The sequence below is a fragment of the Hyaena hyaena genome, unplaced genomic scaffold, assembly GCF_003009895.1.
Source record: "Hyaena hyaena isolate Hyena2069 unplaced genomic scaffold, ASM300989v1 scaffold_235, whole genome shotgun sequence".
NCBI classification, from domain to species: Eukaryota; Metazoa; Chordata; class Mammalia; order Carnivora; family Hyaenidae; genus Hyaena; species Hyaena hyaena.
The window spans coordinates 2,343,585-2,413,598 of record NW_024080867.1 but is presented as its reverse complement, the minus strand read 5'-3'; the positions used below and the strand labels follow the sequence as shown (position 1 = coordinate 2,413,598).

The following is a 70,014-nucleotide window of genomic DNA, read 5'->3' as shown; positions in this document are numbered from 1 at the left end:
AATGTGTTGTAAACCTCTATCTCCTCCTTTGACCCAACACCCCATCTGAACACTGTCATTTGAAGGTGATGAGAGAGGACATGTCTGAAACCAGGACAGAGGAGCACAGTGGGAACACTACAGTACCCGCCTAGGGCTTGTAGGGATTTGTTTCTGACATGAGGTAAAGGGACCCCGTCTGAATGAGGGGATGAAAATGCTTCCCAAGCAAATTATGGAAGAGGGTTGGGAGAAAAAAGTGACCCGGTTAGCTTGGCCAGGAGGGAGAAGGAAGAGCACAGCAGGCAGAGGGAATAGGATGGACGGATGGATGGACGGACGGATGGATGGACGGATGGATGGGTGGATGGGTGGGTGGATGGGTGGGTGGATGGGTGGGTAGGTGGGTGGATGGAAGGAAGGAGGAAAGGGGTAAATGGAAGGGTGATTAAATGGATGGATGGATGGACGGACGGATGGATGGATGGATGGATGGATGGATGGATGGATGGGTGGATGGATGGATGGACAGACGGATGGATGGATGGATAGATGGACGGACGGATGGATGGACGGATGGGTGGGTGGATGGGTGGGTGGATGGGTGGGTGGGTGGGTGGATGGAAGGAAGGAGGAAAGGGGTAAATGGAAGGGTGATTAAATGGATGGATGGATGGACGGACGGATGGATGGATGGATGGATGGATGGATGGGTGGATGGATGGATGGACAGATGGATGGATGGATGGATGAATGGATGGACAGATAAAGCTGCATCAGGCTAAGCGTCCTCTTCCCACACTTGCCCCGTACCCAGCCACACACCTGGTACTGGCAGAGTCTAATCCAGGAACTTCACCCCTTCCTTCCATGAACAAACAGGAATCAGGCTCCTCTCAAACTTAGGGAAGAATAAGAAACAATTCCAAGGAGCCCGTGTACAACATCTTGTTTCCTGACATGTTCCCCACCAGTGTCCCCGAGAATAAGGACATCTCCTCTCCCTCCGTCTCTGTCTCTTTCTTCAGCCTCCCACACAGCCTCCAGAAAGCCCCACGGAGATGGATAGAGCTGGAGCTGGGGAAGAAATGAAGCAGCAGAGAGGTGAGTAATTGGAAGTCCCTTCCCCCTGCGGTCTCTGGAGGGTCCTGGGCACCACCTGGGAATCCATGCTTGTTAGCAAAGGTGGGACTGGGATGTTTGAAAAACAAACTTCCTGGGTCTCCCGGAGCCTTGAGAGGAAAAGTTTTGTGTGTGGAGACCCCTCCTTCCCCCAGGGTCTGCGCTGCTGGCCGTGGGCAGGTGACCGCAGACAGAGAGCTGCCGTCTGGGTGTGTGGCAGTCATTCCACACGGACCTGGGGCCTTCCTGAGTGTCACATCTCCGTGTGTGAGGTGGACAGAGGAATCCCTGTTGTTGTGGCCCAGGAAGGGCTCACGGATGTGGAGCGAGAAGACCATGACAATGAGCTTGGCACTCACAGATGGGCCCTGGTGTTCTCTTGTGGGACATCGCAATTTCACGGCACGTGGACCTCACACAAGGCCATTCTGCCACCGCAAAGCAGCCTCTCCAGTCTGTAGGGTGACCAACCCATCCCAGCTTCCCCTACACTGTCCCAATTTTAGGACTGAATGTCCCATGTCCCAGAAACTCCTCAGTGCTAGACAGCCCAGGAAGGTTGGTTAGCCTGCCTGTGACCTTGCGACACATGACCTTGAGACAGCACATTGGTATCCTTTGGGCTTCAGTCTGTCCAAAGACAACAAGGGGATTGGGGTCTATCACTGATTTTCAAAATCCCTTTCTTTGGAAAGTAGCTGTTTTGCTGGTGTGTGGGCTCCCAAGAAACAAAGGCAAGGCTTTCGTGAAAAATTCTGCATGATCTCACTTGCAGGTGGGATCTGAAACAGTCAAGGAGGCGGAAGCAGGGGGTTGAACAGGGGCTGGGAGTGGGTCAGAGGGGACAGAGTTGCCCTTATACAGGGCTGATGAGCCTAGAGATCTAGTGAACAGGGTGACTACACTTAGGAATTCTGTATCGAATACCAGAAACTTGCTGAGAACTTTCAGCTGCTCAGTCACATAGACAAAACAGCAACTGAGGGAATCATTCCACTATGTAAACACACATCAAGTCATCCTGCTGTGCACCTTAAATACACACATCTTTACTGAAAACTAAATGACAAAGAAGCATGAAAGTATGCGTATGCGGAAGAGGCAGGTCATAAATTCAAATATTCAATAATTTTATGGCTTTCTTTTTTGACCTATATTAGTTTATAAATTTTGTGCTGCCTCAGTCTACATCCCACGTGTGGGCGCACATGCGCATGACACTGGACAAATCGAATCTGAAGTTCACATGGGAGTATAAAAGAACAATTTGAATGGAAAGCCAGGTGAATCTCAAAGCTATGGAAATTAGTAATAAGGAAATCTGACCAATAAACTACAGAGAGTGAAGACAGAACAGTGTTTTCAGTAGATGGTTGTCATCCAATTCACTGCTCTTATGAGAAAAATTTTTTTCTTAGTCTCAAACTATTCTTTTTTTTAATATATGAAAATTGTTTACTTTTTTTTTTAAGGAAACCAACTAAAAGACTTTTCTTCCTGAAAACAAAAACATGCTCCTTGGAGAAAGTGGGAAGGAAAAATTACATTTACTCCAAATGTGCAGAGATCTCCCCAGATGCAGTCGGCATGTTTCCTTCAAGTATTTTTTTTATTTAGTTGAAGAATAGTTGACACACGATATTATATGACTTTCAGGTGGTCAACACAGTGATACAATTCTATACATTACTCAGTGCTGCCACAGTAAGTGTAATTATCTGTCAGCTTATGACATGATTGCAATGTTATTAACTATATTCCCCATGCTGTATTTTTAATCCTGAGACTTATTTCTTTTATAACTGGAAATTTGTACCTCTTGATCCCCATCACCTATTTCACCCATCGCCCCCACACTTCCCCTCTCGCAAATACCAGATTGTTCTCTGTGTTTAAAGGTGTTTGGGCTTTTTTTCTTTTTCTTTTTTTAGATTCTACGTGTAAGAGAAATTATATGGTATTTGTCTTTCTCTATCTGAGTTATTTCACTCAGTATAATGTCCTCTGGATCCATTCATACTGTCACAAATGGCAAGAAATTATTTTAATTTTTAAATGTTTACTTATTTTTGAGAGAGACAGACAGACAAACAGACTGACTATGAGCGGGGCAGGGGCAGAGAGAGGCAGACACAGAATCTGAAGCAGCTCCAGGCTCTGAGCTGTCAGCACAGAGCCTGACACGGAGCTCGAACCCATGAAGTGCCAGATGATGACCTGAGCCGAAGTCGGATATTTAACCGACTGAGCCACCCAGGCGCCCCTAGAAATTCTTTTTTGTGGCTGAAGAATATCCCATTGTGGACATACACCGTATCTTCTTTATTTGTCTATCAATGGACCCTGCTTCCAAATCTTGGCTTTTGTAAATAATGCTGCAACAAACAGGGGTGCATGTATCTTTTCAAATTAATCTTTTCATTTTCTTCAAGTAAATACCCAGCAACGGAATTACCGGCTCACAGGGTAGTTCTATTTTTAACTTTTGAAGGAACCCCCATGCTGTTCTCCAGAGTGGCTGCACCAGTTTGCATTCCCACCAACAGTGCACGAGGCTTCCTTTCTCTCCACCATCCTCGCCACACCTGTTGTATCCTGGGTTGTTGACTCCAGCCGTTCTCACAGCGTACGGTGACCCCTCACTGTGGTCTCAAACTTAGGTTCCCTTTAAAGGAAAACGTAAAGGTAAAGTCAAAACAAAACAAAACAAAACAAATGGGGGCGCCTGGGTGTCTCAGTCAGTTAAGCTCCGACTCTTGCTTTCTACTCAGGTCATGATCTCACAGTTCGTGAGTTCGAACCCAGAGAATTCTCTCTCCCCCTTTCTCTATCCCTCCTCCACTGACGCACATGCACATGTACTCTCTTTCTCTCTCAAAATAAACAAATCAATATAAAAAAATGTAATGTTAAAAACAAACATGGGGCGCCTGGGTGGCTCAGTTGGTTAAGCGTCCGACTTCGGCTCAGGTCATGATCTCACGGTTCGTGGGTTCGAGCCCCGCGTCGGGCTCTGTGCTGACAGCTCAGAGCCTGGAGCTGCTTCGGATTCTGTGTCTCCCTCTCTCTCTGCCCCTCCCCTGCTCATGCTCTCTCTCTCTCTCTCTCTCTCTCTTAGAAATAAATAAAACATTAAAAAATTAAAAAAACAAACAAAAAACTCTTGGAGGACCATATGAGATCCATGCTCTGGAGTATGGAGTGAGGATGTCTAACCCAGTGCAGCTGATAAACTAGGATACACTAATACTAAGCACTCTATTTATTTAAAAAAAAAAACAAAAAAAAACACACAAACTTAAGGGAACAAAATGTCAAGATATGACATGGGAAATTATTTGCAACGCATGCATTTGAAAAAGAGCTCATATCCTGAACACAGAAGTAACTCCTATAAATAAACCAATGAGAGAGAGGGGGAAAAAAAAGAAACTTCAGTAGAAAACAATAGGGAAGCAATTGAAACTATCACATCAGAAAGGGGTGCTGAACGGCCATTGCATAATATGAAACACACACACACACACACACATTTGTTAACAATCAGAAAATGCAGAAGCGCAATCAAGAGGCATGAGCCACAAGCCCTCCCACACGGCGAGCATCGACACGGCGCTGAGCACGGCCGGCGGTCAGGGGCGCGGGGACCCAGCCTGCGAGGAGGCACTTCCCCCCACACGCGTGTTCAGGGGTAACGCGTGGACGTGAACGCTGTGACAGGCACGAGAAGGCTTACTTAGCGTTAAACTAGAAACCACACAAATGTCCTAACGGATGAGAAAGTGTGGAACATTCACCCCAGAAAGCAGTAAAAATGAGCAAGTGACAGCCACGCACAACACAATTAAATGTCACAGATGTGATGGACGAGATAGCCAAGAACAGCTAGGAAGTCTAGAAACAGCTCACACGGGGGGCGCCTGGGGGGCTCAGCCGGTTAAGCGTCTGACTTTGCTCAGGTCAGGATCTCACGGTTCGTGGGTTCGAGCCCCGCGTCGGGCTCTGTGCTGACTGCCAGCTCGGAGCCTGGAGCCTGTTTCAGTCTGTGACTCCCTCTCTCTCTGACCCTCCCCTGCTCGCGCTGTCTCTCTCTCAGAAATAAATGAAACACTAAAAGAAAGAAAGAAAAAGAAAAGGAGTCTGTTTGCTTTTCTGTGACTCAAGAGCGCCATCTAGTGACCACATGGGCACTGAGGAACTCAAGTCCTCAAATTGGAGCAAATGAGATATTTTTATAACGAGTTGTTTATATTTCTTTTTTTTTAAGTTTTTAATGTTTATTTATTTTTGAGAGAGAGACAGAGACAGAGAGACAGAGAGAGAGGCAAAGAGAGAGGGAGACACAGAATCCAAAGCAGGCTCCAGGCTCTCAGCTGTCAGCACAGAGCCCGAGTGGGGCTTGAAATCACTGAGCTGTGAGATCATCACCTGAGCCAAAGTCGGACACTTAACCAACTGAGCCACCCAGGCGCCCGTCTTTGGGATTTTGCTGTAGTTTAGTAAAGTTTTCCCCGATGACAGTAACTGCACGTGCCAGGGTTCAGTATGTCAATGCAGGGCTTCAAGGGGATTCCTGCAGACCTGGCCTGGGCTTAGCATGTGAGTCTCCCTGGATGTGTGCCTACGTGCACAGTGACACACACAGAGCAGCCATGTCCAGCAGCCCTGGCTGTGAGCGAGGGCCGGGGAGGGTCTGCACTTGACAGATGAGGGCGCCGGGCTTCCTCCTGTCTGGCCCCATCTGGCCCCGAGCCCACTTCTCCCGCATCCGCACCTCATCCTGTCTCTCAACACCTGGGGACTGACTGGGGATTCCAGACCTGGCTTCTTTCTCTGCCCTCTGGCTTGGGCATTTGGGGTTTGAGCAGGGTCCCAATAAGGTAAAGATGGGCAGGCGGGGGGCTTGAGACCCCAGCTTCGTTGTTTATGGAGTAATCTCCAAACTCACCTTCAATTCCCCTACCCCCCCACCCCTACAGACACACGAGATGAAGGAATGTATCTGGGCTCTCCTGGGCTTGCACAAAATGAAACTGATCATTGCAGGAGTCACGAAGTTTTACACACAGCAGGTAAACAGAGCTGGAAATGACAGCCATTAGTTTGTTTCTTTCCCAAGAAGTGGGGCAGGACTTGCCAAGGGGAACCATGTGGGAGGGCACTGGATTGGGTCACTGGGCAGAGTGGGGGTTGGGGGAGACTCGGCAAGAGTAATTACTCTGCTTTTGGGGGAAGCAAGGGACCAGGCAGAGTGAGCAGGTAGGACTGGCCGGTTTGCATCGTTTCAGCGGCCTCACCGGGGCCTCCAGTACCCGCCCTGGGGCGGGGGGGGTGAGGGCTGATGGACAGGCACCCACCGGGTCAGCAGGTGGCTGGGGCGTGGGCTCTGGATTGCCTGGTGTGTACACAAACTCTCTGCCAGATGTTCACCACCTCTGGGCATGGCTGGCCCTGGTAGGGACAGTCCCCAAGTGAAAAAGCATCAAAATGGCATAAAATTAAAACCATACTTGGAACAGACATCTCACGAAACCCCTCTCGCCTCGTAGGTCTGGATGTGGGCGGTCACCTCACCAACACCACTTCGCCAAGGATTCCGAGGACTTAAATATCTACGTAGTGAATTAAAAAGCCACACACCCTCCTGCAGCCTCACATCTCTGACTCTCTCACTCCCAGGCCGTGTGGTCCCTATTTCCCTGATGAAAATAGCAACACAAACAGAATATTTTATCGTGTTTTTTTTTTTAAACAAGAAATCACTTACGGTTGTTATTTTTGTTCTTTGGACTTTTACATTCCCCAGGGCCAACCCTGGTACCAGCAGAAAACTAGAGCCGAAGCTCCCTTCTTTCACCACACTCCAAGGAGCTCCCGTTCCTGGGAGAAGCCATAAACAAGTGTGGGAACAGAGGAAGCCTCAGCACCGTGATGGAAGTAAGGCAGGGGAGGTGCCTGGTGGGTTTCTGGGGATGGCGATCGGTGTGGGGGAGGTCTCCACTGAGCAGGTCACCTCTGAGCCGAGCCCTCGATGGAGACAGGATGGAGCTGCATGAAGATCTGGGCCAGGAGGGGTAGCCGGAACAGCAGGCGCAAAGGTCCTGGGGTTGGTTCTTTGGAGGGGCAAACAGAGGCCAGGGTGGCTGCAGCCTAGCGACCAAAGGGGAGGACCTCGAAGGACCTTAGCAGGCCTAAGTGGGCCATGGGAAAATGGGGGATTTCATTCTGAGGGAAGAGGGAAGCCACCGAGGGGCTTTAATTGGGAGTGTGCCTTAACTGATTCGTTCTTCAGTGTCTCTTCTGGCTGTTTCCTCGGCAAAGACTGTAATGGGACTGGAGGGGCGAGGAGGGGAGGGGGCAGGCGGCAAGGGAGGAGCGTCTGCGGCCTTCCAGGTGAGGAGTGGCAGCACCTGGAAGGGATGACGGTGAGGGTGGAAATCCCATCCGCGGACACTGGCAGTTCCTCAGCCCTGTGTCACACGCCCGCGCAGGGAGATCACGGATATAAAGACAGGTGGGTCTGGGGCCTCAGCAGCAGTGGCCACCCTGAATCAGTGAGCAGGGGCCCTGTGGGGGTCCGCCGGGGACCCCACCTCACACCCTCCACCTCCGGCCTCTGACGAAAAGTTAGGGACTCCAGACATGAGCTCCAGGAACCCAAGAAATCACTGTGTGGCTCTCCTTTCTCAAACCCCAAATTCCATTTTCTGATGCCAGCAGGCTTCCTGCGGCAGGTGCAGGTCTCCATGACAACCAGGCGCCCCCCTTGCCCCCGTGACACTGTGCCCTCATTTTCTGCAGAACAAAACTGCAGGCTTGAGAACCAGACTGGTGGCAGACGCCGTTATGGGGGGAGGGAGGAGGTGCCGGTGGAGGGGAGAGGGAATAAGGGAGGGCTTGGGGCTCCAGACACACCCTGCATCCTGACTGCGGACATGGTGGCCTTAGGTCTGGGACCGCATTAACATTCTCAGCACTGGAGAAGACACAGCCGATGTTTTTAAAAAGCGCCGTCTCAACATCAGACAGGCATTGGATATTGTGGGAAACTAATGACAAGAGCAAATGGCCCTTTGGATATTTTAAGCGTGAGGGATGCACGGAAATACTCAGCAGCTGTCTGTGAGCACACGAACTGCCCTCTCCGGCGGCTCACAGTTTCAGCGGTGGGTCTCTCCACATCCTTCCCCGGATGTCACATCTCTGAGAGCTGGGTCACCGGGGGCAGCTGTTAAAAACTTCCAGTCAGCACCACGTGAAAGTCAGCAAGGAGCAGGGAACGACAGTGGAAGATTGTTCTAATCCCCAGGCTGGAGAAGCTGTGCAGTGCCCAACCTGCACACACATGCCGTTATTAATTGTCACTATTTTAGATGGAAGGAAAATCGCCCTAAGGAGAGGGATGCCTCCAATAACGTAAGTCTTCCTGAGTCTTGACCTCCTCCTTCCAGTGACCTTGACCTGTAGACTGCCTCCGCCTGCCCTTCACACGTCACCCCTGCGCCCGGGTGAGCTCCCTCTCTGTGGCATGATCCCAATAACGCCTTGACCCCACTGGTGCCTACAATGCATCGGTTCCGCTCTTCCACTCCCATCTCACTTCCCCTCACACTGGTTTAAATCCACGGCCAAGTAACACAACAGACTTCCCACGCACAGCCTAGGGCCCCGTCCCTCCCACCTCCACCCTCCTGCCTCGCACGAGTCCACCCCTGCGTCCGAACAGCTGCCTGCCTTCTCTGTGCGCTCGCTCACCCGGCTGAAGCTGGCTGTGCGCACCCCTTCCACCCGCTGTGGGTTGGATGGTGTCCACCCCCGAAAGAGAGGCGACGCGGTGCTAACTGCCAGCCCCTGTGAAGGCGACCCGCTTTAGCAGCAGGGCCTTTGCAGATGATCAAACCAAGACGAGAGCGTTAGAGTGAGCTTGGAGCACTACTGGTGACCTTGTAAAAGGGGAGATTTGGACGCAGACACCACACAGGGAGACGCCCATGGGCAGATGAAGTGGGGGTCCTGGGGGCGAATCTATAAGCCAGGAAAAGCCCAAGATTTCCAGCAACCCCCAGAAGCTGCGGGTGACCCTGACGGCCGCCCCCCTCCCCAGCGAACAGCCCTGCCGTCTGTACCCCAGCATCGTCACAGCCTTCTCCCCGTCCTTGCTCTGGACAGGGGTGCCTGCTTCACTGCTCACTGGAAAGAAGCAGCCAGAAGGTGACAGACGCAAGGCCCCCCCCGCCACTCGGAGCTGCCCGCACAGCCGCTCTCCACATACACCAAATTTCCACCCTCTTCCCCAGCCCTCGGACCCAGCTCTGGACAGGACCCCTGCCCTTGTGATCCAACACAGCCCACAGCTCTGTGTTTAGGCTCTAGGCTGAGCTGTTCCTCCCCCCTCCCCCCCCCCCAGATCCCTAGGCTGCAGACCTCATCCCCAGCGCCTCCCAATGGCCCATGCAGGCCACGCTGGGGTCAGGGGGGCCCCTAATCCTAGTGGCTGGTGTCCTTACAAAAGGGGGAACTCTGGAGGCAGACAGGCGCCCGGGGAGAAGCACCAGAACTAGAAGGGAGCCCCCCCACCCCACCTAGCACCTGCAGATGGAGCCCCCCAGCACCTGCAGATGGAGCCCCCCCAGCACCTGCAGATGGAGCCTGGCCTCCCGAGCTGTGGTGATGGGGTCTTGAGCAAGCTGCCAAGAAAGAATTCTTGAGGCGTCTTTGGTGAAAAAGGTGATTTTATGAAAGCACCAGGACAGGACCCGCGGGCAGAAAGAGCTGCACTGGGGGTGTGAGGGTGACTGGTTAATACTTTCAAGTTAGTGGGGGTTAAGGAGAGCGCGAGTCTCTAAGGAATTTGGAAGCAAGGCTTTCGGGACCTTGAGGGGCTCGCTGCTGCTAAGACAAGGTTGATCTGAGTCTTTAATGGGACAAAAACATCAAGGAAGTGAGGCAGCTGTGAGTCCCTCGAGGAAGGTCACGTTCCCCAGGCTCCGGGTGTTTATCGGTGGGCTGCGAGCTGTAAGGAAGTTAATTTATGCTACGTTTCTCTGGTCCTGAACAGCTCTGACCCTTAGATCTTCGAGGTTGTCGGAGGTGGAAAGTCTCATCTTCTGTAGCGTCTTCCTGCTGAATAGGGGCGTAGAGATGTCCCTGCCCAGGGGTCATCTCTGCCACCTGAGGATTCGACAGGAGCTGGGAAGGGCCAGGCAGCTGTGTCTAGAGTTGATCGCATGTGGGAGTTTTCTTGAGCAGAAGGGAGCATCCGGTGGCTTGAAGCCGGGGCAGTGAAGGAGTCTCAGCGCCAGGGGGAGAGATGTGGGAGAAAACAGCAAAACGTGATGAAATGAACAAAAAGAAGCCAAATCAGAGTCCTTTGGTAGTTGATAAAAATCTTTCTTTAGTCCAGGAATTTAAGCAATTATTTAAAAAATTTTTTTTAATGTTTACTTATTTCTAAGAGAGACACACACACAAAGCACAAGCAGGGGAGGGGCAGAGAGAGGGGGAGACACAGAATCCAAAGCAGCTCCAGACTCTCAGTGGGCAGCACAGAGCCCGACGCGGGGCTCGAACTCACCAGCTGTGAGATCAAAGCCGCACACCCAACCGACTGAACCACCCAGGCACCCCAGAATTTAGCCACTTATTAAAGGAAAAAGAGGGAAAATGTAAAGTGCCAATTTGAGTATTCGTACGTTAGAAACTCAGAAATATTTTTGTGGTCGGTAATCTGGAACGTGTACGCAGCATGCTGTTCTTCTGAGAGCACTAGTTCCACACGGCGCAGCAGTTAAAACGTCTAATGCCATTTTATTTTGTACAACTGTCTAATGCATTTGGATTGTTTTAGTGCTTAATAATGTTGTTTGGAGAGTCATGTAAGGCTTTGATTGTGTCATAGGTGGTGTTAGCCTCATCATATAGAGTCTCTTTTGTTTAGTATACAATCCGAGGCACTTTTATAGAAACAAGACAAATATAGGTTAATGGTTCGAGCAAAGTTATAAACCGAGTGTCTGAGTCTCAAGTGTAGCGAGTGAGAAGGTTTCTAGACGTCGGGCTTGTCTGGTTTGGAATTCAAATGTGTGTGGTGACCCTTCTGAACGGCCCCTTGAACAAGGCACAAAGACTGTCTCTACCTGAGTTTTGTCATAATCTCTCTGACGCGTACCCCAAGCCGTCTGGTTTAGGCAAACAACAAAAATTTCTGGTTAAATATCAGAACTAGAATTTAAGCTCCATAAAGGTGAGTTATTGAAACATAATTTTCCTCTCCGATAACCCTCATTTCCAGAGACAGCCAAATCAAGACTAATTTGTTTGTAGAGCAAGTCCAGTTTTAACACACTCGGCCCAATTACTTACATAGGCTCAGGAGGTGTAGGGATTGATCAGACAGATCTCGTAAAATCTGCTTTGCCGGAACTTTGCATGAGGAATCTAGATTGAACGTTTAGGGGCCTCTCCAGGCCAGAAGCCAAGCCAAGCACTTCCCGTCAGACAGGCCTGCAACACCTGTAGATTTGGGCAAATTCCTCTTCTCGAGGTCCCGGACATCCTGAGGTTCCCGCACCTGCCAGGAAGTGACCTTGACTTACCTGGGGAGGCTGCTGGGAACCCGGTAGCAAGGCGTCAGGCCAGCATTTCCAAGGGGCTTTACGGCTCCATGTTTCCTAAAGTCAGCCTTAGTTCCTTAAAGCTGTCTGGTGGCATGTCTCTCAAGTATGACACTCCAGTCAAAGCCTTGGTAAAATAACCAGTATCTTTTTTTAAATTTTTTTATTTATTTCTAGGAGAGAGAGAGAGAAAGACAGCGTGAGCAGGGGAGGGTCAGAGAGAGAGGGAATGACAGACTCTGAAACAGGCTCCAGGCTCCGAGCTGGCAGTCAGCACAGAGCCCGACGCGGGGCTCGAACCCACGAACCTTGAGATCATGACCTAAGCGAAAGTCGGACGCTTAACCGACTAAGCCACCCAGGCGCCCCAGATAACCGGTATTTCTAATAGTGTCCTGTTACCAGGTGAACAGATTCGTATTGACTGTATGTAAACAACTGCAATTGCCATGAAAGAAAGTACTTACTGAGTTTTGGAATTTCAGACAGTTCAGGTGGAGACAAAAGTTAAATGCTTCCGTTTATTTATAAATGAATCCCTGTCACATTTCTGTTTGTCATAGATGCCTTAAGAGGAAGTCTCCTGTGGAAGAACAGACATTAGAGACCCAACAATATTTCCAACAAGAGTCACAAAACTATACTCTTCCTCCGTTTATTTAGCCCCATGTTCCTAACCATTGTTCAGTTTGAATGCAGCTCTTTAGTTCTGGAAATTTTTACACATTTCTTTAATGATCTTGAAGATGTCACATGCCTGTTTGTCCTAAAAGTCCTTTTTGTAAATGTCTTTGAAGATGAAACATGTTTTGTTAGAGCCTCAGAACAGTAACTGTACGTGACAAAAGACTCAAAACTGGAAGGGTTAACGATCCGATAGGAGAGTTCGTTAGGATGCATTTCGCAAGGAAACGCGGTTATTTCTGTGACACTTTGATAATCAGAATACCAAGTGAGGACCTGATGCCAAAACACACGAAGACTTTAGAAATGTATATATGTATGATTATACGCTTCCCCGCAGGCCCCGGGAGGCTCGGCGGCAGGAACACAGCACCCCCTCCTCACCCTGGCGAAACCGCACTCGGGAAAACACTGTGGGTTTCGGCGTGTTCCCTGCCTCCAGGAGGGGCTGCGAAGGAATTTTCCTGGGAAAAGGGACCTAAAAACTGCATTTCCTGGGGGGATAGTACTGAGGACCCCAACCCGGCTACACCGACCTCTTGGCTTCCTTCCCCTCCGCCTGGCTCTCAGGCCCCTTGGTGGAATCTTCTTCTTGTCCCCAGTTTTTTAAGGGAAAGGCTTTGTTTGCTAGATTTGATCCTCCTGTGAGGCAACAGCGCCTCCAGGTGATCGGGAGAGACTGAGACACTGGTTTGAGAAAAGGGGTACATGGGTGTCAACGTGCAACCTTTCCGGGGGTGACTGAGGAACACAATTACACCTACCATAGTTTACATGTGCCCTGTTTCCTCTTTTATCTTTTTGGGAATGAGACGTATTGGTGATTTCTCTAATTATGCTTCTCTAACATTGATCTCGGCCGCCTCTCTCCGCACACTCCTGACCTAACCCGCTTTCCCCGGAGACCCCTGCAAATGCTCAGTTTCCAGCATTTGGAGGCCGGCCTCTAGCCCCTGTGACTGAACCCGGTGCTAATCCAGGTGTTTCTCTCAGGCGTCCTGTCCTGCGGCTGACACGGGCCATCCGCTCCCCCCCCATGTGTGTGCAGAGAAGCCTCCCCCTCCCAGGACACCAGTCATATTGCATCAGGACCCACACTAATGACCCTGTGTTAATTACCTCTGTAAAGACCTCAGCTCCAGATAAGGTCTGAGATCTGAGGGTTAGGACTCCCACGCATCTTTCTTTTCTTGGGGGCGCGGGGCACGATTCAACCCCAAACAGGTAAATATAGCTTTCTAAAGAAAATAGCGTTAAAAATCATATTTAGTGACACCTGGGTGGCTCAGTGGGTTAAGCATCCAACTTTGGCTCAGGTCGTGATCTCACGGATTGTGAGTTTGAGCCCCGCGTCGGGCTCTGTGCTGACAGCTTGAGCCTGGAGCTGCTTCGGATTCTGTGTCTCCCTCTCTCTCTGCCCCTCCCCCCTGCGTGCTCGGTTTCTCTCTCAAAATAAACATTAAAAAAGTTTTTAAAATCATATTTAGAGGGAAAGAATCCTCGAGCTGTTTCCATTGTCCATTCTTTGAAGAAAATGTCCTCTCTCATGATTTCAGCAAGGGCGTCTGCCCTTGAGTGTGAAGCTAATATATCACTGTAGTAAAACCATCTCTGACTTCCATCACAGAAAACATAGTAATATTTCTCTTGGCATATATTCAGGCCATTTCTGCTTTTCTTTTTTCCTGTAAAATCACTCTTGCTATTGTTTTCTATTAAGAAAAAATGAGGCAAAATGGGGCGCCTGGGTGGCTTAGTCGGTTAAGCATCCGACTTTCGCTTAGGTCATGATCTCGCGGTTCATGGGTTCGAGCCCCGCGTCGGGCTCTGTGCTGACTGCCAGCTCAGAGCCTGGAGCCTGTTTCAGAGTCTGTGTCTCCCTCTCTCTCTGACCCTCCCCTGCTCACGCTGTCTCTCTCTCTCTCTCCTAGAAATAAATAAAACATTAAAAAAATTTAAAAAAAAATGAGGCAAAAAATTTTTTCACTTTATTTTTGAGACAGAGACAGGGTGTGAGCAGGGGAGGAACAGAGACAGGGAGACACAGAATCCGAAGCAGGTTCCAGGCTCTGAGATCTCAGCACAGAGCCTGATGTGGGGCTCGAACTCACTGACTGCAAGATCATGACATGAACTGAAGTCAGACGCTTAACTGACTGAGCCACCCAGGTGCCCAAGGTAAATTTTAATTAAGAATGTAGCATGGAATTTTGCCTCTCGCCAAGATGCAGTACAGGGACCAGATTTTCTCTCCCCGAAATAACCATAAAAGGTGCAAAACATAAAACATAGTAGTTTAAGAGAGTGGACCTAAGGCCATGAAGGATGGGGATTATTGGCACGTGGGACGTGGGAAGGGAACACGGTGAGCCCTGCATTTGCCCTAATTTACTGTCTTAAGAGAGTTTCCAGGTCGTGGTCCAGGGCGACGAACCCTGGCAGAGCACTGCAAACACCCTGAGTTAAAGAGATTGAGCTGGGGGCACCTCGGGGGCTCAGGCAGTTAAGCATATCCGACTCCTGGTTTTGGCTCAGGGTGTGATCTCACGGTTCATGAGCTCGAGTCCTGTGTCAGGCTCCACACTGCCACTGTGAAGCCTGCTTGGGACTCTCTCTCTCTCGCTCTCTCTCCCTCTCTCAAAATAATTAAACTAAAAGAGAGAGAGACACAGAGAGACAGTGAGAGGGAGAGAGACAGCTGAGTGTCCAGAAAGACCAACGTGGCCAGAGTTTATGGGAGAGACCACTCGATAAGCAGCCAGAGAAGGAAGCTGGAACACCCACAGAGGGTCCCCCTTAGTGGAACAATGAGCTGAGATGAGGGGAAAGGTCACCCTTTAGAGTGAGTGGTGCCCAGCATCCACACTAGGCAGGGACACAGATGATCACACGTGCAGAAGAAGAAGAAACACAACAGTGACTTCCAGCTACTCTCAGGAAAGGGTCTTAGTACAGCCCACAAGAGACTGAATTCCCTGTCTTCAGCCTCATCTCTAGGCCCTGCCTCTATCTCAGTCAGCTATTGCCACTCAACTGCTGTGTAACAAATAGCCCCCCTCCCATTCAGTGGCTTGCTCCTGGATTACTCCTCTTAAAGCCCTGAACCACCATACAAGAATTTCTACTCTTCTGTGCCCACCACGCTGTGAGAAGGCCCAGGCTAGCCACATGGGGTGTCTGGCCAGCCCCAAAAGACACCACATGGAGAAGAAGCCAGGCCCCAGAGGGATGGCCCCAAGCAAGTCAACGACCGCTGTTCAAGCCACCCCTGCTGAAGTCCCATTGTGGAGTAGGACAAAGTCGTCCCTGCTGTGCCCTGCCTGACCTTCTAAACCACAAAATAATGAAATGAGCCTAATAAAATCGTTTTCACATGAGTAGAAAGGTTCTTTTGAATTTGAATAATTCCTGCCTATTCCCCCCAGGGTTAAAAAAAAAAAGCATTTAATGATTAAAAGAAACTGTTGCAGACTTCTGAGCTCTCATCATGGTTTATAAAGAATATGTGAGAGGTATTTTTTTTTAAATAGTCAAACATAAAATGTAAAAAAGAAAACCTTCCGTGGCTCAAAACCACAATCCTTTATTCTCAAGCTCACAGGTCAGTGGATCAGGTGGGAGACTCTGCTCCCAGAGCCCCAGCCTTGAAAGGACCCTGGGCATGTTCTTACCAGAGTAAGGCCAGGAGCTTTCCAGAAGGATAAGTGAAAACACACAATGCCTCTTGAGGTCTGCATGTAAAATGGAATTTTCTTTTTTAATTTTTTAAAAATGTTTTATTTATTTCTGACAGAGAGAGAGAGACAGCGTGAGCAGGGGAGAGTCAGAGAGAGGGGGAGACACAGAATCTGAAACAGGCTCCAGGCTCTGAGCTGTCAGCACAGAGCCCAATGCGGGGCTCGAACCCACGAACCGTGAGATCATGACCTGAGCGGAAGTCCGACGCTTAACCGACTGAGCCCCCCAGGCGCCCCTAAAATGGAATTTTCAAGGGTGAAGTAGGCGTGTGTGGTGGTGTAACGGGCAGCTTTGGGGAAGGTGGAGGAGGGGGTCCATAAAATAATGTGGTGTGTCACCGTCAACGGCATGCTGATCCTGGTGAAATACATTAGTGTTCCCATTCTACGTTCACCCATTTCTTTGCATTCTCAATTATCGAATTAGATCAAATTCCCGAGACAAATACTTTCCACGACTTCGTGGTGAGCTGTGGGTGGTCAGCGTCGGCTCTCGCCCTCGCGCTGCTGTTTGGCCTTTGTTAAGTGACTTAACTTCTCTGATCCTCGGGGGGTTTTTTTTGTTTTTTTTTCCCCTCCCCTCTAACCCCGCGGACTGTGTCCCTCCCCCTGAGGAGGCGGAATCTGGCCCCACTATCTCTGGCCCCGCCCCCACCCAGAGCCCCGGCCCCCGGTGGGCGGAGCACATCGACCCACACTCCCCTCCGCGCGCCGTCCCATAGCCAAGACCGGGCGCTTCCAGGACGCCGGCGCAGCGGCGCGGTGCCTTCTGGGAGTCGTAGTTCGTGGGAGCGGCGCGCGGGCCGTAGCGGGCTGGCGCGCACGCGCAGTCAGCGCCGGCCTGGCGCTCAGGCTCACCCGGAGAGGCCGTCGCGGTGACCTGTGCGGCCGGTTAGTCCGCGCCACGGTGGGTCCTGGGGTTCCTGGGGTCCGCCTGGGCCGGGTAGGGCAGGAGGCCGAGGAGAACCTGACCCGAACCCACTGAGCTCGGCGAAAGCCGCCCGAGGCCTTTGAAGCCCGTGCCGGGAGGCGAGGGCACCGGCGCGTGGTTTGCGCGTGCGCGAGTGGGTGTGCGCGCGAGTGTCCGTGTCGCTCTGTCGCTGTATGTTCGTGACTCCAGTGGTGTGTGCATGCGAGTCCCGCCCCGCCTATGCACGTGCGTTTGCACGTGTGCCACGCCTGTACTTTGTGGCAGGGGAGGTGTGGCCGTGTGTGTGTCCCCGTGTTTGCCCGTGCGCGACTCCACAACTTTATGCGCGTGCAGCTGTGAGTGACTCACTGTGTGAGCCCGTCCCCGCATGTCACCGAGTGTTTCCACCTGCGTGCCCAGGCAGGTGTGACCATACGTATGAGTCCCACCTCGTGTGTTTGTATGTGGGTCACTATCAGTTTGTGCCCTTGTGGGTATGTAACTGTGCGTGTGACTCTGCATGTGAGTCCGTCCCCGGTGTCACCGTGTGACTGAGCCTGCCAGTGTATGCCTGTACAGGGGAAGCAGCGCGCATAGACTGTGTGAGACCTGTGCCCATGGGTAACGTTAGGCACGTGTGGAATGTGTTCTCCTAGGTGTGAAGTGTGTGATTCCACATATGTCTGGGTGTGCAGCTGAAATCGGTGTTTCCATGGGTGTGCCTGCCGTCCTGGAGCTGGTCATTCGGTGTCCCCGGACATGACTGTGCATGTGGTCTGTGCAGGTCCCAGGACGTGTTTAGGAGACACTGGGGGTCACTGCGGATCCGCACATGGGGGAGACCCTGCACACGTGATTTTGGGCACGTGTGACGCTCTGCCCACCGCTTATGAATGTGCATGTGTCCAGGTGACACATGCCTGCACCCCGGAATCTTCCTTCATGGTTCCCATTTCTTTCTCTCACAGATGCAGTCCGGACCCACTGATGCATGGCAGCCAGAGCAGGGCCACAACCTGAGTGACACAGACAGGACCTGATGGTCCAAAGACCACAAGGTGGGTACCACAGCCCTGCGTGGGGCCCTGGCTGGGAGCTGCCTGTGGAGGCGGTTCCGGAGCTGGGCCAGGCCTAGACCAGAGACTGAGCGTGGTATAACCCTCACCCCTGCCATCCCTGATCCCACCTGCCGGCTGCTTCAGTTGTCCTACACCCGTCCCCCACCTCCCTGCCCTCTGCTTTTCCTCTGTCTCCCCAGCCTTGGGTCTGCTCAGGACCCTGCCCCCGCTGCACTCACAGTCCAGAAAGCTCACTCCTTCACTTCTGGGTCTATACACCCTTCTCCACAAGGCCTGGCCTCAGGGGAAGAACATTCCAGGCAGATGGAACAGCCAGTGCAAAGGCCCTGAGTCAGGAGCATGCCTGGAATGTTTGAGGAGCAGCAGGGAGGCCTAGATTGGAGCAGTATGAGCCCGGGGCAGGCAGGGGTGTCGGTGCAGATAAGCCCCGGAGCCGGGGGGTTCTGGGCGGGCTCTAGCACGGCCGGTTCTGGGAGCTTTCCTGAGGAGTAAGTGAGCCAGTACGTGGCAAGAGCTTAAAGGAGGCTGGGCGTATGGCTCTGTGCTCAGCGGGTGCTGGTCGTTAGCCCTGGAACACTACTTCCGAGTCGGTGTCCAGGGGGGGCAAGACCTGCCCCTCTCAGACGTTCCTGTGCCCACAAATCACCCGGGGCTCCCGTTAAAAGCAGATTTCAAGTTGCTAGGCCTGCAGAGGGGCCTAAGCTCTGCGTCTGTGACAGTAGTGCTGCTGGGCCCCAGGGCCCGTGTGCAGCCGTGAGCCTTTGTCACGTGTTCGTAATCCCGAAAACAGATGGTTGTGTTTGCCTGTTTTTCAGCCTAAATGGCATCCTACCTGATACACCCTTTGCACGTTAACCTTGTTTGCCAGCACTGCGTATCTGAGGTTCTGAGCCGGTACGGCAGCTCGCGTTCATCCGTCTTTCTGCTGTGAGATGCTCCACTGTGTGAATACAGTGTTTGACTGTTTCCTTGTTAACGGACCGTTGGACTGTCTTCTAGATTTGGCTGTTACAGACAATGTTGGACAGGCCTCCTGGTACACATGTGTGCACGTTTCTCTTGCTTACGTTCCAGAAAATGTAATTATTGGGCGATGGGGCGTGTGTAACCAGCTTTCCTAGAAAATGCCAACAGTTTTTGCAGTGCACGCTCCCACCAGCAGTACATTATGCACAGAGTCTGAGAGCTACCTGTTCCTCTGTGTACGATTTTTCTCCACAAAAGAATGCCCTCAGCTCAGAGGCCATTGACAAAGTGCAGCAGCCCTCTGTCTTCCCCAACAGAACTGCATTTCTTCACAGTTCTGGAGGCCGGGGTCTGGGATTAGGGCATCAGCCTGGCTGGGGTCTGGAGAGATTGTCCTGGCTTGCAGACAGTCTCCTCCCCGCTCTGTCCGCACATGGTGGAGAGAGGAAGCTCTGGTTTCTCTTCCTCTTATGAGGACACCAATCCCATCATGGGGGCGGGGGTGGGGGGCATTTAACCTCATTCTCTCCCAAAGGCCCCACCTCCAGACACTATCACTTTACTTAGGCTTGATCCCATGAATTTTGGAGGAGACAGGATTTGGTCCTTAGCACCAGGTTGCAAGGCTATATTTAAGAGCTGTCAGGGGTGCCTGGGTGGCTCAGTCGGTTAAGCGTCTGACTTGGGCTCAGGTCATGATCTCATGGTTCGTGGGTTTGAGCCACGTGTTGGGCTCTGTGCTGACAGCTAGCTCAGAGCCTGGAGCTTGTTTCGGATTCTGTATCTCCCTCTCTCTCTCTGACCCTCCCCTGCTCACGCTGTCTGTCTGTCTCTCTCTCCCCCCCCCGAAATAAATAAAACATTAAAAATTTAAAAAAAAAAAAAAAAGCTGTCGGATTCATGTTTTTGCAAAGAACTTTTAAAATTGTTTTCAGGGGCGCCTCAGTGGCTCATTCGGTTAAGCAATGGATTCTTGATTTCTGCTCAGGTCATCATCTCAGGGTTCATGAGTTTGAGCCCCATGTGGGACTCTGTGTTGACAGTGCAGAGCCTGCTTGGGATTCTCTCTCTCCCTCTCTGTCAAAATAAATAAACTTTAAAAAATTTTTAGAAATACATTTGCTTTCAGTTCTGTGAAGTCCGTGATCCTCAGTCAGGGGACACTTGGAAATGTCCAGACACATTTCTAGTGGTCACAGCTTGGGGCGGTGCTGCTGGCATCCAGTGGGTAGAGGCCAGGAATGCTGCTAAGTTCCGTCTGGGGCACAGGACGGCCCCCCAGCAGACCGTTGGCGGCGTCGAGGCTGAGACCCTGCACTCAGCCTTGTACAGCCCACGACAAATGACCAACCCACGTGTTTGGTTTTTCTCTTTTCCTTCAGATCCAGGCACTAAGACGTGAAAAGAAGGCAGTGGCTCAGGAAGCAGCGATGGAGGGACGCTTGCCCGTGGCCACTCCCCAGGGCCCCGAGGTGGGGGACACTTGGGAACAAGAGGGTCGGTTCACGGACCGGCAGGAGAACCAGGAAAGCTGTGTGAAGCGAGAGGCCACGGCCCACGGGCAAGAGCCCACCAGGGATGGGGTGCCGGAGGGGGGCGAGCTCGGTGGGGTGCCAGGAACCGGGTCCAGCCCTCCCCCGCCCCAGGCCGGCAGCAGGCCCCAGAGGCGCGGGGCGCCCAGGAAGAACCCCAAGCAGAAGAGGGCGGACTCCGGCGAGGAGGAGGGGGAAGGGGGCGGCCCCCGGAAGCCGTGGAAGTGCGGGGACTGCGGCAAGGCCTTCAGCTACTGCTCGGCCTTCACCCTGCACCAGCGAACCCACACGGGCGAGCGGCCGTTCGCGTGCGCCGACTGCGGCAAGGCCTTCAGCCAGAGCATCCACCTGACGCTGCACCGGCGCACGCACACGGGCGAGCGGCCGTACGCGTGCCCCGAGTGCGGCAAGGCCTTCAGCCAGGGCTCCTACCTGGCGTCGCACTGGCGCACGCACACCGGCGAGCGGCCGCACCGCTGCGCCGACTGCGGCAAGGCCTTCGCGCGCCCCACGCACCTGGCGCAGCACCGGCGCGTGCACACGGGCGAGCGGCCGTACGCGTGCGGCCAGTGCGCCAAGGCCTTCCGCAACCGCTCGTCCCTGCTGGAGCACCAGCGCGTGCACACGGGCGAGAAGCCGTACGCGTGCGCGCGCTGCCACAAGGCCTTCCGCTTCTCGTCGGCGCTCATCCGCCACCAGCGCACGCACACGGCCGAGCGGCCGTACGCCTGCGGCCAGTGCGCCAAGGCCTTCACGCAGCTCGCGCACCTGGCGCAGCACCGGCGCGTGCACACGGGCGAGAAGCCGTACGCGTGCCCCGAGTGCGGGGCACCCTTCAGCCAGAGCGCCTCCCTGGCCGAGCACCGGCGCATCCACACGGGCGAGAAGCCGTACGCGTGCGCGCAGTGCGGCAAGGCCTTCACGCAGGTGTCGCACCTGGCGCAGCACCGGCGCGTGCACACGGGCGAGCGGCCGTACGCGTGCGCCGACTGCGGCCGCGCCTTCAGCAACCGCTCGCACCTGGCGCAGCACCGCCTGGTGCACACGGGCGCGCGGCCGTACCGGTGCCCGGAGTGCGGGGCGGCCTTCGGCCACGTGTCGTCCCTCATCGAGCACCAGAAGGTCCACACGGGCGAGAAGCCGTTCCGCTGCGGGGACTGCGGCAAGGCCTTCAGCCAGGGCTCGTCGCTCACGCTGCACCGGCGCACGCACACGGGCGAGCGGCCGTACGCGTGCCCCGAGTGCGGCAAGGCCTTCCGCAACCGCTCCTACCTGATCCAGCACCACATCGTGCACACGGGCGAGAAGCCCTACGAGTGCGGCGGCTGCGGCAAGGCCTTCAGCTTCTCGTCCGCGCTCATTCGGCACCAGCGGACGCACGCCGACGCGCCCTGCGCGCGCGGCCGCTGCGGGGACGCCGTCGCCCCGCTGCCGCACCTGACTGCGCCCCCGGGCTCCCCCCGGCAGGAGGCCCCCCCGGGCGGCGGCGGCGGCGACCCTGCGGGAAGTGCCGCAGGCCCGCAGGACGAGCTGATGCTTAACGGGGACCTCTGACCGGGTACCGCGCCCAGCACTGTTACACCCCGCTTCCAACCAGATGGCGCCCAAGGGAGGCACCCTGTTCTCGCCGAGGTGCCCGTGGGAAAACCGAGGCCCAGAGAGGCTCAGCGACCTGCCCGAGGTCACAGGGCCAGGACTGGGCTCCACATCTGCCGGACTGCCCCTTCCCAGCACACACGCTCCCTGCCTCCTGGTTGGAAACTATAAATGTGAACCCACGAAAGTAGACCCCAAAGAAGTGTCTGTGTCTCTAGGTAGCCTTTTCATGGTCGAAGGTTTGATGATAACATAGGCATTTGTTCAATAAATTCAATTGGATAAAAAGTTCAGCTCCTTTGGTGAAGTTGGGGTATTGACTAAGGGAACGGGGTCTGAAGGAGTATGGATCCGTGCTTCCAAAATTAGAGCAAACCAGAGACATCCAGAGAAGGAAAAGTTTCAGAAGAGACTTGCCTCTCCCCTGGCAGACCTGCAAAGGGTCATTTTGAGTGGCCCCCAGCCTTTTATTAGGGCGAGGAAACCCATTACCCTTCTCCAGCCTTGTCCTACCCCCAACTCAATATCCTGACTTTAATGGTTGTGTCAGTTAGCTGTTGCTGTGTAACAACGCATCCAGCACACAGTAGGTCCTCAAGAAAGAGTGAGTGACTGAGTGGTTGAACATGCCCAGCTGCAACCCTAGAGCCATTCAGGTCAGGCATGGACGGCACGGTCCGGCTCCTCCTTCTGACCTTCACCCAGGCGCTCAGGGAGGGCTAGGTGAAGGGATGAATGTGAAATGGGACCCCAGTTTACAGACAGAGGCCTGAGTTCAGTCCCCCCAAAGAGCGAGGGAAACTGGTCCCCTGCGGCATAAGGGCTGGGGGTCGCCCGCTCCGCAGAGAACGGGCGGGGCCGTGGGCGGTGCTGTGGGCGGGGCCGCGGGCGGGGCCGTGGGCGGTGCTGTGGGCGGGGCCGTGGGCGGGGCCGGCGTCCGGCCTCTGGGCCCTTCCGCGCGGACGTCGAGGAGCGCCGGCCAGGTGCAGTGCGCAGGTGCAGGTGCCGGAGCTTCGCCGAGAGCTGGCCCGACGGGCGGCCGGTTGGCGGGCCGTGCCCCGGACCGACTCAGGAGGACGGGCGTGTGCGCGACGGGAGTCGCGGCCCCAGAGGACGTGGGCGTGCGTGGTCCCTTCTGTTGCAGAGAGAGTGGCGCGCGGGAGTCCACAGCCGCGGAGGAGCGGAGCCCCGGGAGGGGGAGCTGCCGACAATCCCTGTTGCAGGGCTTTCGGAATGACGGGTAAGGTAGGGGACCTGGAGGTCGGGAAGCCGGCAGCGCAGCCAGCCAGCCAACCCCAAGTTGCTCCCACAAGCCACGGCCATGCCAGTTCTTAGCGTTTTAGGTTTGCCGCATTTGCCAGCTTACCTGCCATCCTCCGTCCCGCGCTAGGTTCCCCAGATACCGTGTGCAGATGCTACCCTGGGTCTAGCATTGTCCTGTTCCCGGAAGGAACCGGGCAGCGTCAAGCGCATAGGGGAGGGGGTCGTCATGGGCTGGGGTCCCACAGGCAGGCGTGCAGGCTGGGAAATCCAGGCTGGACTCTGAAGCCCCCTCCCCCGCTCGCCTTCCCAGGGCTCACTTCCTCCTGGGAGACCCAGGAGCGGAGGTGGACAGACCAGAACCTGGGTATCCCGGCGCGGAAGACCAGGAGAGTGGCCTGCGGAGGTGAGTGTCCCCTGGGGACGGTGCGGGAGGCACCTCTGAGATGTGGGAGCAGAGCACTGCGGGAGGTGAAGGAGCCATGTGAGCTCCTGGGGGAAGAGCGTTCCAGGCAGAGGTCCCTTCCAGGATCAGTGCAAAGGTCCCGAGGCAGGCAGAGGCAGGCACGTGACGGGCTGGTTCACACAGCAAAGCCAGTGCGGATGGAGTGGGGGGTGAGAGCGCGAGCCCTTCCTGCAGGGATGGACACCACTGTGAGGACCTGCTGAACTGGGTGGATGATGAATGGTCTTAATTATGGTGTCAGGGGATCTGGCTGTTGAATGGAGGAGAGAACGTCAGGGGTGCGGGTGGATGCGTCCACCGTGAATGGCATGAGGTTCCTGGCACGCGATAGAACCTAATAGAAGGATCGCTGCTTATATGGTTTCTATTATTACCACGATGATTTCCAATATCCCATGAATTTGATTAAGGTTTGTGGCATGGCCTGAGCGAATCTCCGCCCACAGCCCGCACGCAGCACCTCTGGGCCAGGCATCTAGGATGGCCCCCACAGGTGTATCCTCGTTTCTACCTTGGCCTCCTGCAGCCCCATTCTCTGCCCGCTCCTAGGACAGCTAGTTCCTGCCTCCAGCTGCTGTTCTCCCATCCTTTATTCCAATCACAGTCCCTGCGGCACGGAAGGTCTGGAAGGCGGGGGTGTGTGTGAGGAGAATCTCTCTCCTGAACCCCCACTTTGCCATATGGAAGAGGGGATGAGGGTGGTGGTGGTGCCCATCCCCCCAGCCGCGTAGTCCCCATCCCCTGCAAGGGGGTGAGACTCTAAGGACAATGGAGAGGACAGGTCCCGGAGACCTGATATTTTTAGGCCCTGGGAACAAGCTATAAATTAAGCCAATTTTATCCAGAACTTTGGTGTAACATGAATCAATAATTGATCAATAACAAACTTAAGCTCATGTGAATCAAGCTTCTCTTACTTGCAGCTGATAAATCCTAATGAATGTAACAGCTGAAGCTTGTGTCTCTTTGAAGGGGCCATTATTGCTTGTTTTTTGTTTTTTGTTTTTGGATGCAATCAGCTGGAGGGAAGTAGGGGGAGAGACAGAATCCCATAAATCTCCCTACCCAGATTTTTTTGGCAAACTTGGGAGAGGCCGTTGGAAGTGCTATCAAAACAAAATAACACAAGGAGTATAAATACATACATGCGCGCACACAAGAATTTAAAAAGAGCAGGATGGAAATAACAACCACTAATAGACAAGGTAAATTTTTAAGATAAAATTTAAGCCCAGTGATTTTTAAATTAGGTTAAAGATAATCAACTTTTTGAGCCTGCAAGATGGCGGAGAAGTAGGAAGCTCCGTACTTGCGCTTGCGCTCATACCTCACACGGAAAAGATCTGAAGCCATCGGAAACCTTACGAAACCCGAGAGATTGGGAGAAAAAAAGACACAGAATCCACTGAGAAAGCCTTCTAATGGCTACCTCAAGAAACAAGCCAGAGTACACAAGGTGGAGAGTCCCAAATATCACTACGAGTAGGAAAATAAAATAGCCAAGGACCCAACGAGAGAGACCAAGAGATGCCATTCAAAAAACACTCTCTGAAAGGATAGGCCCTGGACAGTCAAAGAGTCTTCTTGGATACAGCAGCGCTCATAGGTGCCGAAAGATAATCAATTTTTTTCATTTTTAACATATATATTTTTTTTAATTTACATCCAAGTTGGCATATAGTGCGACAATGATTTCTGAGTAGATTCCTTAATGTGCCTTACCATATGACCCGCCCCTCCTCCCGCAACCCCTCCAGTAACCTTCTGTTTGGCTCCACGTTTAAGAGTCTCATGTTTCCCCCCCTCCCTGTTTCTGTATTATTTTTGCTTCCCTTCCCTTTTGTTCATCTGTTTTATATTTTAAAGTCCTCATATGAGTGAAGTCATACATTTGTCTTTCTCTAACTTCACATAGCATGATACCCTCTAGTTCCATCCATGTATTTCCAAATGGCAAGATTTCATTCTTTTTGATTGCTCAGTAATACTTCATTGTAATATATACAACATATCCTTTATCCATTGATCCGGAGATGGACAGTTCAGCTCTTTCCATACTTTGTCTTTTGTGGATAGTGCTGCATTAATATTGAGGAGCATATGTCCCCTAGAAAAAACATACCTGGGGTGCCTGGGTGGCTCATTTGGTTAAGCATTTGACTTCATATCAGGCCATGATCTCACGCTTTGTGGGTTCGAGGCCCGGCATCAGGCTCTATTTTGACAGCTAGCTTGGAGCCTGGAGCCTGCTTCAGATTCGGTGTCTCCCTCCCTCTCTCTCTGACCATCCACTGCCACTCCTGTCTCACTCACAAATAATTAAAAGAATTTAGAAAAAAAGAAACATCATACCTGTGTCACTTGGATAAATACCGAATAGAGCTATTGGTGGGTCGTCCAGTAGTTCTATTTTAAACTGCTTCAAAAACCTTCAAACTGTCTAGAAATTTGCAATCCCACGAGCAGTGGAAAATAGTCTTTCTCTATAACCTCAACAACATCTGTTAATGCATGAGTTGTTCATGTTAGCCATTCTGAGAGGTGTGACGTGGTATCTCGTTGTGGTTTTGAATTGTATTTCCCTGAAGATGAGTGATGTTCAGCATCGTTTCATGTGTCGGTTACCCATCTAAATTTCCCCATTGGAAAAGTGTATGTTAATATCTTTACCCCCTTTCTTCACTGAATGGTTTCGGGGATCTTTGGGTGTTGAGCTGGATAAGTACTTTATAGATTCTGGATGCTGACCCTTTATCTGATATGTCGTTTGCCAGTCTCTTCTCCCATGCCGTCGGTTGCCTTTCAGATTGGCGGATTGTTTCCTTGGCTGTGCAGAAGCTCTTTAGTTTGATGAGGTCCCAATCGTTCGTTTTTGCTTTTGTCTCCCTTCCCTCCGGAGACGTGTCGAGTAAGACGTTGCTGCGGCCGAAGCCTATGAGGTCCTTGCTGCTTGCCCCTCGAGGATTTGGATGGCTTCCTGTCTTTCATCCGTTTTGAGTTTATTGTTGTGGGTGGTGTAAGAAAGGGGTCCAGGTTCATTTTTCTGCACGTCGCGGTCCAGTGGTCCCAGCCCCACTGGCTGGAGAGACGGTCTCTATTGCCTTGAATATCGATTCCCGCTTTCTCAAAGATGAGGTCGCCATGTGTTGGTGGGTCCGTTTCTGCATTCTCTATCCTGTTCCATTGATCCGAGGGTCTGTTCTCGTGCCAGTACCACACTACCGTGGTGGTCACGGCTTTGTAATGCAGCCCGAAGTCTGGGATGTGATGCCTCCTGCTGTGGTGTTCCTCTTCAAGATGGCTTTGTGCATTCGGGGTCTTTTCTGGTTCCATACAAACTTGAAGATTGTTTGTGCCAGCTCTGTGAAGAATGCTGGTGTGATTTTGACAGGGACTGCGTTGAATATGTAGATCACTTTGGGTAGTAGTGACATTTTGACAGTATTTGTTCTTCCTGTCCAGGAGCATGGAATAGTTTCGTGTCTGTGTGTGTGTGTGTGTGTGTGTGTGTGTGTGTCTTCCATTTCCTTTGTCAGCTTTCTAGAGCTTCCAGTGTATGGATCTTCCACCACTTTGGCTAGATTTATTGCTAGGTGTTTTATGGTTTTGGATGCAATTGTAAATGGGATCGGTTCCTTGATTTCTCTTCCCGGTGCTTCATTGTTGGCGTAGAGGAATGCAACCGATTTCTGTGCGTTGATTTCATACCTTGCCCCTTTGCTGAATCCATGGATCAGTTGCAGCAGTTTCATGGTGGAATCTTTTGGGTTTCCCACATGGAGTATCATGTCGTCTGCAAAGAGTGAAAGTTTGGCCTCCCCCTGGCCGACGTGGATGCCTTTTGTTTCTTTGTGTTGTCGGATTGGTGAGGCCCGAGGCTGAGGCTTCCCATACTATGTTGAATGACAGTGGCGAGAGTGGACATCCCTGTCTTGTTCCCGACCTTAGAGGGAATCTCTCAGTTTTTCCGCATGGAGGGTGATATTAGCGTTGGGTCTTTCCTATGTGGCTCTTATGATCTCGAGGCACGATCCTTCGGGCCCTACTTTCTTAAGGCCTTTTATCAAGAAAGGATGCCGTATCGTGCCCAGTGCTTTGTCTCTCTGCATCTGTGGAGAGGATCATGTGGTTCTTGTCCTTTCTTTTACCGATGCAATGAATCACCTTGAGTGTTTTTGCGGATATTGAACCAGCCGTGCATCCCAGGTATAAATCCCTCTTGGCCGTGGTGAATAATTTTTTGATGTATTGTTGGATCTGGTGGGCTAATAATATCTTGTTGAGGATTGTTGCACCCATGTGAATCAGGGAGATTGGCCTAGCCGTCTCGTTTTTAGTGGGGTGGGGTGGGGTGGGGTGGGGGGTGTTGTTCCCGTTCTGGAATCAAGGTAACGCTGGCGTCATAGGAAGAGTTCGTCCATTTTCCTTCCGTGTTTATTTTTTGGAAGAGCTTCAAGAGAATAGGTGTTACCTCTTCCTTAAATGTTCGGTAGAATTCCCCTGGAAAGGCACCTGGCCCTGGACTCTTGTTTTCTGGGAGAGTTTGGATTACTCATTCGATGTGTTTACTGGTTATGGGTCTGGTCAAATTTTCTATTTCTTCCAGCTTCAGTTTGGGCCATTGATATGTTTCCTGGAATGTGTCCTTTTCTTCCAGATTGCCTGGTGTATTGGCGTATAGTCAGCCATAATATTCCTTACTGTTTGTTATCTGTTGGTATTTCTGCTGCGTTGGTTGTGATCGCTCCTCTTTCTTTCCTGATTTTGTTCATTTGGGTCCTTTCCTTTTTGAGCCCACTGGCTAGCGGTTTATCAATTTTGTCAATTCTTCCCAAGAACCAGCTTGCGGTTTCATTGATTTGTTCTCCTGGGTTTCTTTGTATGTTTGTTTGGTTAGTTTGAATAGCATTGGTTTCTGCTCTCGTCTTCATTATTTCCTGTCTTCTGCTGGTTTGGGGTTTTACTTGCCATCCTTTTCCCAGGCGTTTGAGGTGTAAGGTTGGGCTGTGTGTCTGAGACCTCTCTTTCCTTCTTTTGGAAGGCCCGGACTGCTATATACTTCCCTCTTATGGCCGCCTTGGCGGCGGCGCAGACGTTTTGGGCTGTGGTGCCACCCTTGTCATTGGCTTCCGTGTCCTTTCTAATTTCGTCCTTAACTTCTTGGCTAGCCCGTTCGTTCCGTAGTAGGGTGTTCCTTAGTCTCCACTAGAGAATTTGTTATCTTCCCACGTTTTTTTCTTGTGGTCGATTTCGAGTTTCATAGCGCTGTGGTCTGAAGATACGCACGATCTGCTCCCAGTCTGTTTGTACTCGTTGAGGGCTGATTTGTGGCCCAGGATGTGGTCTGTTCTGGAGAAGCTCCGTGTGCCCTGGAGAAGAATGTATCTCCCACTGATTTCGGGTGGAATGTTGTGAATATATCTTTGAAGTCCCATCTGGTCCCGTGTGGCATTCCGAGCCATGGTTTCCTTGCTGGTTTTCTGTTCAGATGATCGGTCCATTGCTGTCAGTGGGGTGTTGAAGTCCCCTACTAGGATGGTATTCTGCTCAGTGAGTTTCTTTTTGTTTGTGAGTCACTGATTTCTACATTTGGGTCTCCCACCTTAGGAGCATAAATGTTTACAACTGGTCTGTCTTCTTGGTGGACAGACCCCCTTGATCACGATATAATGCCCTTCTTCGTCTCTTGTCACAGTCTTTATTTCCAAGTCTAGATTGTCTGCTATAAGGATGGCTACTCCGGCTTTCTTCTGGTGGCCATCGGCATGACAGAGGGTTCTCCATCCCTTTACGTTCGGTCTGCAGGTGTCTGTAGGTCTAAAGCGGGTCTCTTGGAAACAGGGTATAGGTGGATCGTGTATTCTTACCTATTCTGTCCACCGCCTATCTTGTGATTGGAGCAACTAGTCCACTGCCGTTGAGAGTGAGTACTGAAAGACATGAGTTTATTGCCATCGTGTTCTTGGAGAGTTGGAGTTTCTGGTGGTGTGCTCTGGTCCTTCCTGGTCTTTGTTGCTTTTGGTCTTTTATGCTACCCCCCCACCCCCCGACTCCTTTCGTCCCCTGAGAGAGTCGCCCCTGAAACTTCTTGCAGGGTTTGACTGGTGGCCACGAACTCCTTAAATTTTTGTGTGTCTGGGAAACTTTTAATCTCTCCTTCTGCTTTGAATGACAGCTTTGCTGGATAAAGAATTCTTGGCTGCATATGTTTCCGATTCAGCACATTGACTATATCCTGCCACTGCTTTCGGGCGTGCCAGTTTCTGTGGATAGGTGTGCTGCAACCCTGGTCTGTCTTCCTTTGGAGGCTGAGGATTGTTTTTCCCTTGCTGCTTTCAGGATTCTTTCCTTGCCTGAGTATTTTGTGAATTTGACTCTGATATGCCTTGTTGATGGTCGGTCTTTGTTGAATCTTGTGGGAGTCCTCTGTGCTTCCTGGATTTTGATGTCTGTGTGTTTCCCCAGGTTCGGAATGTTTTCCGCTATGATTTGCTCACATAACCCTTGTCCCCCTATTTCTGTCGTTTCCTTCTCGAGACTCGTATGATTGTGATATTCTTCCTTTTCAATCTGTCCCTGATTTCTCTTAGATTTAAATCATGTTCTTTCGCTTTAATCTCCGTCTTTTGTGCCTCAGTTTTCTCCATAAGTTTGTCTTCTCGATGGTTGATTGTCTGCCTTGCCTTATCGTGCCTTGCTGCTGTGCTATTGCATTGGGGTATCAGCTGAGTTGTAGCATATTTTATTTTTCTTAGCTAGCTTTTAAATGTTTATTTCAGTGGAGACGAATTCTAACCTATTTTTGACTTCTGCCAGTATTCTTATTATGATTCTAAGTACTAGTTAAGACCTGTTGCTTGTATCTGTGATGGTTAGGTCCCTGTGCGTCATTTTCCTGTTCTTTCTTTTGGGGTGAATACCTTCATTCATCATTTTGAAGGAAGGAAAAGTATAAGTAAAATTATTTTTAAAATGTTTTTATTTTTATTTTTAGGGGAGATAGAGACAGCGTGAGCTGGGGAGGGTCAGAGAGAGAGGGAGTCACAGGCTGAAACAGGCTCCAGGCTCTGAGCTGGCAGTCAGCACAGAGCCCGACGCGGGGCTCGAACCCACGAACTGCGAGATCATGACCCAAGCGAAAGTCGGACGCTTAACCGACTAAGCCACCCAGGCTCCCCAGTAAAATTATTTTTAAAATTGAAAACACGCACGCACAAATCAAATAAATGATGCTAGATCCTAGGTGTGTTTTGTTCTGCTTATTGAAAGGAGCTTGTTTCTTTGGAGAAATAAAGGAAGAACAAAACGGAACCTTTGAATATTTGAGAAAAGGAATAGAATGAAATAGAATAATTTGACCTTATGGAAGTAAACTCTAATTTGAAATATTTACAAAATATTACAAATTTAAGAAACGATAATATATTTTTTAAAAGTTGACAGAATAATTTTTTTTATAATCAAGTAAAAGAAATGAGAAACAAGAAGAAAAATTAGATAGGTGAACCAGCAAACAGAGTGAAACGTGACTGATAGTACATCATTTTCCTTTGGAAATGAACCCATGAAGCACTTTATAGTCTGTAAACTAAGGAGGTGGAGAGATTTGTAGTGTTTCTCAAGATAGAGGCTGGCTCCATTCTACAGGCTTAGTGTAATGGCTCCATTTTCCTGTAGATGGCGCTGCTTAGCTTACTGAGGTGGATTGTTGTGGCACCTGTAGGTGTGTATGCACATGCGTGTCACTGGTGAAAATGCCATCACCCAGGTATGCAGGCTGTATCAGCAGTCTGTTCTCTCCCTTACCGGGAATTGTGCACCTGTCCTTTGTCTCCAGTTGCCACACACTCCCTGGTTTTACACTGTCAGTGACCATGCGGTCAGTTGCCAGGCGGCACCTCCCTCCTGAGTATTGGCTGAGATGCAGCATTGTTTCCCTGCCCCTCTTCTGAGGGACTGTGGCTTTGACCTGCTCAGATCCTCTGGGGGACGGTCCACGGAGCAATGCCAAGTGCCAGTCACACCCAGGAGTGTTCGCAGGTCGTGCTACTGCCGGTGTCCAGGGACTTGTGGCTGGGAGCCAGCCCACCCCAGAAAAAGTTCATGTGATTATGTAGAAGCGTTTCAGGGATTATGGAAAATCACTGGTGACCCAAAGACTTCCCAGACCCCTTCTGCTCCTGTGAATTCACCCTTCTCACCAGAGCACCCCTAGATTGAGCTGTGGGGTATCAGCCTCTGCGCTCCCCGTATATAGAGTCTTGCTGGAATTTAAACTCTGCCCTTTCTCGCCTTTCAGTTCAGTCTCTGCAGCTTTTTCCACTTTTCTCTCCAGCTGCTTTTATGGGAGGTAATCCCCCCCCCTCCTCCCGTACTCTCCCCCCATCTCTGTCCTTTCTCTGCAAGCAAAAATAGCTCCCTGCCCTCCATGTTTCCTCTCTCCCCCCCTCACCTCTCCGTGCCATGTACCTGCTGAGTTCTGTGGTTCAGGTTGTGCAGATTGCTGTGTTAGTCCTCAAATCCATTTTCTAGGTGTGCAGGATGGTTTAGTGTTGATCTGGCTGCAGTTCATGTATGCGAGACAGAAAAAAGACTTGCATGCTGTTCCGCAATCTTGGCTCCTCCCAAAGACAATCATTTTGTATCTCACAAAGGATTCAGAATCAGGTTTAAACTAAGGTTTATTACATGGCTACTACTGCCTGGCATTGTGCTTGGTGTTTTATGTTTATTATTTAATTGGCAACGACATAACAGTGCTATACCTTATATGCGTCAAATTACACACTGGCTGAATTCATAAAGCGAAGTTTACAAAAATATATTGACAAACATAGTCATACTAACAGATTTTCACATAACCTTACTGGTTTTTGACATAAGGTGAGCCAAAATTAATTAACACCTGAATCTAAACAATACAATTTATAATACTTAGTTAACAGACATGTAAAGTTGTGAATTCTACAGACTGAAAACACATATTCATCTTAACTGTCCATGAAACATATACAAACACTGACAGGTTTTAGGCCACAATAAAAGCTTTTAAAAAGCTTTTGAAAGCAGATATATTAGAGGCCACGTTTTTTGTTCACAGTGCAGTACATCAATAAAACGATTTTTAAATAAACCTGATCACTGAGTTTCAAAGCTCTCTTTAGAAACACTACAATATAAATTTAGACAACAACAAACAAGAACACTACAATATAAATTTAGACAACAACAAACAAGAACACAAGTTATCAAATTAAAATGTGGCCAAGGCTATAATCAGAAGCATATTTATTATTAAGTATACTATTTTAGCAAATAATTTTATAAAAAATCATAAATGAATTATTCAACTTAAAAACAGACAAGGAATAAATAAAAAGTGAACCCAGTATGTATTAATACAAAACAAAAGATACTAGAGAAATGTGGATATAAATAAATCCTAATGCTAGTACTTTGGAAAAGTAGTAGTAAACTAGATAAAACTTTGACAAATCTAATAATGGGTAAACCACAAGCAGAAGTTGAAAGGAAGAAAGGGGACAGAGCAAAATAAAGAGAAGATTTTCATTTAATTACAGAATAGTATCCATAATTAAGCTAATAATCTGAAAAGTTCAATGTAATGGAGAATTTTCTAGGACATAAAAAAATGCTATAAATCATCAAAATTAATGAAATGAAAAGTACTGATAAACTGATAACAGAAGAAGAAACTGAGAAAGCCGCTCAAGAATTTAGCCGAAACTTTCTCTCCATAGGTCTAGGCCTTGATTGCCTTACTGGTGAATTCCTTCAAAATGTCAAGGAAGTAATACTTCTTAAGCTACAGAAACTATTCTAAGGCTTAAAAAACAATAAAGGTTACATCCTTCTATGATGCAAGCCTAGCTGTGTTACCAAAACTTCACAAAGATAGCACCAATCTTACATACGAAGATAGAAGGGAGAATCGTACATAAAATATCAAGAAATAGAATTCAGTATCTGAAAAGACTAGTGTACCACAACCCTACGAATACAAAGAGGATCTGATATTAAGAAATCTACCAGATTTCACCAATCCTAAATTGCACATTTTTTCATCGTCTCTGAAGCCAGGACGTGTCTTCCACTTGGTGGCATCTGACAGTTAATTAGCATGTCTTCTCTTTCTCAGTGGTATATAAAGTAATACGTGTTTTACAATCAATGATGTCTTAAGTTCAATGAAACGGAGGAATGCAAAACCTCACACCAAAAGGTGAAATACCAAAAAAAAAAAAAACAAAAAAACCCCATCTTGATGGATGTTTAAAAGGCATTTGCTAATATTCAATACCTATTCCTGATTTTTAACCAAGACATTTCCTTAAGGAGAAACAGATCACTTATTTCAAAACAACAGCCACCGCTGTAGTTAAATGTGAAACATCATAGGCATCCCCGTCAAAACCAGGAACAAAAACAGGACACACACCACCAGGACTATGGTTGTTTGTTGTGGGGCTTTCGACCACTCCACGAAGCCCTGAAACAGAGAAGAGAGAGAGTGTGAATGTTGGAAATGGAGGGGACACCATTGTTTCCTGCAGAGAAACGTGATTGCAGGATTGCGAACGAAGTGATGTATGAACTGAAAAGCTGAATCCACAACCGTACAATGAAGTGACCAAAGTAACATAAATATACAAAAGTAAGTAGCACACTGATGCTCTATCAGAGGAAAGATCACTCTAATGATACATGCGATGAAAAATTTCAAGATGACATATAAAGTCTCACAGTATTAAATACCATCTGTATACACCAGTGACCCAACTGTGTGTGTGACCCAACCCATCTCCCACATTTCTAACTGATAAGTTTCACCATCTACTTGACATCTCCACTTGGATATCTTTTTTTTTTTAATATTTGTTTTTTGGAGGGTCAGAGAGACGGGGACAGAGGATCCAAAGCAGGCTCTGCGATGACAGGCTGACAAAAGTGAGCCCAATGTGGGGCTCGAAGTCACGAACTAGAAGATCAGGACCTGAGCCAAAGTTGCACACTCAACTGACTGAGCTGCCCAGGCGCCCCTCCGTTTGGCTATCTAATGGGTATCTGAAACTACACATCCCAAATGTCCTAATATCCCTCCCCCAACTCAAAAAAAAAAAATCTCCTGCTGCTTCCCCATCTCCCTCCTTCAGGCCTCTGTGGCATCCTTGATGCTGCTTTCTTTCTCACCACGCACATTCAAGCCATCAACAAATGCTGTTGGCTTTACCTTCAAAAGTATATTTATATTATATAAATATTGTATATTTATGTTACTTTACATCCGGAAGCTGACTACTTCCACCCTGGTCACAGCCACCACCACTCTTATTTCTTCTCTTGGTGCTACCCCAACCCCCAACTTCTTCTCCATGGGGCGGCTAGAGTGCTCCTTCCAAAGCTGACGTCACTCCCTGCATTACTCATTCTTCCCCAGCCACTCTCACCTCCCAAGTTTCTTCTTCCTGAAATGTTTTTTACCCAAGTATCCGTGAGACTTTCTGTCACTCAGTCTCCATCACTTCCTTAAAAAAATCTTCTCTCATCACGGTGTTTAAAACTGCACACCCCAATACCTCCCCACAGAAAACCCCAGAACTACTCACCCCCTTGCCCAGCTTTCTTTTGCTCCATGCCCTTTAAGGGCAAAGACTGTGATTTATTTGCTCATGACTGTATTCCTGGTGCCTGGAACAGCGCCTGACCCAGAGTACAAGCTCTATAAACAACTACAAATAAACACATGAATGGAAAGACCTTTCGTGATGAAGGATGGGAAGACAAAATGGCTTATGGTGACAATTCTTTTCCAAATTAGTGATGAGTTTAGTGCAACTGCCATTAAAATGTCAGGAAGTTTGGGAAATGGATATGACATAATGACTTATCTGGAAAGCTAGGCAGTGGTGATATGAAAAAGATCCTGAAAAAGAAGAGAAGTGGACGGAGCATATACTGTCAAGTGTCAAAGCGCATTAGAGACCCCTGATGGAATTCACATCTCTAATCCTCGGAGAAGGACTAATTCTCCCCCCTGGCCTGCTGTCTCCCGCTGGAGGCCATCGCATTTCAAAGCTCCTCCTCCTTACACCCTGGAGATTACAGACCACCGAAGCAGCTCCCAAGCCCGGCAAAGCCGCAGGAGAACTTGGGTGGGCTCCACCCTCGGAGTTTCTGACTCCGTGCATCTTGAGCAGGCCCAGAGAATACAGGTTTTTATGAAGTTCCTCATAATTCATGCTGTAGGACAGTGTGACAAAGACATTCTTCTGCAGCGACGGCAACCTGACCATCAGCTGAGGAAATGGTCCAGACAGAGCATACTACACAATATGTGGCAGGTGTAAAAAGTAAATTTGAAAAAGAACAAGGGCACCTGGGTGGCTCTGTTAAGCATCCGACTTCAGGTCAGGTCACGATCTCGTGGTTCGTGAGTTCAAGCCCTATGTTGGGGTCTGTGCTGACAGCTCAGAGCCTGGAACCAGTTTTGGATTCTGTGTCTCTCTCTCAAAAATAAACATTAAAAATTTTTTAAGTGCACACATTCTAATGGTACAATCTTCAGAAGGTGAGTGGCCTGTGTCACCAGCTCCCAGAACAAGCTGTATCCCTAAGTCCTCCCCACTCATGCTCCCCCCCCCACCTAATCCCTCTCAAAACTAACGCTGTTTCCACTTCTCATGGTGTAGACAAGTTCTGTCAGTACAGCAACTTGTACCCACTAGGAGTTATTTCTGGGCGTTGGCATTTCTCCCTTAGCCTCACACACTTAGATAAGGTTTGCATTTGTGACAAATGCTTGTATTTTGTGGGACAGAGTGATGGGACCATTTTCTCCTCCCTGCTTTCCCGTGGGGCCACAGGGAGGAACTTCTGCCCTCTTGGAAAAATCAGGAAAGTAACTCTTCTTCCTTCTCCTCCATGAGAGGTGGAGTGAGATCTGATTCATGGGATGGGCACAGGCCCTTATCCCTAGTCCTCCTTTGGGGAGGCGGGGAGGCAGAACAAAGCCCCAGACAGGTAGGTACCTTAATATTCAAGAGACACACTGGATTCAAATCCCAGCTCCACTGTTTATGAGCTAAGTGACCTAGGGAAAGTTGCTTAACTTCTCTGTGCCTTAGTTTCCCCATAATTAAGGTTGGACCATAACAGATCCTATCTCAAACTGTTAAAAGGTTATCAAATAAAGGGCACCTTTGATATTCAGTCAGTTAACCATCCGACTTTGGCTCAGGTCATGATCTCACAGTTCATGGGTTCCAGCCCCACCTGGGGCTCTGTGCTGACAGCTCAGAGCTAGGAGCCTGCTTTAGATTCTGTGTCTCCCCCTCTCTCTGCCCCTCCCCTGGTCATGCTCTGTCTCTGAAAAATGAATAAACGCTAAAAACTAAAAGATTATCAGATAAATTGAGGGAGATGCACAGTGAGGGCTACAGAGCCTGGCTATTGTTGTTATAAACAGTCTATGATCCCATCCGGCCTCACCCTCTTTGTTTGGAAGGGGGGCCCCAACAGGAGGGAGACTGTCCATGCAGGAAGCTCAGGGGGGAGGGCGGCAGCCTATGAGAGGTGCCCTCCCTCGGTCTGGTCCACGAGCCACAGCTCCTTGAACGAATGAATGAATGCTGTTGCAGAGGCCTCTAGGCACCCCCCTGCCCTTATACAGTGCCCTGTGCTACTTTCCTCACCTTAAGGGAGGGGAGCCATACTAACTACCCCATAGAGCTCTCGAGTTAATAGCGAGAGACAGTGAAGGTTGGTGAGCAAATGAATTAACAAGGAGCAGCAGTATGAACCAAGTCAGGCTCATGACACGCACGGTGTGAATGGCAGCTCGTGTCTGTATCATTCTCACCCATTTTGTTTCCTACCTGGCGGTTCCCGACTGGCTCCCACACCTATCCCTCCACCTCATCCCACCCCCTTCCTTCCACAGGGGCTACCAGCAAAACTTCAGCAAATCCCTCGAATGGCTCCCCGCTGCCTGTAAGGCACACCCAGCCCCTGTGGCATGGAACCCGGAAGCAAGAGGGGTCCCGTTAAAACGTAAGTTGGAACAGTTCCCTCCTCTGTCCAGAGCACAAACCAAATCCAAATTCTTACCGCGGTCGACAGACACTACATCAGCCATCACCTCTGTGACCTTGTCTCCTTCTACTCCCTCCCACTCTTCTCCAGTCCCTCTACTGCTGTTCCTCACGTGTGCCGGGCACACTCCTACCCCAGGGCCTTTGCACTTGCTGTGCCCCCTTTGCCTAGAACCTCTTCCCACTGGACACCTGCCAGTCTCGCTCTCCCACTTCTTTCATGCCTTTACTCCACTATCTCCCTCTCAGTGGGGACTTCCCTGGACTCCCTTCTTGAAATGGCAACCCCTACCCCATACTCTTGAACCCCCTTCCTGCCTTATTTTTCTCCAAAGCACTTATTGCCATCCAGCATGATTTGTAATTTAGTCACTTACTTTGCTTGTTGTCTGTCTATCTTGGTGACTGGAAGCCCAATGAAGGGAGGTGCCGTTTCTATCTGATCCACTGTTGTACCTCAGGGTCTTGAACACTGCCCGGCACATAGTGTGTGCTCAGTAAACAGTTGTGGAATGAATGAATGATCTCATTCCAGCCAGATTTTCACCCACACCCCCTACTGCTCTCCCCTGAAGCCCAATGTTCCCCCAGATATGCCATGCTACATCATGCCTCTATGCCTTTGTAGATGCTGTTCGCTCTGCCTGTGGAGATGAAAATACACCTTTTCCTTCCCTGCTCTGTAAATTCTTACCCCTAAGAATTGTTGTTCCCCATCTCTGGAATATTCTAGAATAAGCCTCTTCACCCACAAAGTTAACTTCTTCCTTAGAGCCATTCCACTGTCGCCAGTACTTGTTTCTGCACTCTCATGGTTTCCTCCCCCTCCTCAATGTGAGTCAGTAAATCGCCTTCCTGGCTTACACCAATCTGAGTTGGATTTCTGACATACGATTGGGAGATGGGACCCTCTTGTTGCTGAGAGTGGTTATGTGATTTCCTAATGCATAAGATAAATGAATAAATAAAAGAACCACTGTTAGTATTTAACATATTGATGTCTTAGGTTCCCCGAAGAAAACATTAGGTGTTTACATGAAAGGAATGTGCTTGATAAATCTGTTTGGTTTCACTCATGGTATTTAGATTAAAACCGAGGAAGTGGTTAGTGGATGGATGGGTACAGATGGAGGGAGGGCTGAGTGGATGGAGAAAGATGAACAGATGGAATGGAGGAGTAGGCACGTGGGTGGGTGAACAGAAACCAAATCCTGACCGTGGCCAATAAGTAGTGGATAGATAAAATGAGTAGGTAGGTAACGGGATGGGTGGATGGGTAAGCGGACAGATGAGGTAGATGAATGGACGGGCTGAATGGGTAGATGGATGGGCCAGCAAATGAAAGGTTGGGTGGGTGTATGAGGGGACAGATGAATGAATGGTTAATTTGAGTTTATGAGTGAAGGGTTTTGGGGTATGTGTGAATGGAGACCCTCCATGCCGTGTCTGACTACCATAGGAATATGTCCTACTTCTCACGGGAGACTTCTCGGGGGCTCACATTCCCCAGACTTCCGTGACGCAGGGAAATTCTGAGGAAAGAAAGTGATGGCCCACTGAGATCACAGGGTGGGGCATTTGCGAAAGAGGAAGGAACCTCCCAACATACCTGCGAATCCTCTGACTCATCATCTCCCTCCACCGAAGTCCACTCCTGAGCCACCCCTGTCTCTTCAGAGGATACACCTGAGTAAAGGACAAAGGGGCAGGAGTGAGTGACCAGGCCAGCTGGGGGGGTGGGGGGGTGGGCTCTGCCTGCTTGCCCCACCTGGCATCCTATCCCTCTTCTCCTAATTTCCTACAGCGCATGCACACACATTCTGGCCCACGTGGTTCAGATGGGGCAGAGGGAATAGGAGACCTGAATTGTGGTCCCCTTTCTGTCATTACCTGGAAGACTTAAAGTGGGTCACCTGATGCGATCTGCCACCAGAGCCTCTGTTCCTTCACCTGTCAAATGGGTAAAACAGTCCCTTCTCTCCAGGCCTCCCGCAAAATCAAGTGAGGTTTTAACCCATGAACCAAACCGGGATGAAGCAGGCTTCCCCAGCCTCCAGCTGCAGGTAGAAAAAACTCCTCATGTTAGTACCTCAACATCCTTCACACTCCTTGGCTGGTTAGAACTGGGGGTCATGCCGGGGCACAGTCGGTTGGGCCTCCGACTTCGGCTCAGGTCATGATCTTATGTTCGTGGATTCGAGCCCCGTGTCGGGCTCTGTACTGACAGCTCAGAGCCTGGAGCCTCCTTCGGATTCTGTGTCTCCCTGTCTCTCTGTCTCAAAAATAAATAAAACATTGAAAAAAAAAAAAAAGAACTGGGGGTCAGGCCAAAGCTTGGCATTTTCCATTCTTCCTGCACCCAGGCCCTGCTAGGAGCCCCCAAAGCCCCTCCCCACTACCATGAAGGACGCCCACAGCATCCTCACCTCTGTCCAACGCCTGCTCGTCCCCTGTGGGAGAAGGAAAGACCCTGCCCCGGCTGAAGGTCCAGACCCCATTCTGCTGCAGGCCTGCCTTCCAGGGGTCTGCATCTCAGCAAATGGCATCAACCTTTGTCGAGCAGTTTGAACCCAACCCCCCAGGAGTTATCCTTGGGGGTCTCTCTAGTTCTCCCCCCACCCCGCCCCGCACCTCCCTCAGCAACAACTCCCATTCTCCCTCCCAAAGGTATCCCCAGTCTCTCCACTTATGTCCACCGCTGCCACACGGAGCAAGGGGGTCCCTCTCCCAGATGGCTGCAGGAAACTCCTGTCTGGCCTCCCAACCCGACCGTTCCTTCCCACACGCAGCTGGATGCAGGCACGGTTTCTCAGGTTTCTCACCCTGGCGGAGTGACACTGCCGGCCCGCCTCGCATTCCTTAGAGCGGGGGCGGGTCCGGTGCCCCGTAGGACTTCTAGCAGCACTGCCTCTGCCCAGCTCCGGCAGCCCAAACTCCAGACTTTGCCAAACGTCCCCAGGAGGGGAGATGGCGTATAACCTCGCCTCCAGCGGAGAACCACGGAGTTAGAAGAATCTCTTTGAAATACAAATGACGGGGCGCCTGGGTGGCTTAGTGGGTTAAGCGTCCGACTTTCGCTTAGGTCATTATCTCGCGGTTCGTGGGTTCGGGCCCCGCGTCGGGCTCTGTGCTGACTGCCAGCTCAGAGCCTGGAGCCTGTTTCAGTCTGTGACTCCCTCTCTCTCTCTCTGACCCTCCCCTGCTCACGCTGTCTCTCTCTCTCTCTGTCCTAGAAATAAATAAAACATTAAAAAAAAAAATGAAATACAAATGAGATCCTGGCCGCCTCCTCTTCAAAACCTTCGCGTGGCTCCCCAAAACTCCCCAACAACGGGCACGGCGCCCCATCGCTGGCCCTGTCTGAGCCCTGTCTTTCCCCTCTGCTCTGGTCACCACAACCTCCTGGGACAGCAAGCTTGTCGCCACGGCGAGTATTGCATGTGTAGCCCGGGCTTTTTATTTCGTAACTTGTCGTCTGTTTCTCCACTAAAATCTGAGCTCTACTGGGGCCATCTCGTCCGCCGCTAGATCCTGGCACACAGTCGGTGCTTGTGGGAGATTTTTATCCCAAAGGACCTTCAACTTGTTCACTGGTCCCTGAGTTCACACCCCTGAGCTGCCCCCTCCCTCAGTGATGCTAAACCTGACCGTGTAGCTTATTTTGACCAACGGCCCGTGAGCAACTAGGTTGCCAACACACCTTAAACGGGGCTTGTGAACTGAGGCCTCCCCTCTCTTACCTGCAACCAAGAGAATGCAACTCTCGTGAGAACGGGCCTTGGCTGCACTGAGCAACTCTCGTCCGGCGCCGGCAACTCTCGTGAGAACGGGCCTTGGCTGCACTGAGCAACTCTCGTCCGGCGCCGGCAACTCTCGTGAGAACGGGCCCCGGCTGGACTGAGCAACTCTCGTCCGGCGCCGGCAACTCTCGTGAGAACGGGCCCCGGCTGGACTGAGCAACTCTCGTCCGGCGCCGGCAACTCTCGTGAGAACGGGCCCCGGCTGGACTGAGCAACTCTCGTCCGGCGCCGGCAACTCTCGTGAGAATGGGCCTTGGCTGGACTGAGCAACTCTCGTGAAAATGAGCCTGGACAACTCTCATGAGAATGGGCCCCGGCAGGACTGGGCAACTCTCGTCCGGCGCCGGCAACTCTCGTGAGAATGGGCCTTGGCTGGACTGAGCAACTCTCGTGAAAATGAGCCTGGACAACTCTCATGAGAATGGGCTGGGGCAGGCCAAGGCAACTCTCGTGAGAACCATCCTTGGATGGCCTGGGCAACTCTCGCGAGAACGGACCTAGGCTGGCCGGCTATAGCTAGCACCCTGGAACCAGCTGGACACTCGAGGTCGACCAGCTGCCTTGACAGCTCACTGTGGCTGCAGGTGCAGATGCAGGTAAGGGAAGCCAGCGAGCTGTCCCCTGAGCCCATGTCATCCTGCTGACCTGCAGCATCATCAGCAGATCAATGACTGTTGCTTTAAGCCACTGAGTTTTGGGGCGACTCGCTCCACAGCAAAAGCTGACGGCCACATGGCTCCATAAATATTCGGTGAATGAATGTTAATGAATGTTGTGTCTCCCCCGCCCCCCAACCTCCCACGGGATCCCCCACCCCCTCACCTTTCTCGTCACCGTCACGGCTGGCGGGCCCGACCTCCAGCGCCACCCAGTCTTTGGTGGAGGCGGCGCGCTTCTCCCAGGCCCTGCTCTCCCGAGGCAGCAGCGTCTTGGCCCTCTCGGGCTCCAGCAGCCCCCGAATCTGCTCAGGCCTGAGGTTCTGCATCTTCCCGAGAGGTGGGGTTTGCAAGGCAAGTTCCTCTTTCTCCTCCAGCTCCCGCTGGGTTCCCGGGCACGGGATTCAGAACCTGAGGACTGACAAATATTTAGTCATTCATCAAGTATTTACAGTGTCACCTAGGTGCCAGAGACAGCGCAGTGATGGAGGCAAAGCCCATTGCTCTTGTGGGGCGGGGGTGGGACCAGACAGCGCACCAAGTGATGGTCAGTGCTCTAGGGAACAAATGAAGCAAGAGAGGGAATAGGAGTTCCAAGGTGGGGGGCAGAGAGCGGTGCCTGGGCGGCCCAGTGGGCTAAGTGTCTGGCTCTTGATTTCAGCTCAGGTTATTATCTCATAGTTCGTGGGATCGAGCCCCACGGCTCTGCACTGACATCTCGGAGCCACCTTGGGATTCTTTCTCTCCCTCTCTCTGCCCCTTCCTTGCTCATGTGTGCTCTCTCTCTCAAAATAAACATTTAAACAAAATACTCGTTAATATTCTCATTGTACATACCTTGTCAACCCGAATTTCAGAAGGTTGTTTGCAAGAAGGTATCTGAGCTACGTTGTGTAACCCTTTACCTTGAAACTAACACTGGTTTACTATCTTATTCTAAGAAACTGCATGTATCATCCACATTGTGTTTTATTAACCCACCGAATGCCCTCGTGAATAGTAACTTTAAAAAGAGAGTAAATCGTCTTGGTGTGGAGGGAAAAAAAGCTTTTTAAAGCATTTTCTCCTTTGATTACATTTATGCAAATAAAATTTATTATATCAAAATTTAAAACCATAGGGAATACAGTCTAGATTCAAAGAGATGTTAGCAACTCCACAATCAAATGCATGTAGGAACCATGGTTGGACTCAGAATCAAAGAAACCTGGTGTGAAAAAAATTTTTAAGACCAGGAAATTGATTATGAACTGGGATGTCAAGGGATTCTCATTGGTTTCATTGGGTGTGGACATGGCCTTTTGGACAGTTAAGAAAATGTCCATCTCAATTTTTTTAGAGATGTCTTTGTGGTATGTGAGGGTGAACTGATGAGTGATGGCTGAGATTTGCTCTAAAATACTTAAGAGGGGCGCCTGGGTGGCTCAGTCAGTAGAGCATCTGACTCTCGATCTCAGGGTCGTGAGTTCAAGTTCCATGTTGGGCGTGGAGCCTACTTCAAAATATAAGATAAGATCTTCTGCAGTGAAGGCAAAACAAATAGACAAAAGGGGTCAGAGCAAACAAATGATTTCTGAACCTGGAAAATGGAAGGATGGTGGCTCTCAGAGCCATCCTTGTACCTGTGAGTAGATCTGAAATGTTTTCTTAACAGAAACTAACATGCATTGTGGGACGCAGAAAATGTCCTTTGCTTCTACATCACTATCATCATGTAGGTCTTCCTTACGGACAGGGGTGACTCACAGACCCTCAAAACCCAAATTCAAATGCATTTCCCCAGATACCTGTGCCTTCTCTCCCCAGCCCCCTGCACACTCTGCCTCCTGGGTCCCCTGCTCTTGGCCAGGGCGCCACCATCTTCCCTGCCAGTGTCCACTAGCCTCACTGGCCTGGGCGGGTCAGTCGGTTGAGTGTCCGGCTTTGGCTCAGGTCATGATCTCGTAGTTCATGAGTTCAAGCTCCACGTCAAGAGCTGTGCTGACATGACAGCTCGGAGCCTGGAGCCTCTGCTTCGGATTCCGTGTCTCCCTTTTTCTCTCTGCCCCTCCCATGCTTGTTCTCGTTCTCTCTCATAAAATGAATGAATACTTAAAAATTTTTTTAAATTATAAGAGAACTGGTTACAGGGTGAGGGCAGATTAAGACTGGAGATAAGATTAAGGTCACAAACTCACAGTTTGTGGGTTCAAACCCCACGTCGGTCTCTGTGCCACCAGTGCAGAGCCTGCTTGGGATTCTCTCTCTCTGCTCCTCTGCACCCCCTTCTCTCTCTCTCTCAAAATAAAGGCACTTGAAAAATATTCTCCACATTTCAATATGCTCCTCTGTAAAATGGGGGTGTCTATAGTAGCGGCTACCTCAGAGCTGTAGTGAGTTTTCTTCTAAAACCAAAGGAGATGAATACCTCCAGCCTGGTAAGTGGAGGAACAAACCAGTGCTCTGTCCTTGCGCTTCTGTGCCTGGAAACTGTGCCCACACCTCAGGGCTGAGCCGAGACCTCACTTCCTGTGGCACCCCGTTAAAACTCGCCACCCGCGAGTATTTGAATGCAAATGACATTTTCAAAGCATTTCTCAGCCCGAGCTTTGTGCCACACCTGTACTGAGTACCGGGGACGGGAGGAGGAGCTGGGCCCCTTCCGTAGCTCACTGTCCCGGCGGGAGGAAGAAAAGTGCGTGCAGGGGAGCACGGGGAGCAGCTGACCTGGTGTTGCAGGGCAGGCCCCCTCCAGGAGTTTGGACGCAAACTAAAAAGCTATTAAAAGAGTCCGTCCCCACCCACACCTCCCGCTTTTACTTCCACTGTTTGAAAGTGAAAATTAAATACTTCCCTGAGAAATACTTCTCTGTGGTAAGGAAAACGGGAGCAAATGCCAACGTGAGCGGAGCCTGGTATGGGCAGAGGGGACACGGAGTAGTGGCGACTGTGTCTAAGGAGCGGCCCCGTTCCGTCCAGCCCGTACTTGCAGGGTGAGAACGTGGGCCCAGCGTCTCCTACCGTCCCACTCAAGAGAACCCCGGAAGTCGACAGTTTCAGAGGACATCTTCCGCACTGCAAAATGCCAATACTTTCAAATGTTTAAAAGGAAGCCACCAGGCCAGCGAGCCCAAGGGCACGGGTCGTGGGGCTGCAATCTTGGTGTGCGCCGGCGGGGGCGTAGCGGGTGGGGAGAGGCGGCTGGGAACCCAAACATTTTCCACGGGGAAAAAAATACTGGCCTTCGTGAAAGAGTTAGTGAAACGGCACGAGTGGGGGTCGTGTTTGGTTCTTTTTTCCTTTTCTTTTTTCTCTCTCTGTTTCTAATATGAGATATAATTCTGTGTTGAAGAGAATACGAAAGGCGGCCCAGGGAGAGGGGTGGCCAATGGAGATGGGAGCCTGGGGGCCCAGGTCAGAAGAGGGTGGATCTGGTTACAAGGAGGCGGGAGGAGGGGAGGGACAGAGAGAAATCTGCGGGGCTGCGGGTGGGGGAGGGAGGGTAGGGGGGGGGGGGGGGGTGTGTGTGCGCGCGCGCGCGCATGCGTAGGAATTCACACCGCACAGCCTGTCCACGGAGAAATAGCAAACAGGTCATCCGCGTTGGATGGAGGCGGGAGGAGGGGAGGGACAGAAATCTGCGGGGCTGACGGGGGGGTGAGCGGATGGTGCGTGGGGGGGGGAATTCACACCTCACAGCCTCCCTGTCCTCGGAGAAATAGCAAACAGGTTACCCGCGGAGAAGGAAAGAGGGGGATGCGGTAACGACGACGGGCCACCACAACAGTAACAGTAACCCTGGCGGCCACGGTTTCCAGGGGCGCCGGGGTGCCAGGCCGAGGGCGCACGCCGCACCCTCTTCCTAACGGACTCCTCTCCATAATTCGCCACCGCAGATACTGCCACGCCCATTTTACAGACAGAGAAGGCCCTCGATCAAAGCCACACAGCTAACCCGAGCTGGGCGGGACGCAAGCGTGTCCGACCCCCGGGCCTGCGGGCAGGGCCGCCGCAGCGCGGTACACGCGCTCCGAGACGCAGAACGCACACATGTGCAGGTGCACACGCGGGCGGGCACACGGACACGGCGTGCTGCACGCCCCGGGGCGGGGGTGCGGGCAGGCGACCCACACGCCAAGACCCCCGCGAGACCTGGGCACACGCGCACGCGGCCACCCCCGGAGGTGCGCCACGCGGGCTCAGTCCCCCCCTGCGCACGGCGAGGCACGCCGCCGGCCGGACAGTCCGCTCCGGGCGGACAAACGGACGCGACCCAGACCCAGCCTGACCCCTCTTGCGGTAGAGGGATTGGAGACCCCCTCCCCGGGCCTGCGCCTCTAGAGCACCTCCGCTCCCACCCCCGAACACAGACTCGCACACATTCACACGCGGGCTCCCGAGGTCGCCACCGGCACCCCCACTCCCACCCCAGTTTCCCAGGCCCACCTCCCGGCCGTGGGGGTCCCTCGAAGGACTCACCCTCCCCAACCAGACCCAGTCCCGGCACTGCAGAGCCGGCGCTGCAGCTATTGCAGCTGCGCAGAAGCGGAAGCAGCGGGGGAGGGGAAGGCGAGGAGAGGGAGGGGAAAAGTGGGGGGGGGGGGTGGCAAGAACATGGGAGGATCAAGATCACTTCTTAGGCGTTTCCGTATTTGCCATGTAAGTGGGAGGGGAAGCTTTCTTTGTTTAGAAGCCTAGGAGATGATGGGGCGCCTGGGTGGCTCAGTCAGCTGGGTGTCCAACTTTGGCTCAGGTCATGGTATCGCAGTTCGTGGGTTCAAGCCTCGCGTCAGGCTCTGTGCGGACAGCGTGGGACCTGGAGCCTGCTTCGGATTCTGTGTCTCCCTCTCTCTGCTCTTCCCCAACTCATGCCCTGTCTCTGTCTCTCCCTCTCAAAAATAAATAAAAATTTAAAAAATAATAAGAAAAAAGAAGTTTAGGAGATGAGCTTCCAGCCATTCCAAGCATAGTTCAGTGTGAAGAGAGGAGAGGTGGGGAGAGGCGGATTTAGAGTAAGGCTCCTCATTCACCCCTTCACCCCTTCCTTCCGTCGCAAAACGCCCAGCGCAGGACACGAGGGGAGCTGGCCAGCTCATGGGGCCTTGGGCGGACTTGAGAGCTGGCTCCAGACCTACAGCCACTGTATACCAGCTGTGTAACCTTGGGAAGTGAATTACTGGGTCTCAGTTTCCTTACCTATAAACGAAGACAATAACGTTCCTACCTCATAGGGTGTTATCATGAACATCAGAGGAGTTAACACATGCACACCGTATACAGACTGAGTCACTATTATTGAACACCAGATCCTCAACATGGGGGGAAATCCCACGTGTGATCCTGATAGTTCAGATGATTAAGGCTGTTCTCAGGGCACTGGGTGGCTCACTTCCGCTCAGGTCATGATCTCACTGTTCGTGGGTTCAAGCCCTGCATCCGGCTCTGTACTGTGCTTGGAGGCTGGAGCCTGCTTTGGATTCTGTGTCTGTCTGTCTGTCTGTCTCTCTCCCCCCTCCCTGCTCGAGCTCTGTCTGTCTGTCTCTCTCGAAACAAGTAAATAAGTAAATAAATAAGCATTTAAAAAATAAAGGTTATTCTTAAAATAGACTCAGGTTTGAGGGGTTTCCCCAAGGTCAGAGGTGGGGAGGGGCTACTGAGTGATTTCTTAGGAAATGACTCCTTCCCCTGAAGAGCCAAAAATTAAGGCCTCCATTAAGAGAAACCTCGGGCTGCACGTAGCCCCAATCCCAGTCCCAATCTCAGACTGTTTAAGGCTAAAGCCATCCTCGGACCACCCTCAGTTCAGCTAATCAAAAAACATTGCTATGGTCTGAGTCAAGGCTGGGAACTGCAGATACAAACTAGCCAATTTCTCACCGCTTGCCTGAACCCCACGTGGGCCCTTTGAACTCACCTCATAATTGGTCATTTTCAAAGGATTCTCAAAAGTCATGATTGGGTCCCGCCAAAAGTAACAAACACCTCACAGATACTGAATGGTCAAAGTTGTAATTGTAATTGGTGCTTATGTGATGATGCTACATGTACTGTAACACCCCCATCCCTTACTCCTTAAAAACCCTGTTTGCTATTGTTCTTGGCTTCATCTTGCTGCCACGACACCAGTAGGCGGATGAGCCCCTGCTCGAGCTTGTAATAAAGACCCTTTGTATTTGCATCGGTGTCGGCTCCTTGGAGGTCTCTGGGAACTCGTGAATCGGGCACAACACCCATAGCAGACAGTGTGTCTGGAATCCTATTCTATATCTTCCTCTGACTTTTCTCAAACTTCAGTCTCTCACATTTCCCTTTCACAATCTTTGCCAATCTCTGCATTTATGGAAATCACCATATGACTGCTTCCCTTTCCACATAACATCTGTATATTTGTAAGTTGTAATTTTATTTTAAATAAACGCACTTTCTATTCTTTTTTAAGTGCCTCTTCAAAGGAAACTTTCAGAGTCTATGTCAGAGTCTATGTCTCCCTCTCTCTCTGACCCTCCCCTGCTCGCACTCTCTCTCTCTCTCTCTCCTAGAAATAAATAAAAATATTAAAAAAAAAAAAAACAAAGGAAACTTTGCTGGAACCTGGGGAGCTCAGTTGGTTAAGCATCTGACTCTTGATTTTGGCTCAGGTTATGATCTCACAATTGTGGGATGGAGCCCCACATCGGGCGCTGCTCTGTGCTGACAGCACAGAGCCTACTTGTGCATGTGCGCTCCCTCCTTTCTAAATATTTTTTTATGTTTTATTTATTTCTGAGAGAGAGAGAGAGAGAGAGAGATGAGCAGGGGAGGATCAGAGAGAGAGGGAGATACAGAATCTGAAGCAGGCTCCAGGCTCTGAGCTGGCTGTCAGCACAGAGCCAGACGTGGGGCCCGAACCCACGAACCGTGAGACCATGACCTGAGCCTAAGTCAGAGGCTTAACCAGCTAAGCCACCCAGGAGCCCCCTTCCTTTCTAAATAAATACACCTTAAAAAAAGGAAACTTCTCAGCACTTTACAAGTGGAAAGCCAGTTCCATGTGCCATAATAAAAAATGGAAATATAATCAAGATTAATAAATCATACCTAGAATCTGCCACTTAATGTGGTAGATTGGATCATTGTCCCCCAATGAGCCATCCCCCTAGCTGTGACACATCTTCCCTCTTCATAGCAGGCCAAGGGGTGAAGAAGTAAACTCTGATTACCATGAGGTCATAGCAAAAGAGAAGATGTGTTACACCTATGAGCTTTTTCCCTTTGCTGATGGTGCTTTTTTACCTTTCACTGTAAAACATCATAACCATGAGTATACCTACATGGGGAGTTCTGCTAGTGAATCATCAGCCCGGTGAGTGGTCTTGGGGACTTAAAACACAGCTGTCAAACCCTGAATTAGCACCTATGACTACTGGTCTAGCAGGAACTGAGTACTGTTGACCTCTCTGGGGCTCCATGAGTAGCTGGGAAGGGACAATTTAATGCTGGCTGGGTGTCCATTCATTCATTCACTCATTTATTCAGCAATTCAACAAATATTTTTATAAAGCTGTTATAGGGGTGCCTGGGTGGCTCAGTCGGTTAAGCATCCGACTTCAGCTCAGGTCGTGATCTCACGGTTTGTGGGTTTGAGCCCCACATCGGGCTCTGCGCTGACAGCTAGCTCAGAGCTTGGAGCCTGTTTCAGATTCTGTACCTCCCTCTCTCTCTGACCCTCCCCTGCTCACGCTGTCTGTCCCTCTCAGAAATAAATTAAAACATTAAAAATTAATAAAAATAAATAAAAATCTGTTCTAGGGATACCTTAGTGGCTCAGTCAATTAAGCATCCAACTTCAGCTCAGGTCATGATCTTGCAGTTCATGAGTTTGAACCCCCTGTTGGGGCCCTGTGCTGACAGCTCAGAGCCTGGAGCCAGCTTCAGATTCTGTGTCTCCCTCTCTCTCTCTGCCCCTCCCCCATTCACGCACACACACTCTCTCTCTCTCAAAAATAAACATTAACGATTTAAAAATAAATAAAAATAAAAAGCTGTTATGTTGCAGATATCGTTCTGAGTGCCAAGACAGTCAAGGCCTGTGACTTAATGGAATTTATAGTCTAGTGAAATGAAGCAGACAAACCAATAAACATAGAACAAAATATAGTTTGTGTTAATTCTATGAATTACATAAAATAGACTGGCATGATAGTAACTGTGAGGCCACTTTAGATGGGAGTGGTCCGGAGAGGTCTTTTTGAAAAAGTGGTATTTTGAGATAAGACCTGAAAGGAGACAGCTATGCAAGAATTCATGGTAGAAAAAACAGCAGGTGCAAAGGCCCTGAGGAACAACAAGGAGGCCAATGTGACCAGAGTGGTCAGGCAAGGGAGAAAGTAACAGGATATAGGATCAGATAGCCATCCAGGGTCTTGAAAGCCACAGTGACATTTTGAATGTTATTGTTTTGCATTGGGAAATTATGGACAGGCACTGAGGAAGGGTGTGATATTATCCAGTTTCCATTTTCAAGGCATGGCTGAAACTGTTGTGTGGAGGAAACTCTAGAAGGGGCAGGAGGTAAAACGGGAAGATCCGTGAGGAGGCTGTTGCAATCAATCGTGTAAAACATGATGGTAGACTGGAATGAGGCGGTGACAGCAGGGGGACGGCAGTGGACAGATGCAAGATACACTTTAGCGGCGGCGCTGAGAGGATAATGGATGGCATGTGAGGGGTAGGAAAAACGAAGGAATCAAGGCAGACTTTTGGACTTTCAGTCTGAGCAAGTACGTGCTCTATAGTGAATGAAGTGAGTAGACCAACTTTGTGTGTGTGAGAAAATCCAGAATTCCCTCTTTGGGGCATGTTAAATATTCGATGCCTGTGTTTCTGAGGTTAACACCAGGAGCCCCTAGGTTACCCAGATACCAGCATTCGGAAACTCGGGGTGACGGCTGGGTCCAGGAATCTGCTCAGAAGAGTTCATGTATGTGGCGGAGGCAGCAGCTACATGGAACTGTCCGTGGTGCTGAACCGGCCTGCTTGAGCTGTCCTCGGTGCTGAATCCCCAGCGGACTAGCTGGAGATGGCTCTCTCTACCCTTCTCTCTCCATCTCTCAATCTCCCCTTCTTACCGCCCTCCCCCTCCCCCCTCCTCCTCTCCCTTTTTCAAAGAACCTATCTGCATCAGCCTGGGAAAATCCCTGTCGTTGCCTGGAAACAAAACTCTCTGGCTGTGGGGAGCACAGATGAAAGCAGAGGAGGGCGAAAACTGCAGAGTCATTTCTAACAGGCAGCTTTGACTCTTAGGACAGTAGGCCCTGGCTACAGTCTGACTGGAATCATTAACACGGAGTTTCCAAAGCATCTCCGGGGGGGGGGGGATATTGTACAAAAAGCAAAACAAGGGAAAGGTGCCCAGGATTCGGGCTGATGGTTACCTTGGGCTGGGGGGAAACAGAGGAGTTGCTGTACAGATATAGGTGAGTTTTTGGAAAGGCCTTAGTTCTTATGATGTGAAGTGGGGTCACAAGAAGGATATTATTGTAGATTTATATAAATACAACATGACTATATTTTATGCTAACCTGAATTATAAACATGTGAAATCATGAGCACGGGGGGGGGGGGGCATTTTTTTAAAAGAAAAGATGAGAAGAAGCCTCACAATTTAAAAATTCCTTAAAAATCCATACTTTTGAATATGACCAATTGTGAACATTGTAAACTATGCTTGTTATTCTAATATCACTCTCACTGGTAAAGAGACATACCAACCACCTTCTGTTAGGATTGGTCTTAAATTAGGTGGGTTTTGAACTGTCCAAGTTCTTAAAAAATGACTCTCTGGCATAAAATCCAACCACTGTGGGATTAATGAATGAACGAATGAATAAATTTGTTTTTCCCAAAAATCTGGTCACCAGGAAAGCCACAGCTCCCCCTATCACTCAAGAGACAGACATTCGTAAAGCACCCACTATGTGTTGGCTATTGCAGGGGACATCCAGGATGTTGGAGGCACATCCCCTTCCCCTAAGGGGATGGTTTCCACACCATTTCAAGAAGTAGGAAGCTTCAAGCCTCTGATATGAGCTCTTTGATCAGCTCAAAGTCACTGAAGTCTAGCTCTTATCCATTTTTTAAAAATTTATTTTATTTGAGAGAGGGAGAGAGAGTGTATGAATGTGGGAGAGTCAGAGAAAGAGGGAGCTTGAGAATCCCAACCAGGCTCCACACTGACAGCATGGGGCGTGAGCCCATGAACCCATGAGATCATGAGCTGAGCCAAAATCAAGTCGGGTGCTTAACTGACTGACCTGTAAGATCATAACCTAAACCAAAATCAAGAGTTGGACGCTTAACTGACTGAGCCACCCAGATATCCCTGGCTCCTAGCTACTTTTCTATCTTCTCATGGAGTTGTTGGCATAGTGGGTATTGACATTCCAAATTCCCTAAAGAAGTGGAGCTCATTACATTACACACACACACACACACAATTTTTTTCTTGCTTATTATCTGCATCACCTTCTAGAATGTAGACTCCATGATGGTAGGAACTGTGTTTCTAGCTCATTCCTGAGCCTCTAACACTTTAAACACTGTTTGGCACATACTGGATGTTCTATGACTGTTTTTATTTTTGAAGGACTGAATGACTGAAAAGTTGATGTTTGTAAACACAAAACATCCCCGTATCTTTTATTTTTAATGTTTACTTTTGAGGTAAAGTGGGGGAGGGATAGAGAAAGGGGGACAGAGGATCCAAAGTGTGCTCTGCACTGACAGCAGTCCCCGAACCATGAGATCATGACCTGAGCCAAAGTCGGACACTCAACTGACTCGGCCACCCAGGTGCCCCCTCCCAATATCTTTAAATTTTTTTAATCACTATTTTTAAGTAATCTGTACACCCACCATGGGGTTCAAACTCTTGTACACCCAAGATTAAGAGTCAGATGCTTTACCAACTGAGCCAGACTACTGCCCCAAAATATCCCAATATTTTAATGTTTTTTTATTTTTGAGAGAGAGACAGAGTGTGACTGGGAGAGGGGCATAGAGAGAGGGAGACACAGAATGTGAAGCAGGCTCCAGGCTCTGAGCTGTCAGCACAGAGCCCAGTGCAAGGCTGTAACTCAAACTGTGAGATCATGACCTGACCCAAAGTCGGACGCTTAATTGACTGAGCCATCCAGGTGCCCTTCCCAATATTTTAATGATGGCAACTCATTAAATTAAAAAGAAGATGAGTGAACCAACATATCAGTTGGCTGGATGCAGCCCATGGTCTTCCCAGCTGAATCATCTAATCATGAATTCTTATGAGAACACTCCATAGGCTGGTGATCTGTTGTTTCCCACCCTGGTCCTTTGGCTGTGGCCCAGAAGACAGGGATGTGTGGCATCAGACAAGGAATCCTATCCATGAGGATTAGCCCACAAAGAAGAGAATCTACTTCATTCTTTTTAGCAACTCCAGGGAATTGATCCCACTATGTGGCTACATCTAGCTGTGTGATCCTTCCCACAGCTGCCGGACATTAAGGTTATTTCCAGAGAGTGATCATTTGGGAGCCTCACACTTGGGAAAGGCCCAAATTCAACTTGTAAATAGCCAGGATTTAACCAGGGCAACCTGTCACCAAAGACCTTTCTGTTTTACCACTACTGAAAACTGTTCAATTTATTCTGCAGGGGAAAGATGGATGATTGAAGTGAGAAAATTCACCTAGTTGCCTAAAACCTTAAAGTTGCTAGTCACCTGGGGGTGTGGGGTGAAATAGTAAAACAGCAGAGTTGCTGAGTCTGCTTAGAGAAATATGTGCCCTCCTCCATGCTGTCACTTGGGTGATCTTATTACTCTCATTTTACAGAATAAAGTAGATCTTGGTGGATTGATATGGAAAGTTCTTGAAGACACACCATCACATGGACATACTGTGTGGAAAAAAGCAGGTTCCAAAACCACAGAAGCAGTCTGACATCCCTCATATGAAAACCCAACAACATGTACAACGGTGCTGAATATTTTCGCTGGACACATAGATGTGTACATAAAGGCTCGCCAAATTTAGGACACAACAAGCATTTAAGAGAAAAGGCTCACAAGATTACCAATCTTAAAGGCTACATTTGTTCACTCATGATAAAAAAAAAAAAAAGGCAGTAATTTTGTTAAATGATTATCCTGCTGGAACACATATCTTCAAATCTCAGCTAGGCTAAACTTAGGGATTAAGTTTTTGGCCATGGATTATAGGTTTACAGGAAGTGTTTTATTTTTTGAGGATCAGGACTAGACAGAGTGGCCTTGTTATATTTGGTTAATTTCACAGTGGTGTGCTGTGAATGTGACGGTTTTGCTCAAAAAGTTAAAATCCTCAAATCCAAAGATATAATATTAAGGCATATTTCAATGTCAGAGATATTAGAATGTAAAAAAAGTGCACCTTAGCATCAAATATGATACATAGGTTTAATTATTAAAGTGTATTCAATAATAATAGTATATATATCATAGGAAGAGACTTATATATTTTTGGCATTCTTATTACGGGATGGGTAATATTGGCCAGACTTGTTCTATGGATAAAGAGAGTGAATCAACGCATTTCCAGACATGCACACAAAAACTGCATCTACTTCTATGGGTACAGACATGTATGTGCACGAGAAGGAAAAGCATCCTCCAGAGCCCCCCAAACCCACCAGCTACTCACCTCCAGAGAAGACGGCCGGGGTTGATGAAGTGAGACAGGCAGGAAGTCTTGCTTTATCAATATGTTTTGACCTTTGACAAAGAAAATGTTTTTACTTATTAACTGTCAAGAAATAAAATAAAATAATACTCTTTAAAAAGGGATTCAGAGAAGGTGAGTCCCCTCTGAGAGCTGGGATATGAACGGTCTTGCTCACTCCCAATTCCCAATGCCTTCTGACAGCTATTAAACCGAGTCACCTGGCTCACACAGGTCATAGTCATCTGGCTCACAAAGGCAGTAAATAGCAGAGTTGTGATTCAGACCTGAGAGACTGTCTCTAAAGCCCGCCCCTGTCCCGCTGCACAGGGCAGACTACTTCTGGAGGCTCGTCACCATCAGGAGACACACCTCTCCTCCCCAGTCTCACCCCCAGGGATCGCACATTCCTGAGGGGAGGGGGGCTGGGCCATGGCTGGCTGTGTCAACTTTGTTCAGTCTTTACACTAGGTCTCCTCAGGGGTCTTCTTCTCCCAGAGAGCAGCCCAGATCCATTCGTGGGGAGCCAACCTGTCTTCTCTTTTCCATCTGTGAGAGACGGTTGATTGGCATGGAAACCCTCCCTCGGGTGTAGAGGGAAAGAGGGTCCTACCATTTGATTCCCTTGTTTGCTGGCCCTGTCAGGATCAGATGAGATGAGGGGGGTGTGTATGTACATCTCCTGAAGGTGCCTGAAAGAGAGAAAGAGAGAGACCGAGACAGAGAGCACAAGCAGGAGAGGGCCATGGAGAGAGGGAGACACAGAATCCGAAGCCGCTCCATGCTCTGAGCTGTCAGCACAGAGCCTGATACTGGGCTCGAGCTCACAAACCAAGAAATCATGACCTGAGCAGAAGTCTGATGCTTAACTGACTGAGCCACCCAGGTGCCCCTTAAACTACTTTTTAAAATCAAAGCCATGTACCTATGTAATTAAAAAAAATCTGAGTGTCGAATACATGAAAGGCATGCTGTCTTATTTTCGATGCTACCCTGTAGGCTTGTGTGATTTCACTAGTTTTTTTTGAAAGGTACCTGGAGGGTCCCGGTTTCAGATAAGACAGGGTAAGTACGCTCTGCTCGGTCTCTGCCACTGGAGAGTCTCAATAAATTAGCAACCCAGAAACAGCGGGGTTTCCTCTCCTACTGGGAGTATTGCTAATCAGGGCTCTGCTCAAATGTCACCTTCTGACAGAGATCCTCCCCGACTGCCAAAGCTGAAGCCACCCCCCCACCCCCACCTCACTGCTTCTTACCCACTCAGAAATTAGCATGGGGGCTCCAGGTGACAAGGGGCTTCAGTTTGCTCACTGCTGGATTCCCAGCTCCTAGAGCTGTGTCTGCCACAGAGGACGTGCTGGGGACTGATTGAGTGAAAGGCTCCCTGCTCACCCGGAAGCCTCTGGTCCCCTGAGATCCCTGCTAGTCAAAGGATGCAGGAAATAGAAGTCTTCATATATCAGACGCCCGCTTTATTTCTTAGTCTCTCTCCCACTACTCAAGGGGAAAGAAGGGAAAAAAACCTCGGGCTCCTCCTTGACCCAATTATTTCCTCCCTCCCTTCTTCCACGCCCTTGTGCTCAACACCAGCCGCCTCGCGCCACATTGAATTCAGCAGTGAAAAGAATCCCAGCTCCACACCTGCCTCTCCTTCTCCTCCACTTCTTTCCCACCTCTCACCTTCTCTGGAAAGCAGGTGATCACTTATAAATAAACATCCGCATCTCTACAGGCAGTTCTTTAAAGAAATGTGAGCAAAAGAAAGGTCCCTCCTATGAATCTTCATGCCTTGGCAAATATTTATTGGGCAAATAAGTATCTATGATGAAGGAAATGGAAAATCTATTGAATGTCCTTTAGTGTTGTGGGGGGGGGCGGATAGATGGATGGATATAATTCCCCCCTAGCATCTCTCCCTGGTCTTGGGAGACCAATAAACACTAGGGAAGCTTGTTCTGATACTAGGCACGGAGCGGAGTTGCACTTAAACCTCCCACCAAGCTTAGGAGGTGATAATAAATTATGATGCTCATGGCCACACATATAGTACGTCTGTGCCAGGAACTGCTCTCCATGCTCCACTGTATGACTCCATGTGTCCTTCACAACAACACTGTACGTTAGATAATACTATCCCTACCCCCACTGTACAGATGGGGAGACTGATGTGTACAAAAATTAAGTCCCTTTCCCAAAGTTCCTTTTTGTTAGTATTTACTCTTGAGAGAGAGAGATAGAAGCGGCAGGGACAGAGGGAGACGCAGAATCCGAAGCGGGCTCCAGGCTCTGAGCTGTCAGCACAGAGGCTGATGCGGGGCTTGAACCCACAAACCGCAAGATCATGGCCTAAGGTGAAGTCGGCTGAGCCACCCAGGAGCCCTCCCAAGGTTCCTTAGCAGGGAGGGTGGCAAAACCAGAATCTGAAGGCGGCAGTGCTCTGCCTGAAAGCCCTCACCTGATGCCTCCGGAGGCCCCTCACCCATCAAAAGCTAGTCGCTTGGCCACACCTACCTGCAAGGGAGGCTGGGAAATGCAGCTAAAACCTAGGGGATCTAGCAGTGTGGAAGAAGTGGAGACACGACATTGGGGGGCCGTGCATAATCTCCACCCCCCACACACACTTTGACCTTCTTCCATCCAAAAATTCAGGAGCTCAAGGTCACTGCCTCTGATGGATGAGGCAGTAATTGAGACAGGCCTTCTTATACATTGGCGGTTGGAGTGCCAATACGGAAATCTATCTGAAATAGTTACTGATTTCAAACTGATACTGTCTCCGGGTAGATAGGGTCTCCAGCACCCAGTTAGTGTCAGATGATTGCTTGGTGGTGTGTGTGTGTTGGGGGGGCGGGGGGGGGAAACATGCTGGAACTGGTGATAGAATCAGAAGGTTTAAACTTTCCAAATCCCACACCATCATTTCCGCCATATCCTATTAGCCAAAGCAAGCCACAGATTCAGCACAGATTCGCGGAACGGGAAAACAGAGTCTAACCCTTGATATATCGCAGGAGCTGCAACAAATAGGTGGCCATTTTTAATATCCGAAACGAGAAAGTTTTAAAAGGAAAAGGGAAAGCGGGCTGGGGGCAGAGGAGAGGAAGGAGCAATGACCTGGGAAAAACCCCAAAAGCTGGTTCATGGGAAGAGGCGATGTAGGACCACACAGGTGCCCCGGGCAACAGATGGAGCCCTCAGGGCAGGTGAGTTCTGCTCTGTCCCCTTCTCCGTGACTTCCAGGGTCTTCTAGCTCCCATCCAAGTAGAGACAACTCACAACCACACGCTAGTCCCCACCTTGCTGGCCCTTTCCGGCCGCCTTTCCCAAATTCATTAGGCAGAAGCCTCCTCCTCCTGCAGTTAAATCACATTATATGTGCCAAGGGCTTCTCAGGGTACCTGGCACAGGGCACACAGTAAGTGACAGCAGTAGTGAAGGTTGTCAGGACACACTGTAAGAGCGCACACCCCAGAGAGACACTGTGAGGACCCAGTGGGTTCTTCCACGTCAGGGGCTCAACATTACAACCGTCCCTGGCACTTCATAAAGACCCAGTAATGAGGTATTGCCGTTGTGACTGTTGGTGCTGTAGGGTCTTCACGAGGACCCATCAAACTGTTACAAAATACGAGAGGCTTAGCATATACAATACAAACAGCTAAGGCTTTAGAGCTGCAAAGCTGAACACAGCAGCCGGGGTCACATGTAACTATGACAACTTATATTAACTAAAATCAAATGCAGCTAAAAGTTCAGTCCCACCGCCGCGCCGGCCACAGCGGGCGGCGCGGACGCGGGCACTTACTTGCACGTGCGCACAAGGTGTGCGGGACAGCGCGGCTTTGCGGGGTCCCCTTGGAGGTCCCCGGGTCGGAGGCTGCGTGGACTGGCCCTGCGGCCCACGGAGCAGCCCTCCACGGCGGTTCCCTTACACGCAGCCTCCCCTCAGGGGAGAAGACCCAGGCTCAGAAAATGACAACACTGGTCCAAGGACGCGCAGCTGGGATCGAGCCCAGGCGGACCTGGTGATGCCAGTCACCCCGCTCCCACCCGTTTCCAACCTGGCGCCTCCGGACCGTTTTTCCCCCCCTTCCTCCTCCGCTTCACCGTTCACCTGGCCTCCGCCCTCCCCAACCTCCTTTCCAGCTCCCCTTCCTTCACCCCCTCCCCCCGACTCCGGCCTCCAGCCCTCCACCTTCCTCCTCAGCGCCCCTCCCCTCGCCCCTCCGCCCCTGACTCTACGTCCCCTCCTCTTCTTTCCTACTGCGGCTGCGCTGCCGTCGGGTCCTTTCCAGCCGCTCCTCCTCCATCCTCCTCCCTGTCGCCTCACTCCTTTCTCCGCACCGCCCTCCGCCCTCCTCCCCACTCCTCCCTGCCAGCCCCTCCACCTCCCTTCCCTCTCCGCTCCCTCCTCCCCTTCCCACCCCTTACCCCGCCCTCCAGGCCCCGCCCTCCTCTTCTCCCTCCAAGCCCCTCCCTCCCTTCTTCCAGCTCCAAGCCCCTCCCCTTACCCCTCCCTCCAGGCCCCGCCCTCCTCTTCTCCCTCCAAGCCCCTCCCTCCCCTCTTCCAGCTCCAAGCCCCTCCCCTTACCCCTCCCTCCAAGCCCCTCCCTCCTCTTCTCCCTCCAAGCCCCTCCCTCCCCTCGTCCAGCTCCAAGCCCCTCCCCTTACTCCTCCCTCCAGGCCCCTCCCTCCTCTTCTCCCTCCAAGCCCCTCCCTCCCCTCGTCCCGCTCCAAGCCCCTCCCCTTACCTACGTCCTCCTCCCTCCACGCGCCCTCCCCCTCCTCCCTCCTCCTCCGAGCCTCGCCCTGCCTCCCCTCCACGCCCTCCTCCCCGCCACCCCACCCGCCCGGAATCCCTCGGGAGGAGCGGAGGGGCGTGGTCCCGCGGGCCCGGGCGGGGGCGGCGAGGCGCTCCGGCGCAGACCGTGCTCTCCCCGGAGCCGACTGCGGCGGGTCCCCAGCTGCCGTCACGTGGCCGCCGGTGACTCCGCCGGGTTTTCGTCGTGGGGAGGATCACGCACCCGGGATCGCGGGAGGGACCCGGAAGGGTCTGGGAATTCCTCGCCCCTCCCTGCCTCAGTTTCCCGGCCCAGACTTTGGGTCCGAGGACAGCACCTATGCAGGGGAGTGGTGCGCGCGGCTCGGTCCGTCCGAGCTGCTCCGGTTGTCGCTGTTGTTTAGGTAATAGTAACTGCAGCGCCGCCGCCAGCAGTTTCGGAGCGTGCACTTGCTGCGTGCCGGGCTTGGAGCTCCGGCCCTTGGTCAGCACCCCACCGAGCCCCCCACCCGCAGTGCCGGCGCCGGCCCGAGCTCCCCCGAGGTGCGGACCCCCGGACCGGACCGGATTCGCGGGGGGCGGGCCCGGCGGCCTCCCGGGCGATGCTGCCCCGCACGCCGGCGGAAACCGAGGGACCTCCTGCTCTCTCCTTAAACCCCACAGGGGCCCTCCGCACTAGGACTTCCCCCCATTTGGAGATGTGGAAACTGAGACCCAAAAATGAAAAGCGCCCTTCTCCAGTGGTGAAAGAATTAGTGCAATTTAATAGCGACACTTAGGAAGCCCTTTGTCTGGTAACCACTTCACATCCACCCTCTAAGGTGGGGGTTCTAGGTCCCTCGCCTTACAGATGAGAAAACAGCTTTACACGGCCATGTGTAACTGATATGTGTATAATCGGTTTACATATATCTTACACACATGCATACACAGTATTTAGTGTGCATGCTGACATGCCGTCTACAGAGTACATGCCGTAGCTGGTGCCAGAGCACGCAGATAGAGGTATCATTTATCATATATGTGGTGATATAGGTATATGTGGTGCTTAGTGTATGGCTGGACCACATATAACATATATATGATATTTAGTGTGTATAAATCTTATACACACGTCATGTAAATTCATTCATATATATATGTATATGAATGTATATGTATACATATGTATATATATGATATTTAGTGTAATTATGTCTCATATACACAGGGCAATATGGTATTTAGAGTATGTGTGCAGGGTGTTTGGTGGGAAGGAAGACCAGTTAAAATGGTAAAGTTTATGTTATGTGTATTTGACCATAATCAACCAGGGGGAAGGCTTGTTGTAGATGAAATCCTATGCAGAGTCCTGGGATAAAGGCTAATAAAAGGAATCCCAGTTTAGTGGGGAGAGGGGGTGTTATAGATACAGATGGTACTAATAAAATAAAATTAAAACAGGGCACCTGGCTGGCTCAGTCAGAGCATATGACTCTTGATCTCACGGTGGTGAGTTCAAGACCACGTTGCTCATGGAGCTTACTTAAATTTTTTTTCTTTAATATTTCCATATTCTTACAATATGGCACACACTTTTTAAAGGGATTTACTCACTTGTTGAAATCTCGCAATGGCCCTGTGTGATGGGTACCTTATCCTCATTTTCCAGGTGAGGAAACTGAGGCACGTGGAGGTTAAGTCACTTCCCCAAATATACATAGCAGGTAAATGGCAGAGCTGGGGCTTGAACCCGGGTTTCAGGTTCCTGTGGACTCACAGTTCACCAGCCCAGGGTGACGTCTGTCAAAGGAAGGCTGTGAACAAGGTCTGGGTCAGCACAGAGGTCTTACTTTAAGATACAAAATAGATGAACATAAAGGAAGGGAAGCTGGGGTGCCTGGGTGGCTTAGTCAGTTAAGCATCTGACTTCGGCTCAGGTCATGATCTCATGGTTCATGGGTTCAAGTCCCATGTTGGGCTCTGTGCTGACAGCTCAGAGCCTAGAGCCTGCTTCAGATTCTGTCTGTCTCTCTCTCTGCCCCTCCCTGATCTCTCTCTCTGTCTCTCTCTCTCAACAATAAACATTTTTTTAATGTTGTTTTTTTTTTTTTAATATTTAACCGTCTGAGCCTTCGCAGGAAGTTTGCTAACACTTGGCCATCAACCAACAGTAATCTGTGGGAATTCCAGACTGTTTTTCACCACGCTGTGCCAAGGTCTCTGCTTGGTCTCATGGTCTTTGGTGACCCTCTCTGGTGGGCTCCTCCGCATCAGGTGGAGGGATTCTAAGCAGGGATGGCTCCATTCTTTCAGCGCTAGGTCTTACTGTGGGCTGGACCGGCTACTGTCCTTGGTGCTGAATCCCACCAGCTGTCTGTGTACCTGGCACTTCCAGAAGGAATGAACATGATTCTCTGTTCAGTGTTTGCTTGTTTGCAGCAGGATCTGGGGACTCTTGTGCAAGGAAGGTTTGCTCAATGGGAGCTTTATGTCGCTCCCTCTGTTCACTGTACTAGTTTACTCTAGCTGCCATAGCAAAGCGTCACAGGCCAGTGGGGCTTAAACGACGGAAATCTATTTTCCCACCGTTCCAAAAGCTGGAAGTCCGAGATCCAGGTGTCCGCAGGGTTGGTTCCTCCTGAGGCTCCTCCTCTTGGCTTGCAGACGGCAGCCCCTCCTCGCTGCTCCTTCACGTTATCCCGCTGTGCCTGTGTGAGCCCCTGGTGCCTCTGTCTCCTTATAAGGACACCAGCCATTGGATTAGGATCATGATCCCGCTAAGGCCCTATCTCCAAATAGTCACATTTTGAAGATACTGGGCATTGGGGCGCCTGGGTGGCTCAGTTGGATAAGCATCGTACTTCGGCTCAGGTCATGATCTCATGGTTGGTGGGTTTGAGCCCCGCGTCGGGCTCTGTGCTGACAGCTAGCTCAGAGCCTGGAGCCTGTTTCAGATTCTGTGTCTCCCTCTCTGACCCTTTGCTGCTCACACTGTCTCTTTCTCAGAAATAAATAAAACATTAAAAAAGTTTGAAGTTACTGGGCATTAATATTTCAACATAGAACTTCGGGAGGTACATTATCTGTGACTTCCCCAAAGGGCTAGGAATTTGACCTGTGATAACTGTAGCTGATGTCGACATGCTACTGGCAAGCTGGGCACCCACCTTGTGTCACTCTCCTTCTTTCCATCAGGTGTGCAGTTGGTTCCGGGACACAGCAGTGCTGTCGGAGGCCACCTCCCCCACCTGCATCCAGGAGGGGACAGGGACCACCCCTCACCTGTGGGCAGCGAGGAGAGGGATGTACTCAGACTGCTACTTGCCCTTCCCCGATCGGTCCCTGGACACTGACTCCCAGGCGTCTCCAGGTGGCGGTGCAAGATGGCGGAGGAAGCTGCCAGGAAGCACAGCCTCTTCCTAGTTGGCTGTGAGGAATAATGTCCCAGGCCTTTGGGGCTTCTCGCTGCATTTAGTCCACGCTGGCCCAGGTCTGTGACCTCACCCATCGCCTCCATCCTCTGTGGGTGGTCAGGCACCATTCCCGTTTAACGGACAAAGAGGCCCAAGGAAGCTCAGTGATTACTACCCAGGAAGTGTCAGGACCAGCAAACAACCCAGGATCTGCTGACCCCGACTCGATCACTCTGTGACACCACACAGGCCACAGGTCAGGGGTCTGGTCGGCTTGTGTGGCCTGTCCTGTTCTGGCCCATATAGCATTTCTAAAATAAGTATGGAAATCGGGTGCCATTCAGAAATCAGAAACATTGCAAATAAAAAGTCTGTCTTTTTGGCTCCCAGATCCTAATACTCCCAAAGTGTTAGTGCTCTGAGCCTCAGTTTCCCTCACTGGAAAACTGGGATAAGAATAGTACTCTAGATAGGAATTATTTATTTATGAATAAATATTTTATTATTGATAATAAGCACAATCATCATTAATAAAACAATAGAATCTTATCAAGGCTGTGGACGAGGTAGGGATTGGATAATCACGTGCTTGAGCCAAAGGGCTTCATGTTCACAAGACTTCTATCTGGCATGTTGGGGTTGGCGGGGAGAGTCGTGATTAGTCGGCTGTTTGGGAGAGGACAGTTCTCCTGTAATTCCAAAACTTCCCGGAGATTCCCAGCTTTGCCCAGGCAGGCTCGCCAGCGCCTCACCGGCTGTCTGCAGGAGCCTCCTTCTTCCCCATCTCTGAGGTAGTGGGTGGGGGCCCAGCCTCCTGGTCCAGGGCTGGGAGGGGGAGTTGGCTGACCCAGGAGACTCTTTCCTCAGACTCTGGGGCACGTGTGCTGGGTTCCTGAGGTTCTCGCGGGGTTCCCAATAGCAGGACAGAGCCTATAGGCACGTGAGAGCACAGGGACCACCCCCCTCTGGCCTGACTGCCCCGGGCTGCGGCTTGGCCCAAGGCCAGCAGGGAGCTCTGTCCAGCCACCACGGTGAGGCTGAGTGAGGGAGACTGGCTCTGGCGAGGGCAATGATGTATTGACCGTGGTTCTTATTTCCTGACGCTTTGACATCTTGGGGCCTTCCTGACGCCGGGGAGACTGCCCCCGCCCAGAGCTAGCTAATTCCTGAGACAGGAAATGACTCATCCGTAAATACTCTTGCCAAATGCCAACCAACCCATCCAGAGCCCCCACCCCAAGAAGCTTCTCTATCTGGCTCTCACACTCCGGCTGCTGTCGGCCTGCCCTCCTTCCCCAGGGAGACACCAGACAGTTCTGGCAGCCCCACGTGCCCCGTGGCCATGAGATGATTCAAACCAGGAGATCCTACACCCGCCCGCCCTGCCTCCTCCGCTCTTTTCCTGTGGGACTAACAGATACAAGCCACATCCAGATGTCCAGGAGCCATGCTAGGTCTGGAATGGAATGGGCTGGGACCTGGGAAGGCGAGCTTAGTCACGGTCCAGCTGGCTAGCACTTATTGCGTGCTATCCCTGACTCACTCATTCAGCAAACATTTATGGAGTGCCTACTGTGTACCAAGCACTGTTATAAGTCCTGGGGAAACAACAGTTCCCCTCTGCCCTCATTCCTCTGAAGAAGACAGATGCCCAATAAAATTAGTACTAAGACAGACTGCCGTCTGTGCAATGGAAGAGCATGAGGCTGGGGACGGAGCTACAGTTTCAAAGAGGGAAGTCAGGAAGGTGATGCTTCGGCAGGGACCTTGTGTCATTCAGGCTTCTTCAGAAAAACAAGCCCTGTCTTATTTTACACGTATATCATATTATATAGACGTAGATATAATGTCTATTACATTATAGATATAATGTATTTTACTGTATATCATACATAGCCTATCTCACTGTATATGTATCTTATATATACATCTTTTTTTTTTTTCAAAATTTTTTTCTTTTTTTTTTTAATTTCTAGGAGAGAGAGAGAGAGAGACAGCATGAGCAGGGGAGGGTCAGAGAGAGAGGGAGTCACAGACTCTGAAATAGGCTCCAGGCTCTGAGCTGGCAGTCAGCACAGAGCCCGACGCGGGGCTCGAACCCACGAACCGCTAGATCATGACCTAAGCGAAAGTCGGATGCTTAACCAACTAAGCCACCAGGCGCCCCTCTTATATATACATCTTAAAGTATCTTATTTTAGGGGCTCTTGGCTGACTTGGTAGAGTATGCAACTCTTGATCTTAGGGTCATGAGTTCAAGCTGCATACTTGGTGTAGAGATTACAAATAAATAAACTTTTAAAAAATTGGGGCACCTGGGTGGCTCAGTCAGTTAAGCATCCAACTTGGCTCAGGTCACGATCTCACAGTTCATCAGTTCGAGCCCCACATTGGGCTCTGTGTTGACAGCTCGGAGCCTGAGCCTGCTTCAGATTCTGTGTCTCCCTCTCTCTCTGCCCTCCCCTAGTCTCTCTCAAAAAATTTTTTAAAACACACTAAAAAATAAAATAATCTTATTTTATATATTATATGAAATATATTATGTATATTTTATAGTATATATAGTGTAATTATATAATGTATATATTATATATGTTTATATGTGTGTGATATTTAACTATAAATTATATATGAAGTATGAGTAGAAGAACACCCACTTCTCCTGGGTACCAGATGTGTGGGGATTTGCCCGACACCAGACAATTCTCTGACACAAGCTGGGTGTGCTACAATTTGACTCAACTGTCCACCTGGAGGCAGCATCAGATCCCACAGGTTAAGGGCTCGGGCTCACAGGACAGCCCCCCTGCCCCATGGTTTCAGATCCCATTCACAAGTCCAGACTGTCACCTACCCTTCTGACTGGGTGGCTCAGTCAGTTAAGCGTCTGGCTCTTGATTTCCACTCAGGTCACGATCTCACGATTCACAGGTTCGAGCTGTCAGCACAAAGCCTGTTTCAGATTCTCTCTCTCTCTCTCTCTCACTCTCTCTCTCCCTCCCTCCCATGAATGTGTGTGCTCTCTCTCTCAAAATAAATAAATAAACTTTAAAAAATTTTCCAAATCCCCGTCGTTGGGTTTGGTTAATGTGTTAGAGGGGTTCATGGAGCTCAGGAACATTTCACTCACTACATTACTGGTTTATGATGGAAGGATGTGATACAGGATGCAAATGAAAAGCCAGATGAAGAGGCACACGGGGCAGGGTCTGGCAGGGTCCCACGAAGTCGGGGTGTGTCCACCAGCCTGACAGCTCTGTGAAGGCCTGGGTTCAGGATTTTATGGAGGCTTCATCCCGCAGGCATGGTCAATCATTAACTTCATTTCCAGCCCTCCCCCCTCGCTAGAGACTGGGTTGGGGGAGGGGCAGTGCTGAAAATCCCAACCATCTAATCATGGCTTGGTCTTTCCGGTGACAGGCTTCCAGGGGCCCACCCAGAGTCACCTCACTGGAACGGGAGACACTGCTATCACCCAGGAAACTCCAAGCGATGTGGGGGCTCTGTCCCAGGAACCCGGGGCACAGACAAACATATATAAAATGTTTCGATCACCTCTCAAGGGGGCACAAACCATTCAGCCTACAGCACTGTTTTCTGTAACGTATTTTACGAATGAGGAAAACGAGGTTCAGAGAGGTTAAGAAACTTGCCACACAGCAAGGGCAGAGTCTGGATTTAAACCCAGGCAGGCAGCCCGGCTTCGGAGCCTCTGTCCCTATTGGCGCCATTATTTAGTCCCTTTCCTTCATTCGTGGAGCGAGGGCCTGGTTTCTTGCTGCAGCGGTGGTCACAACAGCAGGTACTCACTACGTTATGTTGTCCTACCTGCCAGGTGCTGTTCTAAAGTTTTACAGGTATTAACTCATTTTCGATGACTCAGGAAATTTGTGTTAAATGATACAAAAACTGCCACTTGTCTTCCTGTTGGGGGTCGGTGAAGGCGGGGGGAGTGGGGCCCCTGCCCAGGCCGGCCCCATGCTGATCCCAGCCCCTCACGCCCAGGCCCAGGCCGGGTGACCTCACTGCAGCCTCTGAGCATCTCTGAGCGTTGGCTCCGCCACCTGCCGCCTGGCGGGCGCCGGGAGAACACCAGGTTGTCGCCCAGGTGTGCCCCGTAAATGCTAGCTGTCGTGAGGTCACGTCCCCTCGGCCCCCTCGAGAGAAAACCGTGTTGGACGTCCCATCCCTCTTCTGGGCCCTTTGCAGGGAGTCTCGCCTGCCAGGCTACGGCTCTCCTGCTCCTCTCCCTCACCCCTGCTGCCCCATGGCTCTTGAACGTAAGCTGCACCATGCACGATCCTTATCCGGGCTTAGGGTGGCCCCCATCTCGGCGGCCAGGCGCTGTCGCAGAATGAGTGCCCACCAGGGCCTGCCTCTGTCCCCGGCCTCAGTGTCCCCCATCCTGTCCCGATTTCTCGAACAAGGTGGTGGTGAGGGGAAGGGGAGCTGCCGCCCTCCTCGCCTCACCCCTCCGCCCCGTGGCATTCTGGGAGAGCTGGGAGGTGTGGCAGAGAGACACGGATGGCCTCATCTCAGCACTGCGGTGGAGGTGCCAGCAGAGTGTGGACCCCAGACGGCGCCGGTGGCAGAAGGGAAGGAAGCACAGGCGCGAGGGGACGAGCCGACTGGCTCCAGCCGCCGGACACCCAGCCCCTCCCCACCCCGCAGGGCAGGCTTCTGTGTGCCCCTCCTGACAGCCTGCGCCCAGATGCGTGGGGAACCAGCCACCAGCAGGATCCTAGTGGGAGCCACGTGGGCCACACGTGGTCCGCTTCCGAAGGGCAGACCTGCCTTCTCAGAGCAGCGTCTCCGGGCTGCGGGCTGGGACACACTGACTGGCCCTGACACGGGTCCCTGGAGGGACCTAGCTGACCACCTGGGGCGGGACTGGGTTTGTTTTCTTTGGAGAACGAGAGACAGAGACAGAGAGCGAGGGGGCCGTGCTAGAGGCTCCGTGTCGGGTCCACTTGCACTGCCTGCACAGCAGCCCCAGAGGCCTCACTGCCTCGTTTCAGGCTGGGGCAGCCGCGGCCGGGGCTCGGTCCCCGTCCAGCCACCGTTCACGCTTGTCATCGCTCGCCACAGGGCCTCTGCGCGCGCTGCTACGGATTTCTGTCACCGCGGACAGCTGAGCCCCACGCCTCCCAGCCACCCCCGCGCAGATGTCAGGCACGGAGTGTGGGGACAGGGACAAGCGGATGTGAGGCTGAGTCTCAGCTATGGGGGCGCCCTCTGGCCGGCCCCATGCAGCCCTGCCCCGTGTCAGAGTTAACGGGAGGACAGAGGTGACTGAGGGCCCTCCTGGCGACCACGGGCAGGGACAGCACTTCCGGAAGGAAACGTCCTGTGCAGCAGCGCGGCCTCACTCTGAGGATCAGCGCCAGGGTGGCTGTGAGATTTTAAGCCCCGTGAGCCCCCCAGGGCCTGACGACATGGGGCCGCCTTCTCTGCACGCCCCCCCACGTGCCCCGGAGTGTGATCCGGATGGGAGGACCCCATGTCCACATCAAGGACTCACAGTGCTCAGGCCCATCTGGGCCATCTTCCCAGCTCCTCGCTGCCGCTAGGGACGAGGGCGAGACCCAGACCCAGGCCAGGCAGCACATGGTGTTTCTCTGGTCACGGGAGTCAGTTTGCGGGTGAGCCCGACAGAAGGAAGCTCAAGGTGTGTGAGTCACTGACCGCCAGAGCCGTCTCCACCCAGACGGCCGGCACAGGAAGCGCACGCCACACAACCAAGCACCAGAGCTACGCTTCTGATGCTGCGCGCCTGGAACATACCCACCCTGATGCCCATCCGGCTGCCAGACACCCAAAAACCTGTCCACCTTGGTAACACGCTCTGAGCAGTCACGTTTCCTACTCACGACACAACGTGTGTACTGATAGAAATGCTTTCTCAAAGCGAATGGTTTATTCTTTGTGGACACCAGCGAGAGGAAGCGTAGGACGGGCACAAACACCAGGCATTTGGGACGAGTGGCATCGAATGTTAAAACAGAAAAGGCAGCATCAAAGGTCCCCCAAGAAAGAGCTCGGGGGGAGTTATTCACGTAAACAAAGCATCAGGTCAGCCTCAGGAGACTCACTTGGACCTGCCTTCGAATTCTATAGCTATAAAAACGGGCAGTCTGTGCTCAGAAACGCATACTGACTAAACGCAGTTAAGGATTTACACCTGAATCGCCTGCCCTCCCCCCGCCCCCATGAGGAGGAGACTGATTTTGATGGCAGAACTGGCTCCTGTATCTTGTGCACCCGACAAGGGTTTAACATAACATGACCCTGGTCTCTCGGGGCGCCCGGGGGCCCAGCCGGTTGAGCATCCGACTTGATTTGGGCTCAGGTCACGATCTCACCGTTGACGAGACCCAGGCCTGTGTCCGGCTCTGTGTTGACAGCGTGGAGCCTGCTTGGGATGCTCTCTGTGCCCCCCCCCCCCACTCTCTCAATAAATACATTTTTAAAAAATTACACCCGGGGTGCCTGGGTGGCTTAGTCGGTTGAGCGTCCGACTTTCGCTTAGGTCATGATCTCGCGGTTCGTGGGTTCGGGCCCCGCGTCAGGCTCTGTGCTGACTGCCAGCTCAGAGCCTGGAGCCTGTTTCGGAGTCTGTGACTCCCTCTCTCT

At 50.9% G+C, this 70,014-nt stretch overlaps 2 protein-coding genes and 1 long non-coding RNA gene across 8 annotated transcripts; 2 read left to right on the top strand and 1 right to left on the bottom strand.

Moving 5' to 3' along the window:
- Nucleotides 1-16,969: 16,969 nt before the first annotated feature.
- ZNF835 (zinc finger protein 835) lies at nt 16,970-22,506 on the top strand. 2 transcript variants are annotated; one of them, XM_039244064.1, is made up of 3 exons: nt 16,970-17,026; nt 18,014-18,103; nt 20,473-22,506. In XM_039244064.1, the coding sequence occupies exon 3, from the start codon at nt 20,521-20,523 to the stop codon at nt 22,174-22,176; it is 1,656 nt and encodes a 551-aa protein (XP_039099995.1). In that variant the 5' UTR covers nt 16,970-17,026; nt 18,014-18,103; nt 20,473-20,520; the 3' UTR covers nt 22,177-22,506. The 2 variants fall into 2 exon arrangements, with proteins under 2 accessions (XP_039099995.1, XP_039099996.1); XM_039244065.1 differs by having other exon boundaries at nt 16,996-17,042.
- Nucleotides 22,507-23,272: 766 nt separating this feature from the next.
- On the top strand, nt 23,273-38,924 carry LOC120239769. The gene is made up of 3 exons (XR_005530501.1): nt 23,273-23,463; nt 37,905-38,014; nt 38,684-38,924. It is a non-coding gene; the product is annotated as an uncharacterized LOC120239769 (long non-coding RNA).
- SMIM17 (small integral membrane protein 17) lies at nt 33,163-59,077 on the bottom strand. Of its 5 annotated transcripts, none has more exons than XM_039244258.1 (5): nt 59,012-59,077; nt 55,189-55,259; nt 42,678-42,929; nt 39,665-39,741; nt 33,163-34,454 (listed from the first exon to the last, which is right to left on the bottom strand). In XM_039244258.1, exons 3-5 carry the CDS (start codon nt 42,838-42,840, stop codon nt 34,344-34,346), a joined length of 351 nt encoding a protein of 116 aa, XP_039100189.1. In that variant the 5' UTR covers nt 42,841-42,929; nt 55,189-55,259; nt 59,012-59,077; the 3' UTR covers nt 33,163-34,343. The 5 variants fall into 5 exon arrangements, with proteins under 5 accessions (XP_039100189.1, XP_039100187.1, XP_039100186.1 ...); XM_039244256.1 differs by lacking the exon at nt 59,012-59,077 and adding an exon at nt 55,820-55,912; XM_039244255.1 differs by lacking the exons at nt 55,189-55,259; nt 59,012-59,077 and adding an exon at nt 46,970-47,021.
- Between the last annotated feature and the right edge of the window lie 10,937 nt (nt 59,078-70,014).

Bases quoted from the DNA above. Each gene is read 5' to 3' on its own strand.
- ZNF835 (XM_039244064.1), top strand. From the start codon at position 20,521: ATGGAGGGACGCTTGCCCGTGGCCACTCCCCAGGGCCCCGAGGTGGGG.
- SMIM17 (XM_039244258.1), bottom strand. From the start codon at position 42,840: ATGCAGAACCTCAGGCCTGAGCAGATTCGGGGGCTGCTGGAGCCCGAG. The intron at 39,742-42,677 runs GTGAGGGGGTGG...TCCTTTACTCAG, and splicing joins CCGTGACGGTGACGAGAAAG to GTGTATCCTCTGAAGAGACA. The intron at 34,455-39,664 runs GTATGTTGGGAG...TCTCTGTTTCAG, and splicing joins ATGAGTCAGAGGATTCGCAG to GGCTTCGTGGAGTGGTCGAA.